The 72,089-nt window shown below is 42.0% G+C and overlaps 1 protein-coding gene across 2 annotated transcripts; it reads right to left on the reverse strand.

Moving 5' to 3' along the window:
- Positions 1-4,005: 4,005 nt before the first annotated feature.
- On the reverse strand, positions 4,006-33,682 carry C2H7orf78 (chromosome 2 C7orf78 homolog). Of its 2 annotated transcripts, none has more exons than XM_073329552.1 (6): positions 33,574-33,682; positions 27,449-27,921; positions 21,384-21,468; positions 20,006-20,145; positions 18,768-18,848; positions 4,006-4,071 (listed from the first exon to the last, which is right to left on the reverse strand). In XM_073329552.1, the coding sequence occupies exons 2-6, from the start codon at positions 27,887-27,889 to the stop codon at positions 4,030-4,032; spliced, it is 789 nt and encodes a 262-aa protein (XP_073185653.1). In that variant the 5' UTR covers positions 27,890-27,921; positions 33,574-33,682; the 3' UTR covers positions 4,006-4,029. The 2 variants fall into 2 exon arrangements, with proteins under 2 accessions (XP_073185653.1, XP_073185654.1); XM_073329553.1 differs by lacking the exon at positions 4,006-4,071 and adding an exon at positions 14,751-15,027.
- Positions 33,683-72,089: the final 38,407 nt, after the last annotated feature.

A 72,089-nucleotide genomic window follows, 5' to 3' on the forward strand; every position in this document is an offset into this window, starting at 1 on the left:
AAGATAGCAATCTTCTCCATCCATAATAAAGAGTTTTATCATCAGTGACAATGAATCTCAGAATATCACTAAGAGAACTTCTGTCCCAAGGAGCTTATATTACTGGCACACACATTAACAGATTCAATGCTGTTTCCTTGGGAGTTTTCCAACAGCTGTAGAGCAAGTTGGAAAATGAAATTTGTTTTTCCATGAAAGAGTTTTTCTTGTGGGTAAAGTTTCCCCTATCCAATTTTTTTTTTAACCAAAATCTTTCAAATTTGTTATTTTGTTTTAAAAAACAAACCAACAAAAAAGGGGAGGAGGGCTTCATTTAGACCATGAAATTTAGGGTGTGGGGTTTTTTTAAACTAAAATATTTTGTTTAGAGTTTGGAGGTACCTCTAGTTTTACTTCCTCTCAAATGGAAAAAGGGAGGCAAAGTGTGAGGAAGGGGAGACAACCTCAGTGTTTACTCCTTTTACTGTATAATTAAAATAATAAAAAGATGTGAACAGCAGATCTTCCTGCACTTTCCCAACACTTTGAAACTGGTTTCCCAACTGACAAAAGTTGGATAATAGTACTAACAGGTGGGGGAAAGCTTTATGGCAAATCAAAATGTTTTTTAAAAAACTAAAACTTTAGTTTTGAAAATTCAATTTTTCATAACATTTTTATTTTGAAAAAAAATGGAAAATGAAAAAGTTCATTTTCAACAAACCCCTGTTTCTCGACAAAAAGTTTTCAACCAGCACTAAGCACTTTGCTTCATATTCTGCAACAGCTCATGAACTCTCATTCCAACCAGCAGTACTGTGGTTTTTGAGATATAGCCATACGGTGGCATTAAAGAGACAATTACAGAAAAATATCCTCATTTTATGTAGGGAAATCAATGATAAACTCTCTTGTCTAGCTCCCTTTCTCTTAAAGCTTTTTCAAATGATTAAAAATAAATAAACAAATAAATAGTCACACTCAGGAGTAATCCAAGATTCAGCACTGTGTAATAAAATTTCAAAATGACAGAGTGTAGCATTAGCAGTTGTGGAGGTTACTGAAAAATAGGAGTCTAATTCCTTCATTAGGAAAGAAACAATATCAGGTTTCTTACTTCAACAGTACTCCGAAGTGTTGGGAAACATACTTCTTTAGTGTCAAAGCTAATAGCCATGGAGGATGCCAACACAGCTCTTTAGTTTTAAGTGGAGCAGCTATTCTTCACTTCCTCTTCTCAGACTCTTGTGTATTGATGCTCCCTAGAGGTGGCTACATTTCAGTAATAGCTGGACTTATCCCATTTACTTTATGTGAAGTGTTTTGGGATCCTTCCGGGTCAAAGTGCTATATCAATGTCTACACACTTTTGAATGCAAGGTATATTAAGTATGTGTTTCAACTACTATCAATTAGGTCCAAGGCACTGATACAAGACAGAAGCCAGTTTATTTGCAATTTGAAAGGTCATTTTCAAAAATCTGAGTCAGATTCACCACTATGGTCTGGTGATGTAAAGTTCTGAGTTGAGTTTAACTGGCCAGCTGAACTGGGTAGTCAACTGTTTTGCATCACCAGAAAGGCATAGGGCAACCAATACATAATGGTGTCTCTGGGCATTTAAACACAGGCTAGGTCCTTGCTAGCTGAGGTCTGCAACTTTCACTTGAATGTAAAAAAAAAAAAATCATTTAAATTAACTTTTGGTTTCATTGTATTTAATTTTACCCTTATCTTTTCTTCATAGTCTTTGATCTGTTGTTTTTAACTGTTGTAACTGTAACCATTCTGCCAGTCAGAGTTAGCAGCAGAGCTGGTTCAGTATCTAGGGGTTCCTTTTCAACAATACAACACAAAACCGGTTTGAGCCCCCACCTAGTGACCTGGAACAATTACACACCACACCCTGCGCACGTCTAAGAGGCAATAATTCCCCCCTTGCAAGCACAAATTCTGAGTGTAGCAAAACTTTTAATAAAAGGAGGGAAGTAACTCAGCATTAATTTGGGAAAACACCATAAACAGGATCCATAAACATGAACCATGAGCAAAAGACCAACCCTTCCCTCAGGTTCTTAAGTCCAGTAACCAAAAGTCCTTTTAACATGCCCGTCCCCTTCTCTGCACCCGACTCACAGTTGCTGTCCTTGATCAGTGCAGCCCAGAGATCAGAGGTGCATCTGCAGAGTTCACCTCCCACCTCCCACCTTACTCGCTCTGCTGTCCGGGCACTTGCTCGCCACACCTCTCTGCCCACTGCCCTGTTGGCTGATCACCACACCTCTCTGCCAGGCTCTGCTCCTCTCCACTAGCTGCCCTGCTGGCTGATCACCATGCCTCTCTGCTGGGCTCCGCTCTGGCCGTCTCTGCCTGCTGCCTTGCCAGCCAATTGCAATACCTCTCCACTGGCCACCCTGCCAGCCGATCACCCAGATTCTTCAGGTCCCACCACTTAACCCAGTTCTCAGTGATTTCAGCTATTGGTACACACTTCTCAGTCTCTTGCATCAGTGACACTGTCCCAAATCAGGTCTAATACTTAAAGCTAGGTATTCATGATTTCAGTTCTGTAGCATGTTACAGGACTCTCAATTGAGTCTTAATTAGCTCTTTTATTACACAAGGGAGAGATAAAGTATTAAATGCTATCTAAGACCCTTAAGCCAGACCCACACCAACAGGTATAGGTACCTATCCCCACCCCTTCTCAACTCAACAGGCTTTGGAATCCATGTCCCCTGCCTAGCGAGTGCTGTTTAGTTGAGGGTGTGTCTCTCTATCGGGGTATGCCAAGTACAGTTCTACTGCCCTCGATTCACACAACAAGGATAACTACGCTTTATTACTCCTGGCCCAATAACAAGGAGACTGGGAATCCAACACCAGCCAAAAGTGATCATTTTGGCAAGCAATCCCATCATGCTGAGCACGTAGGCACGGTGGGTATGCCCATGCAAACGAGATCAGCTCCTGAAGTCCTTTTCCACAGCTCATCACTAAATGTCAGGGGAGAGCTGATTCAGACTCTGCTTATATAACATTTGTATGAATCTTAAAATAAATTAGAAATGTCAGTTTACAGATCCTTCTATTTTATACTAATTCATGGAAATATGGGCTCAGTGATCATTTGCATAAGTTTTTATGCCAGTGTAACTCCAGGCTCCAGTGATGTAAGTAAGTCAGTGCAGTAAGTTGGTATAAAACCAGTGTCAACTATGTCTAGAGAGCTTAGGCAGAAGTTACTTAGAAACCCTTTATGATATGTTGGTGACTGTGGGACTGGAGGAATGAACATTTTCCAGTTTGTTCAAGGCATCAGAATTCTTACACCTAGCATTTAAAGAAGCTAGTTTCAGACTCATGTTTGTTTGGCTAAATACTACTGTGTTTTTGGCCATCTTCAACTAATAAAGGTCAAAATGCTTTCAAACTACACTTAAAAATACTGTTTTAAAAATATAGAGATGGGTCATGAACTTTGATGTTTAGTGTCAGCTTGAAAATGAATGTTAACAGCCAAGTTAGTTATACATGCACAAGATGCTGACTGCCTGTTGAGAGGAGCTCTGCTGAGCACTGCTCTCTGAACAGAGAGCCTCTTAGCATGAATGTACACATTAAGTTTTGGATTCATTTGATTCCACTTGGACTGAGGCAGGAAACGAGCTCAGTCCCATTGTTCAGCCTTCCACACTAAGGATCCGATTCACAGCCTACTGAAGTTAATGGGAGTCCTTCCATTGAATTCAAGGGGCTTTGAGTCAGGCCCAAAAGTGGGCCACCCACCCAGCCAGAATAGATAAGTTCAGAGATGGACATTTCCATTTCCAGGTTAAGTCAGCCTGAAATATAATTTAGAGAGAAACTGCCCCTCCTATACCTCTGTGGAAGCAATAAAGGGTATTCTTCTGCAGAGCTCCCTGGAGCTCTCTAGAGCGGCTGGGAGCAGTGTCTAAAGCAAACCTCTGTTGACAGGCTGGCTTGGTTGAAGTCAATTTTTATTTATTTATTTTATAATTTTGACAGATGTTTATTTTTAAGTGTTTTTCACAGTTGCTGGAAATAGTGGAGGGGGATCAGATAATAATCCTGTAATGACAGAAGACATTGAGATTAAAAAGTTAAAGCCTTATAACCATTCAAACCCAAATTGTCAACATTGCATGTAAAAATATACAAAGTAAATATTTTAAAATCAAACTCTAATAAGGTCTCCAGCAGCATTTTTCTGGACTTTGGCTTATCTGTAAATTTTGATTATCGTTGATGGAGATATTTTTGCCTTTGTTTGGGCATGTACAATGAAATTGACATTTACCAATATAAATCCAATTCTTCCAAGCCTATTGACAGGATATGGTCAAGGCAAACACTTTAACCTAGAGGAAGGTCTATTTTAAATCAAAGCTTGGGATTGGTTCCTGTTTCCAGATACTAATAAACCCATTTAGTGGAAAATGGCACATTTTTTTCCTTTCCCTTTTCTGACTACTACTGAGACTCAGGAGCATGGGGAAGGTGCTCTGACGTTGGAAGGCACATTATCAAAATAAAATCCTTTTCAACTTTATTTCACAGGCTTAAAGGACAAAATGGGGACACCAGGATATACCACAGTAACTTATAAAATGCACTAGATGATTTTTACTGACAACTGGGCATGTCAGGGGCTTTTATTTTGATTTGTATATTTCTAAATGCATCTATCCTGCATTCCAGGCCCATGTACCAGAATTAAATAATAAAACCTACAAATTAGGGGAAACATTATGTTAAGCATGGTCTCGCATCCAGGGACCATCATGTTTAGCACTGTCAGCCGCACACAGGTAAATTTTACTGGAATCACAGTTTACCCAGGATTAGCTGATAAGATGTCAAACCCAACTTGTCCCTATCTGCACTAGCTGCCAGGTCATGTTAGCATTATGTTAGTGCTCGGGTAGCCAAACTTTTTGGCCCTAAGGCCACATCGGGTCCAGAAATTGTATGGAGGGCTGGGTAGGGAAGGCTGGGGAAGGCTATGCCTCTCCAAACAGCGAGGCGTGGCCTGGCCCCTGCCCCATATCCAGCTCCCTGGAACTCCCACCCCCATCCAACCGCTCTTGCTCCCCACCATTGACTGCCCCCGGGACTCCCGCATCCTATCCAAACACGCCCCCTTACCATTCCCCCGGGACGCCCATCCCCTATCCAATCTCCCCTGCTCCCCACCCCTTGCTCTCCCAGCCCCACATTACCTGTGGGGTGGGGGAGAGGGGGGCTCAGTCCTTTCCCAGAGCATTTCCCCTGCTCGTTTGGCTGCTCTCCCTGGCAGTCGGGCAGGGCTTGCTCCCAGGCTGGGCTTGGCTGCTGGGAACAGGGGCCAAGCATGCTGGAGTGGAGGGTGGGGGCCCTGGCTTGCTCTGCCTCTGTCCCTGGCAGCAGGACCCATGCCCCTTGACCGCCCCGCTGCACCCCCTAGAATTCTCCCTGCTCCCCGCCCCCGACTGTGCCACCTGGAGCAGCAGGTCTAGAGGAGCTAAAGCTGTGCCACCCAGCCGGAGCTGCAGCCACGCTGCTCAGGTGCTGGGGGGGGGACACCGTGACTGCGAGGGATGCAGGGGAGCAGAAGGCGAGGGGCCAGGGGCCTAGCCTCCGCCCCGCTCACCACGCTGCCGGGGAGTTGGGCTGGCTCCTCCGCAAGCCAGTCCTGACCCCGCTCACCGGCAGGAGCTCGGGGGCCAGAGGGAAGGGTCCTGCAGGCCGGATGTGGCCCACGGGCCATAGTTTGCCCCCCTCCGTGTTAGTGGATACATTTCCTTAAGCTAATATGCTAACACAACCTAATTTTGTACCAAAGACAAACCCTCTGGAGCATTAATTGTCTTTTCAGCAAACTCCTTTGTTCTGACTGTTCCCTGTCTATTTCACCTTGTATGCTGATAAACAGCCAGCAGGTACAAATATCAGAATGCTTAATTAACACAACACAAGGACATACCTGCTTGAGTGGTCCCTGCTTTCCTGGGCACAGCCCTGATGTGAAGGCTTTTCCAGCGATATAAACGCACCCTTCCCGACTACCAATGTACCTAGGCACCAGCATTAATCATTTGTGGCTGTAAGCAAGGGACTTACCTCTACAGTAACCATCACATACCTGCACCTCATTTCCCCCATTTTCAGTCTTCCACAGGCTTTTAGGTCTCTGGTGAAAAGCCCAAAGTGTCAATCCCTTCTAGAGTTAAGTAGAAGCCCAACACCATCAAACAGCCTCCCAGCCATCAGTAGATCTTTACTCCTGTCGTCACCGGGTGCATCCTCCTCAGGTTGCAGCTCCTCTTTGTGCCTTCTCCAGGCTACAATAGTCTATTTAGCCCCTCTCCACCCTGAATAGTATCCATAGCTCCTTTCCCTAGCTCAGCAGCTCATTTGCCCTGTTTGTTCAGAGATAGATAAGAGGAACTTCCTCTCACCTTCACCAGAGGCCCTGTCCCTGGTCACTAAGTGAATGCAAGTGTCAGCTCATGCCTGAACACACTCTGCATTCTCCTTTCAGGGACTTTTTCTTTTCTCATCATCCATTTCAGGAGTCTTTCTACATCCTGTCTTTTAACCCCTCAGGGCCTTCCAGGCTCCATTCCTCAAGCCCTCCTGCCTAGGCCCTGCAAAGCAACCAATCCTAATTTTACCTCCAATCAAACCACTTTTAAACTGAGCTCCATGCTTGCTTTTCACAGAGTGGCAGATGTTACTGACTTCCCTAGGACTACATTTCCCAGGACTCCTCCACCTTAAAGAGCCAAATACCCACTAACAGTGGGATTAGTGGTTCCCACTGTTACAGGGCCCAGATGCTCTGGTACACTCAGGGAAAATGATAATGATAATAGGTGATAAAAATAGGAGCCCAACAAATTCAATAAATACACGTGTAAGATTTACATAGTATTTTTGTACAATACTTAAACCACACCAAAATAGCATGAGGATGGATTGTGTCCCAGGCCCAAGTCATGCAGCTAATGCACTAGGGCAGAGGTAGGAAAACTACGGCCCGCGGGCCACACCCATCCCGTGGGACTATCCTGCCTGGCCCTTGAGCCCCCCGCCAGGGAGTCTAGCCCCCGGCCCCTCCCCTGCTGTCCCCCCTGCCCTGCAGCTACGCTGCCACGCGGGCAGCACTCTGGGTGGCGGGGCTGCACACTCCTGCAGGGCAGCGCAGCAGCATGTGTGGGTCTGTCCGGGCGGCGCCGCTACCAGACATGCTGCTCTGAGCGGCAGGGTCAGGGGGCCGGGGGCAGTCAGGGGACAGGGAGCAGTTAGATAGGTGTGGGGAGTCCTGGGGGGCCTGTCAGGGGGCAGGAATGTGGATAGGGGTCGGGCCAGTCAGGGGATAGGGAGCAGTGGGGGTTGGATAGGAGGTGGGGTCCTAGGTGTGGCGGTTAGAGGTGCAGGGTCCAGGGAGGGGGCGGTCGGGCACAAGGAGCAGTGGTGGGGGGGTCGGATGGGTGGGAGGTTCTTGGGGGGCAGTCAAGGTGCAGGAAGTGGGAGGAGGCAGATGCGGGGAGGGGGCAGGCTGTTTGGGGAGGCACAGCCTTCCCTACCCAGCACTCCATACAGTTTTGCAAACCCAATGTGGCCCTCGGGTCAAAAAGTTTGCCCACCCCTGCACTAGGGCCTGATCCAATTCTTATTGAATTCTATGGAAATTCTTCCACTGACTGTAATGCAAGGAGTTAATGGAATCACAAATTATTGCACAATCCCCTCTCCCACTGTCCAGACATGTATCTAGCCTCATGTTTTATGTATTACATATCAGCCAGATGCTATAGAAGTGATCAATGGACAGTGTACATATCATCCTGGTACTTAAGGATAAATCACACCACTATTTTTCCTTTTACATAGTCTCCTTCACTAGCTCAGAATATTTCCTTAATTGAAAAAAAGAATCTCTGTTATATTCTTTGGCTTTGTCTGGTTCTAATTATGCTTGACTATTAACAGTGGTCTTTCTTCCAAAGGTACGTAACTGGCAACAGAAGGGACTTTTTCCTCATTGGAAAAATATGCACCAGAATCTGTTTACTGCATTGTGATTTAACTTTCCACTGTGTGCCATGGGATTGTTGTGTTCCTAACTGTTTGCAAAGAAGGAAACAGAGTATAAAACCACTGCTCAGATACAATTCTCTTGAGCTAAACAAGGATACAAACTGCAATTTTCATTTAGAAAGTGAAAAATGATCAGTTAACAAAAGAGAATGAGAGCACACACCAAAGTGCCTTGGACTGAGTACAATTTTAGTACAATCTACATGACAGACGTTTCCTTGTCATATTTTTCCAACTAAGAATCAGTCTTTTTGTAAGAAACCCAGCACTTGTCTGTTTATAAATCTTTGTGCATCAAGTGAGTGCAGCACAGGTCCTCCTCTGCAATGTAGATATGTAAAATTCAGCAAGAATATTTCCAGTACTTACTGGCTGCTCTAGGGATGAGGGTCTTAATAAAAGACCTGGTTCTCATCATTGGTAAGTAGCACCACTGAAGTCCATGAAGTTACAGAGTGTAAAACTTGTGTAAGTGAAAGGAGACGCAGGCCCAAGGCATTTCTTCTTTAGGCCCCAACCCTGCCTTGAGCTCTGCCCCGACATGCTTGTGTGGTTCTCAGTCAGGAGTGGGCCTCTTACAGTAAGCTCTTTGAGGCAGGGATCTCCCTTCCTGTTTTACAGGAAGCATCTGGCATACTTGTGTTTGATACAAGTTAACTGTTAAGAAAACACCAGCAACAATATTGTACAACACAGAGAGACACAAATGGCATTTTCTATTCTAGAGTAGTGACGGACAACAACAAAGCATTCACTATTACAATATTATTTGCTCAGAGGAAATGCTGATTTGATCCATGCCACATTGATCCTCTGCCCAAGAAAATCTTCAATAAACTGTGCACCAGCATGGAAAATTTTGGCAAATTAGGCCCTCAGGAAAAACAATGGTGGCTTCTTGAACTGTCAGGTGGTTAGTCTAACTCAGATCCTCAAAAGTATTTAGGTATGTAACTCCCATTGAAATAAATGGGAGACACAAATGCTTTCGAGGCTCTGGGCCACTGTGCTCAAAATGATTCTCCCATGTCCATTCCTGGCACTGTTCAAGAGGGAAGACTGCAACCTTAGCCATGCCCAAGACTGGTACACAGGCTGTCACTTCTCCTGTATTAGGACAGAGATACAATCTCGAGAGATCAGCCAGCATGTCCTCCAGCACAGGCCAGACAAAAACCAATACACAATAATTAAAAAACAAACAAACAAACTGATGTTGGTAGTTAGCAATAGAGAAAACAGAATTTTACATGTGTTTTGATTTTTAAACATCAAATGACTGAGATGGGTGGAGAGTATGCAAATTTCTTTCAAGTGATCCTAGATGTCAGTTATATATGAAAACTGATACTGTACAAACAATAACATTACTCTAATAGTTAAATTGGATCAAACATGAGCTGTGAGTCAGGACACTTGGGTTCTAAACTAGACCCTGACACCAACATGCTGTGATATATTGGACAAGTCACTTACATCTAGATCCTCAAAGATATTTAGGCACCTAGCTCCCATTAAAATCAATGGAAGTTAGGCGCCTAAATATCTTTGAGGATCTGGGCTGTATGCCCCACTTCAAGAAAGTATTTAAACACATGCTTAAGTCCAGCCCTGATTAGGACAGCATTTAAGCACATGCTTTACTTTAAGCATGTGCTTAAGGACTGTCCTAATAGGGATGTTTTCCTGAACTGAGGCCTTCAAATCTGACCTCCTGAGTTTTCTTGTCTCTAGAATGGAGTTATTAAAGATCTGTGAAGTACATTAAGATCTATAGAAAAAATTACTATCTAATTGTCAAGTATCAGTAATAGATCATGAGCCTGCTGATTTTTCCTTTTAAATAGCAAGTTTTCTTGGAAGGCAGATTTGCCCATACTCGTGTTCAGCACTCTGATTTCAGGGCATGTTTCAGATCATACCATATAACATTAATTTATGTGCCTGTATGGAAGTTACTGTTCTTCAATCTTTTAAAAGGACCCAAACCAGAGTTCTCAGATTTGTTCTACATACATGTATAATGAGGCTACAGAAGTTTGTATAAAAGTACTGTGTAAAAATACCAGAAAATGCAATCCACCTCAGATTTATGCCATGTGGATAATACTAGTACTGTCCCAAACAAAACAAAGGAGTAAATTCATTCTCTCTGGGCCTAATCCACAGCCCACTGAAGTCAATGGAAAGTCAACGGAAGTCAATTGACCACAATGGGCTTTGGATCAGACCTTATATTTCCAAAGAGATTTACAGTAGTGGTATTGACTGTTCTTCCTAGACTGTTCTTCCTACACTGTGCCAAGTGGTGTTTGCACTGCAGCTATCCCAGAATGGGCACAGCTGTCAGCAAGATTTAAAATGCATTGCTCAGTGAGAGTGAAAAAGTAAAAAGGATTAAAAGATTTTGCTAGAATCTCCAGCACCAATGACTGTTGAGGCATAAGAACACCATGCTCTAGCCAGTGCTTACTACACAAAACATACTGCACTTTCTTTAAGATTTAAAGGCTTTGTAAAGCATGTCCGTGGAGATAGAGGTCAGTTTGAGCGGCAAAAATCTTTGAGATGGAATCACAGGATCTTTTGTGTTGTGAGTGGATTCAGCCCTAGAATACAAAGACAAAGTGGCTGTTCTAGGGCTTGTCTCCACTTACCGGGGGATCGACGTGTGGCGATTGATCCACCGGGAGTTGATTTAGCGGGTCTAGTGAAGACCCACTAAATCAACCACTGATCGCTCTCCCGTCAACTCCACCGGAACGAGAAGCATAAGGTAAGTTGATGGGAGAGTTTCTCCCATCGATTCAGCACGGTGTAGACGCCGCAATAAGTCAACCTAAGCTGGAGTTGCACAACTTAGGTTGACTTAGCCTCGTAGTGTAGACCAGCCCTCAGTTGACAGGAGAGTGATTGGTCATTGATTTAGCGGGTCTAAGACCCGCTAAATCAACCCCGGTGGATCAATCATCGCACGTCGATCCTCCGGTAACTGGAGACAAGCCCTAACAGCAGACACAGTTCTTTGTGTATGTGAGTGGTTTTCCTGTGTGTATATCGGAAAGCAGCAGTGAAAACCTTATAAAAATCATGCCTTTTTCTCATTTTGTTGAACAGTGAGTGCAGCACATTCTTCTATGTGCACTTTGCCAATTGTAATTGTGGAAGGTTCTTTACAATTAGCACCAGAGTGTTTGGGTACTATGTTTTATCATACCAATCTCACATCACCAGATCGAATGACTGTAGTATACTGATGAATCCTGCAGAGTTAAATGTGTTTATGGATGGACACCTGGACTTGGTAATGTCAACTCCATTTCTAAAACCATTAATTCTGGTCATATTGATATGAAAATTTGGATACTAGATGGGAGGTTTGGCATGTTTACTGGCCTGTGAACATGCAGAGTGCACATCAAGCTCAGAGTTATTGCATAGCAGTGCTGGTGTTGGAATGCGGGGGGGAAGGGGGGGGACAGAAAGTTGTGTGAGTTCTATATCTTTTTTCCAGTGAGTTCTTAATAGAAACAGGTTCTTCCCTTCCTTCCTTTGCATATTGTAATACTTCCATCAAAGCAAGAAAAGGATTTGAGCTGGATTTTTCCAAAGGAGTGCAATGGAGATAGGCTGAGATTTTGAGCCTTATTTCTTAGGGGATCTGTTAAAAGGTATATTTTAAGAAAGAGTACTATGGTTTGCCAGAAGCTGGGAATGGGAGACAGGAAATGGATCACTTGGATGTTTACCTGTTTGTTCATTCCCTCTGAAGCACCTGGCATTGGCCACTGTTGGAAGACAGGATACTGGGCTAGATGAACCATTGCTCTGACCCAGTGTGGCCGTTCTTATGGTTTAATGGACTGAGCACAACCCTGACAACCAAGAACTTTCTGAATCTAAGATGTGAAATGGATTTTCTTCTGTGACTATGGGCAAGTCATTTAATGTCTCTGTGCCTGTTTTCTCATCTGTAAATTATTGTTGATTATAGTGCTGGAAGAACGCTAGGCACACCACAATTACTATGTATTATTTTCTTAGTTCACAGGGTTTAAGAAGGCTCAGATCACATTTGCCAAGTGGTATACGAGTGCTAAGTTTTATTGTTGTGTATAGAAGCATAAGGTCAAATCCTGATGTCCTGACTCAGTTTTTATCAAGGCCTTGTAGTGCTGTGTAAGAACTGTACAAAGCAAGTATAAAAAAAAAGAAAAAGAAAAAAGAATGGCATTGTGCCTATTCAGCACACAGAGAAGAAGAAAAATCCCAAACATGCCTGGAATATGGTTCATTCTGGGTCCAGATTCAGCCCTTGAAAGTTAAACAGTGAACTCCACATTTCAAACCAGACAAGGGTCTGGAGATGTAATGAATTTGCTCCCTGCCCAGTATTACCTGAAGGCAGATGTTGGTGTTTAATATGTAAAAGGTCATTTAATACACACTTCTGCCTCTGGGAAGTATTGGAGAGACACTTAATGAGAAAGCAGTACATGCAGAGCTATGAGATCATTGCACAGGGGAGTATCACTGGTGAGAGTTAAATTAGGGTGTCCGTCTTTCAAAGCAGCATGTGCATTGCCATCAGCCTGGAAGTGAAATTCAATCCGGAATGCAGTTTTCTCATACTAAATCACCATCGGTGTGTATCATACTACATATATTACTTGTGACTTTAGTCTATTTCTGAGTTGAGGGCAATAGTCGGATGCAAAGCCCATTGTGACAGATGGCAATTTCCTGAAATATCCTGGACAAACCTTGTTGAATTACATTTAAGTACTTTAGAAGTTCATTGTATTAAAAATGAAAATGTTGATGTATTATTGTAGGATTGTATGTAACATCTCTAGGAGGAATACATATCTAATGTAAACCCTGGGAAGCGTTAAGAGCTTCATAAGACTATTTCAGACAGTGTCCTCAGCCTTTTTAAGCTTCATCCTGAGAAGAGGACCTGTCTGCTGATTACCTGTTATATGAAGACAAGATCAGAGGCCCAAATTGTATAAAGGAGGGACCCTCAAATTCATGAGGGGATTCTCAGATTCATAGTGGTGCTGGTTCTGAGCTAACAGCTGTCATGAACTTGGACCACAGGAAAACCCCTTGGTGGGGTCTGAATGTCTGATCACGGACCAGAGCCCTTGTTGGAGTTGGGATGATCTCTGGTAACCCTGTTAGCAAATGTGTACACTCTTGATTGTTTTAATATGTTTTCTGCGGAATGGTTTCACCTTAACAATATATGCTTAGAAAGAGCTGTGTGCTAACTTGTAACTGTGGGCAATTATGCTGTTCATCAGCCTTCAAAGAGTAAGCAAAGCACAGACGCTGGCTGCTTAGGCAGTCTGCCTTGCTGGAGATATCACACTGTAGGTAGGGAATTATGCAGCCTGGAGAAACCCCATTCAGGAGGGAGAGATATGGCTCTCTACCCAAGAGAGATGACAGCTGAAGAGCTGACTGCCTAGGGCGTGTGTCCTTGCTGAATGCAGAGAGGGAATACAGGTGCAGTTGCCCTGAACTGTGACAGCTGGTTTAAAAGAGAAGTTAGAATTTTTCAGCTGGAACCCCAGTGGAATCCATCTAGGTCACTTTGCCTTTTTTATTTTTTTTATTATTAAGTATTTTACCTAACTCACAAATCTTCAAGTATTACAACATTCCACACCACTGCCTCCAGAGTATTTAAAGCGGGGTATGTGACAAATGGATATTGTCACACAGTGTTATTTATAGGTTGCTGCAATTGCACTTTTGGGGCCTTAGTCTTTTTAAAAGACAAGCCCCGACCATCAGAAATTCCCAGTCGAAGAGCCTGACCCTCTGAGATGCCGATCACCAGCTTCAACGAGAATTGAATCCCCCTCACACTATCCAATTCTCATGGCTTGATTCTGCTCCCATTGGAGTCAGTGCCAAAACTTCCACTCTCTCAGTGAGGGAGGAGAGGAAGGGATTGTGGAATCACACTGGGACAGGGCATTGTTCCCAAGCTCTTCGCTTGGGAGAGGCTGCAGAAGATAAGTTACCACTAGGCATTCTGGCTCTCACCAGGAATCAAAGAGACAGTCAAAGAGCTTAAGGCCAGACCATCCAGGCTGACCTCCTGTGAATCACAGACTACCAACACCACCCATCACCCGCACACTAAACCCAAAATCCAGGCTTAGACTAAAGTATTACAGCCCTCAGGAGAATAAGAGTCTATTGAGTGCCATTAAGCAGAGACCAAGAGGGAATGTGGTGCTCTCTTGCTTCATCCCCTTTCACTCTTCCCTTCCTTCATATAAAATGATGGAGAAAAAAGTAGAATAACTCGGAGAGGAAATAAAAAAGGGGAAGTCTAGATAGAGAGAAGAGGGAGTGGATTTTCTGGGAAAGTGGGGGAAGTAACTATGAGGGGAATGTGGGTTAGTGAGAAGGGGAAGAGACTGAGGGGCAGGAAGGAGAAAGAAAAATAAAAAGACATTCTTAGGGATGAGAAAGTCATAGTTACCACTTCATTCCTTCAGGAATAAAAACTCCATAAGGGAGAGAGTTCCCTTGTTCAGTTATAAAGATCATAAGACACAAAACTTAGCAAAACTCTAGTAAATTTAGGGTTTCCATTTTATACCGGTATAAATGTAAAGTTATGCTTGCTGCATTGTGTTAAAGATATTCCAGATCCTCAGTCAATGAAGCTATCTATACCAATTTACAACAGCTCAGGATGTGGCCCTCATTAGTTATTCCAGGTTGGAGTTCTCAAAGATTTGAGATCTGACACAAGAGGACATACAAGAAATGCAGCGAAGCACCAGTAGTATCTTTCACAGGATTTGATGAGGTTTATACATTTCACAGAGCTGGACTTGGTGCATTGACTTGGGTCCTGCTAGAGAACTTCCACTGCATTGCTTTTTCCTCTTCCTGCTATTTGGGCTGGCATGCCTGTGAAATTAAGACATTCTCCTTTAGTGCAATCTACCATATCAGGCTGCAGTGGGTTTTTAATAGACCCCATGGTATTGAAAGCAAAGTATTAACAGAATATTTACAAAGGATTGATCTATAAAAAGGAAAAATAAGGACAACTTGAGAATCGTAGACCAGTCAGCTTGACTTAGGTACCTTTGGCACAAATATGGAGCAATAGATAATGCAGCAAATAATCAAACAATCAATTTGTAAGCACCTAGAAGACATTAAGATAAGTAACAGTCAACATGGATTTGTCAAGAACATATTATGTCAAACCAACCTAATATGCTTCTTTGACAGGGTAACAAACCTTGTGGAGGATGGGAGAAAAGAGTAGATGTGCTATATCTCGACTTTAGTCAGGCTTTTGATACTGTCTAACATGATCTTATCATAAGCAAACTATGGAAATATAGCCTATATGAACCTACTAAGAGGTGGGTGCACAACTGCTTGGAAAACCACACCAGAGAGTAGTTATCACTGGTTCAAACTGGAAGGGCATATTGAGTTGGGTCCTGCAGGAATCTGTCATGGATCTGGTTCTATTCAATATCTTCAAAAATGATTTGGATAATGGTGTCAAGGTTCCTTCCCCACTCTGAACTCTAGGGTACAGATGTGGGGACCTGCATGAAAACCCCCTAAGCTTATTTTTACCAGCTTGGGTTAAAACTTCCCCAAGGTACAAACTATTTTACTTTTTGTCCCTGGACCTTATTGCTACCACCACCAAACGTCTAACAAAAACAACAGGAAAAGAGCCCACTTGGAAACGTCTTTCCCCCTAAAATCCCCCCAAGCCCTACACCCCCTTTCCTGGGGAAGGCTTGATAAAAATCCTCACCAATTTGCATAGGTGAACACAGACCCAAACCCTTGGATCTTAAGAACAATGAAAAAGAAGAATTTTAATTAAAGAAAAAGTAAAAGAATCAGCTCTGTAAAATCAGGATGGTAAATACCTTACAGGGTATTCAGATTCAAAACATAGAGAATCCCTCTAGGCAAAACCTTAAGTTAGAAAAATATACATTCCATTCAGCACAACTTATTTTATCAGCCATTTAAACAAAACAGAATCTAACGCATATCTAACTAGATTGCTTATTAACCCTTTACAGGAGTTCTGACCTGCATTCCTGCTCTGGTCCCAACAAAAGACAACACAGACAGAGAGAACCCTTTGTTTCTCCCTTCCCCCCCAGCTTTGAAAGTATCTTGTCTCCTCATTGGTCATTTTGGTCAGGTGCCAGCGAGGTTGTCTTAGCTTCTTAACCCTTTACAGGTGAAAGGGTTTTTCCTCTGGCCAGGAGGGATTTTAAAAGGTGTTTACCCTTCCCTTTATATTTATGACAAATGGCATGGAGAGTACACTTATAAAGTTTGTGGATAATACCAAGCTGGGAGGAGTTGTAAGTGCTTTGGAGGACAGGATTAGAATTCAAAATGATTTTGACAAACTGGAGAAACTGATCTGCTATAACTTGGATGAAATTCAATAAGGCAAAATGCAAAGTACTGAATGTAGGAAAGAATAGTCAAATGCACAAATAAAAAGTGAGAAATGACTGCCTAAAAAGGAGTTCTGCAGAAAAGCATCTAAGTTTTGTAGTGCATCACAAACTAAATATGAGTCAACAATGTAACACTGTTGCAAAGAAAGTGAACATCATTCTGGGCTGTTTTAGCAAGAGTGTAGTAATAAAGGCACAAGAAGTAATTCTTCCACTCTACTCATCATTGATTAGGCCTCAACTAGAGTACTGTGTCCAGTTCTGGGCACCATGCTTTGGGAAAAATGTGGATAAATTGGAGAACATTCAGAGGAGAGCAACAAAAATGATTAAAGGTCTAGAAAACATGACCAGTGAGGAAAAGGTGAAAAAATGGCTTTGTTTAATCTGGAGAAGTGAAAACTGAGACAGGGCATGTTTCAAGTACATAAAAGCCTGTTATAAAGAGGTTAATAAATTGTTCTCCCTATCCACTGAGGATGGGGCAAGAAATAAACGGGCTTAAATTGCAGCAAGAGAGATGTAGGTTAGACATTAGGAAAAAGCTTCCCATCAGGGTAGTTAAGCACTGAAACTAATTACGTAAGGAGGTTGTGGAATCCACGTCACTGGAGGTTCTTAAGGCCAGGTAAGCCAAACACCTCGTCAGGGATGTTCTAGATAATACTTAGTCCAGCTTCAGTGCAGGGGACTGGACTAGAGGACCTACTGAGGTCCCTTCCAGTCCAACATTTCTATGATTCCATGATTGCACCTGCTGAAAGATCAAACATTTGCTTTTGAAATGTTAGTGATCACAGTTATGTGGGAACACCAAGGCACTGCATTCAAAGTATTTGTTGGAATGTTCTATTCCTCCCAGGGGGCCTACCAGTTGGACAGAGGTGGCTTGAAAACAACCTGGAGAGGACTCGTAAAAGATCCGCAGACTGGGAACACAGCAGGAGAGGCGTGCTAGGAGAAATATCTCAGGAGATAGATTTTTCTTTTTAAGTGCTGTGTTGCTGCCCTAACTGATCAGGACAAAAATGAATGTGGAGCTAAGCACACGGGCTGCCATTTGGGCACTTCAGAGAATCAATGAAGCACTGAGACTGCAGGGAACAGCATTAGCAGGATAGCTCCCACCAACATTTCTGACACTTTATTCAGCACAGCACCAGGTTAGAGTGGCTCTGGCTTTAGAAGATTGCAAGGGCAAATATGGGAAGGCTAGTACACCAGGGTGAAATTCACTTCTGTCCAGCGGGATAGGATAAGGCTTTATGCACTATGTAAGACCCATGTTAAGGGCATAAATGGGATGTGGGCTTTGCAGGCCCCCAGCATTGGGGTGAATGTCCACCCCAAATACAGAGTAAAAAAGAATTTAAATTGAGTTAATCACAAAATCAACATCAGATAAAAATACTAAACTTTCCCTAGAAAGGTGCCCTCTATTTAAAGAAGTGCCTGGCAGTGGTTTTGGATTTGAGTCTCATTGTCAGTTTGGAATGCACGTATGTAAGCAAAGCTCATTTCAGCAGCTCGCTAGTCACCAAGAGCAGCTCTTCTGAATCATATTCTGGCGAGAAATATAAAAATGCAATTTGGCAGAAGATGACTCTGCATCTGAAAAAGAGTGACTCATCATACATCTCCTGCTTTAATCAGCAGGTCACCCAGCTCTGCTTTTTAACCACGCAGTTATGGATCTGAGAGCCGCTGCAAGAGGGGAGGAGGTGCACTGCCTGCATGTTAATGGATGGAGACATCATGCCTGTGTAGGACAGCAACAGACATATCATCTTCCACGGCACTTCAAATTCTCCCAGGGCATTACCACGAGCTCAGTCACCAGTGACCCTTGTTGTTCCCTTCCTCTGCCATTGTGTAGAGGTTTGAGATTGTAACTATCGGTATCAGTCCTGGTCTGAGCACATCCCACATTCTAAAGCGAACACCTGAGGATTTCTGCAGCTCTCCTCTCCATCCCCCAGGAGGAGTTTGTATCTATTGTGTTTAACCTCCCTTCACTCTGCCCTGCCACGCCCCCTGCTGAGGTATGAACTGCTTTTGGCAGCACCAGCAGTCCCTGCTTCCTTGAGAAACAAATAATTGTATCACAGCTACCCCCTGCACAAGCAACCATCATGTGGCCCTAAGCAGACACTGGGTTTGCACCATAGGGAACAGTACAACATCACCACCTACTTCCTCCTGCCATATTGTACGTAGCTTTTCATCCACACGATCTAGGAACGCCGTGTGGGCACCACGTCGCCTTCTGTGTCTCTAGGAATAGAATAGTAAAAATAAATTAGAGCAATTAAATGACACACAGGACAGGAGAATGCTCCTATGGTCTTTGATGGGAGGGCTGAAGAACCAGAATCTCAGACATGCTTACACATCTGAATCAGGGAATAGGTCATCCAAATGTGTATTTAGGCACATTTGTATGTGCAATCACCTTATTTGCTTCTGCAAATATTACAGGTATTACTTTTAAATAGCAAAACTATTGCTGCAAATAGATTTGGTACAGATGATCTAATGTCTCTCATCATTACACAATAGGACAACTTCATAACTTGGAGCATCTGCTACGCATACAATAATATCCATGTTCAATACATTCTCCATTAACACTAATGGGAGTTGAGTGCATGCACTGGGAGCAAAGATCCTTTTATGTTTAGAGACATTTTAGTTTTAAGCGCTTGGTTTATGTTTGTAAGCCATCCCAATATCATCCCCCCCCCCCCGCCCTCCCCCACACCTTTGGAAATAGTCAATGTCTTGCACAGGGAATATGACACCTCCCCCCACCCCAGTAATGAACTTTCTTCCACATGGTCCCCCTGGCAGTTTGAAGATGTAAGGGTATGTGCCTTTGCCATGTGCTGTATGGTACAATTTAACTTTAATTTAATTTAAATTCATGGAGGTTAAGTCCATTAATGGCTATTAGCCAGGATAGGTAAGGAATGGTGTCTCTAGCCTCTGTTTGTCAGAGGGTGGAGATGGATGGCAGGAGAGAGATCACTTGATCATTACCTGTTAGGTTCACTCCCTCTGGGGCGCCTGGCATTGGCCACTTTCAGTAGATAGGATACTGAGTTGGATGGACCTTTGGTCTGACCCAGTATGGCCATTCTTATGTTCTTAACATTAAGGGCTTAATTTTCAAAGCAGCCCCAAGAAATTTATCCTTCCAACTCCCACCATGATCAGTGGGAGTCCCACACCTAACCCCCCTACCAGGTACAAACTACATCCAGGGACAGGGGAGAACCCAGCAATCCATCTACTGAGTCTCCTAAACTCTCCAGCAGCCTGGTGCCCTCATTAGCTGCATCAAAACTATCCACAAAGTCCCTAAGGGCCTGATCTGAAGCCGATTGGAGTCCAACAGAGAGGCAGGGAGCTTGGCTCAGGGTTCAACTAACCGTAAATGAAGCAGACTTTGGTGGCCAAGGGTTCTTTGACAGGATTAGCCTGGATTCCCATTTGCATTCACGAGGCTTGTATGTAATGAATCTCCCCTTGGTGTCCTTTTGCTTATCTTTCAATGGCTGAAGTCCATGAACTGAAGAAGTTAAGTAAACAACATGCTAGCAGCTATAAAACAGGCAGTCTGTGCTCTGGAATTATACCCTACATCACTATCACCAGGAGCTCTAGGATCATTAGGGTTTGGAGAGCTGTAAGCAGATGGAAGTTTGGGAGACTGTCCCAGAAAGAGGAGTATGTGAAAAATGCATAACCCTTGTGAACTCCCTGCCCGTCCCATTGCTGTAAATGTTTGATGATATTAATGTTTTATTGTACAGGGTGTATATGTATATGGTGGCCAGAACTATTGTGTAATTGTTGACAAGAAATGTGTGACTTGAGAGCTATGACAATTACAGTAAGAGCACTCTTCCCATGTTCCATCTGCTTAATATAAGATAGCACAAGCGAACTCTGGGCAGAGTCTGCATAAGGAAGAGCACATAATTGAGTTCAAATCTCAAATTCTAAGCCTCAGCTGTGCCATGTAATTATGGCCCTGCATTAGGAGCTTGCAGAGCTGCACTGCCCCTGGGGAATTCCTCCCTGAACTTCCCCACATGCAGGCAAGCACACCTGCAGCTATCCATCTCCAGGGAGTCAGCTTGCACCCCTTCTCGACAGGCCTCCTTCAGAGGGCTGGTATTGAGGAGTAGAGAGGCTTTGGCCCTGCTTCCTCACTGCACTCTGGGGTTGCAGATGCCCCTGCAGGGTGGAGGAGAAGGATGGGTTCATGTGCTCCCCCAAGGGCAAGGACTGCAATTGTGCCTGTCCGTTATGCAGGCCATGCAAGTGATTCAAAGATCTCTTGTGCCCTCTCCCACTGCCACACACTTTCACATGGGCCAGGCACAATCTGGCTCTAACAGTGAAATTTAGCTGACTTAGGAACTTCTATCAACAGTAAATCTGTGTCTAGAAGCAATTTATCCATCTGCTGTTACTTCCATGCATGAATGCTACTTCCCCTCCCCCAATCCAGTGATATAGGATGAGGACCCAACCCTGCCCTCATGAGGTATTCTGAGACAATGAGATGATGTGCATGAGTCAGGTCTTGAGATAGGTCACACATGTTAACTAGGGGAATAAACTTTAATTTGTATACTAATTGTCCGGACATATTGGCATTCAGTGCCTTATGCTTCATTTGAGGCTACTTAACCTCCCCTAAGGTCATTTACCTCACAGCCTTATTTCTACCCACTGAAGTTACCACATCAATAGCTAACTTCTACCATACAGTGAGTTTGCATGTCAGCAAAGACTTACCTGCATTTAAATGCTGGGATTTGAACTTTAAATTGAAAGGGTCTCTGGGGTAACTTGTCACAAAGTCTGGTATATTAGTTTCATGCTGCACAAGACAAGGGAACATTGCAATGTCAGACGTGTTATCATACTGAAACCAAGAGTCAGAGAAGCCCTTATGTGCTGAAATTAGACAAAGGACAAGATATATCAGTACATCCAAAATAGCTTTAATGGCTTTTCAATTCATAAAACAGAAGATTTAGGGTTAAAAGATCTCCAGCTGGCTAAACTGGTATAGTGCCATTGACTTCAATGGCACTACACCAGCTAAACATCTGGTCATTAGCTTAGTTGCCCAGAGATAAGCTCTCCGAGGTAGGAACCATCTTTATATTCTGTTCGTACAGCACCTAGCACCATGGGATGCTGGTCCATGAGTGGGACTCCTTAGCACTACCACAGTATAATTAATAATAGCAATGCAGCAGTTTTCCACAGAAGGGAATCCAGGTCCTAAAACAGTGAAGGATGAGGATGTCTTGGAGTCAATATGTCGAGCTCTCTGTACAGAGGGAGTACTTAGCATCACCTTCCCTCAACCCCATTTGGTGGACCTAAGGAGCATCGTGACTATACATCTTGTACTAGAGCTGGTCAGGGATTTTTCAGACAAAATGTTTTTGGTTTTTTTTCAACAAAAGAACACTGGTTCATTGAAACCCAAAACTTTTTGCAGAAATTTATTAGTTTCAACACAACTTTCTCGGGTCCAGGATGGGATTTCTGATCATGGCAAATTTTAAAACATCTCAGTTTTGTCCCAGTGCAGGTTGGAAAATTATTGGCAATCTCAACATTTTTCAAAGAATGGGAAACTGTTTCCCACCCTGCTCTACTCTGTACTCCAATGAGTACATTTAAGGGAATCCTGTGGCGGGAGAACTAAGACTTGCTAGAAACAATGCTCGAACAAAGCAGCCAATGAGCTTCAAAGAGATGCTTTATCAAAAGGATATATTTAGTAAAAAAGGACTCTGGGTTCAAAATAGACAAGATTTAAAATAAACAAACAAAATGTCCTGGATTTTGCAACAAGAGGGAATAAAGGTAGCTGATGGTTACCAGCTTTTGGCTGAATTAATAGCCTCTCTCCAGAGTCCTCATGTGCATAGGACAAGATTAATAAAGTGGACTTAGAAGCCTGCAGGAAAAAGAGATTTTCATTAGGGTGAGCTCTTTCACCTAATTTTGGAGTTCTGTGGAAGGCAATGCTAAAAAGGGAATAAGAACACTTCCTTGTTGAAACCTGCTGTTTCCAGTTGGATTGCTGGCATGGTTGACTGGGCAGTTGCACAGAGCAAAGGGTGACCTGCTAGGTGTGCTTGCCAAGGTGGGCAATCAGGAAAAGACATTTAAAAAAAAAAACACATAGGGCTTTAAAGTGTGTGGAAGGGAGCGGGTAAACTTTTTGTCTCAGTGACCTCTGGGTAGTGGAGTTTATAATTATGATCAGAGTAATCACTGTCGCAGGGAATGGGGCATTGTGGGACAGCTGCTGAAGGACTGTTAGGGTAGACACAGGTCTATACCACAGTTTATACCCTGGCACTGGATTGACTTCAGTAGGTTGACCATGTCTCTATGCCATTCAGGGAGATGATTTTACAGCATCGCTGTAATGGGATATTTATGTTGGCCGGAGACAAATTTGAGTACACAAGTAGGTTGATGCAAGGTGACTTATATTGACCTAACTTTGTGTACACCAGGGCCTTAGATAGAAACACAAACCAAATTCACAACTTTCGCAGACCTCCACAAGCTGTAATGGATATAAACATACCCGTGTTTAGGCAGTGACGTCCTGGTCAGATTACAAATGAGTGATCCAGTATTTTGGAAGAAAATTGGTAATCACCAGGTTTAGTGGGGTCTGGGTTAATGATCTGTATAAGTTATGGGGACATTATGCCTTAGTCAACTGGACCTGTGAAAACTGAAATGGTGAGAGCTTGTGCAGCAGAAATACTCCCAGGGCCAAATTCAGAGGTCACCAAAATGGCAGTGTAAACAACAGGCTGGTAATTTGATGAAAGCAGATGTGAAACTGAACGGATGGAATGTAGTATAATAGGCACACCAGTGGGTCAGAATGGAGGACAGCAGGAAAAGCTACTAATAGGAGTATGACCTTAAACTCTATTAGCGGCACCCACTTTCTAATCCTATGGGGCCCAATTCTGCCTTCAGTTACAGGGTGCAACTCCCACTGATTTCAATGGGAGTTGCACCAGCACTGCTTACATGGTGTAACCACTATGCAAACTAGGTGGTCGCCTAGAGCGCCAAGTGGTTGGGGGCGCCAAAAAGTGTTGGCTTGCGGGGGTGTCGAGCCCCAGCCATGGAGAAGCCGGCACAGCGCGCGGGGGGGCGGGGCAGCAGCCCTTCAAAGGTGGCAGCGCCGCTAGTGGGGAGCAGTCACGGCCCCCTCCCCAGGGGCTCCTGCAGGAGTGGGCGCCAGCCCCCGCACGCCTCCCGGCTCCTCCCTCGCTGCGCTCGGGCTCTGTGGCTCCCGGGCATGTGTTGTAAGAGAGGGTAACTGGGCTTTTAGTGTGTAAAAAAAGACACCAAATTAAAGCCATTTACGTCCACTTACTATCACATAATCTGCATCAACATTTACTTCACCTCTGAATTTTGTACCTTGTTCTTCTGTCTCAGACCCTGTCAACACTGGAGGCTTTGGGACCAATATAACTACACTCCTGCAAATTTTTAATGCAGATGCACTGCACTGGTGTAAAAAAAAAAAAAAACAAAAAAAAAAAACTAGTGTTGCTTACCTCAGTCCCAAACTCGTGCAGCTACATCAATGGACAAGGCGTAAACCATCCTGATCCTAGGAAAACTCGGCAGAACAGGTTGCAAATGTGGCTTTAAACCACTAAAACATCTCTTCCAGTTTATGCTGGTGTGATTCTGCCATGGCTTAAAGGCAGCTTTGCACTGATGGCAATGCACAAAGCAGCCCTGACACAGGGGAGAACCTGGGACTGAGACTGTAAGGGCTTGTCTTTATGGAGACTTTTATTTTATATGATTATTTCAGTATAATTGTGCCAGTAAAATTCCCTAGGCAGGCAAGCCCTTCGTATCTCTCAAACTTGCATCACTATCCAAAAGAATATTCTAGGGCTTACTAGACTTGTGCAGTTGGTTTGCCAGTTGGCTGCAACTGTGGTGATATGATAAAGTTTAGCCAATTGGGGTATGTCTACACAGCAGCTGGGAGAGCAATTCCCAGCATGGATACACAGACATGCTCTAGCTCTACTCCCGTTAGTGCACTAAAAATAGCAGCATGGCCATGACAACACAGGCAGTGACTCCAGCTAGAAACAACAATTCCCCACAAAGCCCTGGGCACAGACTCAGGTGGCTAGCCTGAGCCACTGCCCAGGTGCCAAGGCCACACTATAATTTTGAGCCGACTAACTTGAGTGGAATTAGCATGTGTACGTCTACCCGAGTTAGGAATCACCCCTACCCACATCCACTGTGTAAACATACCAGTTCTTACTTTGTAACAAAAGAGGTGCCTGGGCTCAAGCAATTTTTTTTACATTTGTAACAGATGCAGCAAGCCCAGAGGTGCCAGGGCTGTGAACTGCCAAGCCCTAGAGGTGCCGGGGCTCAGCCCTGGCAAGCTTACTGGCACAAATTAAGCACTGAAACATACTCTTAGATGCTTAATACTGTATTGCTCAGACTGTTAGAGTGGGGAATCATCTCTCCCCCTGGGCCTGATTCTGAAGACAATGGGTGCTGAGGATATTTAGTCCTTAGCAGGAGCTGACTCTCAGTGCAGGGTTGGAGTCAGAGTGGCTGCGTGAATGTGTTTTCTTTGTGTCAGTGGCAGAGTTTTGCCTGGGAGGCAGAGGTGTGAGAAAAAGCCTTCCTCTCTGAAGTATTTAGTTGAAGGAGAAAAGTTTAGATTTGTGGATATTAATGGAAATCAGTTTTTTACTAGGATTTCTGTAGAATGAAGGTGTTGAAGCACAAGGAGATTTCCCTTGAGACAGCATTCAGTTAGACAATTTTCCTTTGCCAATAAGAAGGGACTGAAGCCAGGTCTACACTACAGACTTCTGCCAGCACAACTGTGTTGGTCAGGGGCGCACCCTGACTGTCAAAGCCCCCTATTGTAGATGCAGCTATACTGGCCACAGCTGTGTTTTCACCATTCTAGCTTGTTTTGCTCATGGGCAGTGCTTTTGGTATGCTGGTACAAATTCTAGCATTGCCAATATAGTTGTGTCCACACTAGGAGCACTTTGCTGGCAGAAGAGACCAGTATTGCTTAAATACTCCTAGTATAGACATGGGCCTGAGAATCGGCTTTCAAGTAATCTGAGTAAACACAAAGAATAGGGAAGATAACTTCCCATGAAAGCAATTTGGCAAAGGAATTTGGCCATGGGTTATAGCTGTGACTGAAAGAAAGTAGGGAAAAGTTATTTATTGTTTTCCTGGTAAATGTGACCTATAAAAGAAAACAGTAGGGTCTATGCTGCTTTTTTTAGTTTCTTTGTGAATTATAACAAAAGTTTAAAAGTTTGTTTTGGAGGTGGGAGGGGACGTTGCTGTTTTTCACCATAGAAATCTTCTATTTTTCCTGGTTGTTTTTTTCCCACATTCCTAGCTGATGTAGCTATGCTGACAAAACTTTGTAGTGTAGACCAGGCCTTAATCTCGCTTTTTGAAGCTATTCCACTTCGTATAAAATACCTGAATAGACCTTAGGTCATCCGCACCACCACAATGTCTGTTTTGTGATTGGCATCTCAATCTCTAGGTGAATCTAGCCTGAACAACTGAAATGATTCATTTCTACATTTCCAAATTTTTTTCTTTTTTTGTTTTGACAAAAGCAATTGGCCAAAATTGACATGAATTCATAAAATTTTTCAGTAGACCTGAATCTGTTTTTGTGGGTTTTTTTGGCGGGGGGAGGGAGTTTTGGTTGAAAATGTTCACCCCATTTTACTCTAAATAAATAATAAATACAAATAATAAATGTGAGTGTAAGCTTTCCCCTCCAGTCACTTGGACAATTCAGGCACTGTTGTTGGAGACCAGACATTGCAGCCAGTAGGAAGGAGGAAAAATCATAAAGTAAGGGGGAATGAATTAGTCATGAACTAGTCATATTCATATTTTTTTTATTTCAATCTCTTATGCAAAATTCATGGAGAGCTCCAAAAAGCTAGATTCATCAGGGAACCCCTGTGCTTTCCAAAAGCTTTTCAGGAGACTATTTTTTTCTTAATTATAGCTTGTATCCAGCTGCCTACAGCAAAGCTAGATGTTAAATACTGAACCACCTTGTTTGGTCAAAGTTTTTGTTGCAAGAGTGACATCTAGTGGCCTATGTAGTGAGTGGTGTCGGTCCCAGGATATTAGAGAGAGAAGGTGGGTGAGGTAATATCTTTTAATGGACCAACTTTTGCTAGAGAGAGAGAGAGAGAGAGAGAGAGAGAGAGAAGCTTACACACAACTCTTCTTCACCTTGTCTCTCTCACCAACCGAGGCTGGTCCAATAAAATATATTACCTCACCACCTTGTCTATCTAGTGGCCTAATAAGTTAATTATCATGGATTTTATGGCTACTGAGAGAGAAACTGCTTCAAATAGTCTAGGAGTAAGTCTACACAGCATTTTGGAGCAAGCCTCCCAGCCTGGGTCAACCTGTCATTTGCATTGGCCACTGTTGAAGACAAGATACTGGGCTAGATGGGCCTTTGGTCTGACCCAGCATAGCCGTTTCTTATGTTCTTATGTGCTAGCATTCTAAGAATAGGTGTGTAGACAGTGCTTTGAAGTTGTGACTCAGGCTCTGAGGCCTAGGGAAGAGAGGTGGGCTTCAGACCCTAAGCTGCAACTTCAAAGCGCACACCAGACATTAGCAGTAACTTGAAACCCACTAGTCCAAGTCTGTTGACCTTGGCTGGGGGGCTTGTTCTCACTCACTCCAAAGTGCTGTGTAGACATACCACTATGGCATGCTCTTACATACCTTACCTGCCTAAAATCATGTGGTTTGGGATCTTGGTAGACGCCAGTCTTATATTTTCCATTCTTCACAAACATTATATCCACTTCATATGAGCCCATGTGTGGAAATCTTGTGACAATCTTGGGCAACTCTTTCTTCCTTTCCAAAGCAGTGTGGAACTGGCTGGTTTTTATCTTTGGTAGCTGTTGCTTAGTCTCAGATTCTGTGCTATTGGCCTTCTTCAGTTCTTCCTTTTCTGCTGGTTTTCGTGAAGGCCTGGAAGATTTATAGAATTTGTGGTTAAAATCGGGAGGCTGCTTTTGCCATATATCTCTCTGCGAGGTGGCTCGGCGTGGCTGCACAACACTTTGACTCTGTGCAAAGGCCAAATCCAGGCATGCAGAAAATTTGAATTGTCTTTCAAAAGTGAAGGTGAGCCGTTTGCCTTTGTAGCTAGTGGTGAGCATTATGGGATTTTTCCTCGCAGGTATTTTAACCCCTGGAAAAAAAATGCATCTGATTAATGATTGTTTTGAATGGGTTTAGCACGAACTACGTATCAAGTGCTGCACAGTATTACTGTAGTTAAGATAAATGAATGTCTGTAAAACTTTGTACTTCATTACATTTCATTCAACATCAGTATTTAGATTAATAATATCATTGGGTGGTTATAGATGGGAACAGGGGAAGGATGATTTTGTAGTTATGGCACCAAACCGGGACTTTGGAGCTGGGTTCAATTTCTTGCTCCACCAGAGATTCTATTCCATTCTACATAGGTTCCTATACCTCACTCAATCACCATAGTATCTGCATGGCCCTGGAAGAGTCCCATAGGCCTCAATTCTGTAAGCTGATCTGAACAACTGAACCCTTAAGCCCACTTAGAGCCCCATTAAAGTCAACTGAATATGAATAAGGTTAAGATTTTGTCATGGTTATTTTTAGTAAACGTCACAGACAAGTCACGGACAATAAACAAAAAATCATGGAAGCTATTGGTCTACAACCCAGAGGGACATGCTGGCCGCTTCTGGGAGCGGCCTGAGGTAAACGCCGGCCGGAGCCTGCACCCCTCACCCCCTCCTGCACCACAAGCCCCTGCCCCAGCCCTGAGCCCTCTCCCACACTCCAAACCCCTTGGCCCCAGCCCAGAGCCCCCTCCTACACCCCAAACCCTTCATCCCCAGCCCCACCCCAGAGCCCACACCCCCAGCTGGAGCCCTCACCCCCTCCCACACCCCAACCCCCTGCTCCAGCCTGGAGCCCCCTCCAGAACCCCAAATCCCTTTACGCCATCTTTGTGGTTCTCCACATTCTTGGATCTGCCCACACTGCACTGCTCCAATTTATGCCCAGCTGCTATGTCCATCTAGAAACCATTGCATCAGGCAAGGATAGCTAGTGTGCAACTGCACACCAGCTATGCCCTCTCCTTCCAGGCATATCATATATCATGGGATATCAGGAGGCAGCCCTCACTACACTATCTAGGGAAGCCTCTATGCTAGGTGGAGAAATTTGATCCTCTTATAGACCCCTTACACCACTGAAGCGACATTAATCGGATGATGGGCAATAGAGAATTTATCCCAATCTCCCTAGCTACATACTGCTGTGGCTCAACCCACAGAGGGATTCCAATTGATCTCAAAGACAGTTCCATAATTCATTTCCTTTTCTTTTCACATTGTATTTTTAAAAGTGGTTTTTAATGAATTCCTGGTGTCTCAGGCAAAGTTTTGAAAAACTGCATTTGATTTTAATGGCATTACATCAGGAACTTGGCCAACATTCTCGGAGCCAGTGTGCCAATAAATCATGATGTTAAGATTTCCCGCCCCCACCCTTGCTTTCATATTACTAAGGAAGCCAACATAAAAACTGTAACCTTACTGCTTAGCTGTTCATCTGCTCTTGCTACTTATTATTTGTCTCTTTGAAGTCATAATCTTCTGTGACATCACAATCAGTTACTGTGGACATATCTGCGTGTATGAGTAGAGAATGGCCCAAGTGAAAACAGCAGAGCTGAACCCCCACCCCAAAATCTTTGGAGGCCATTTGACATCTGAACCCAGGTCAGAATTTGACAGGTAGTACGCGTCTAGCTTTGAACTCCAGAACTGAACATCTGCAAAGGCCATTCAGAGTGACTTGAGCCCACTCTCAGGACTCTATCTGCATTAAGGAAATTCATAACTATGCTGTGCCAGTTATGGTTTATGTTGATGGGGCTTCAGTGGATAATCGACGAGAGCAAATTGTACCAGCAAAAGTCATGCTTTGTACTAGTGCAGCCACATGCATTAGAAGGTTTGCACCAGTGCAAATTGCTCCAGTGTAGGTTTCCTTAATGTTGACAGTGCCCAATTACGACTTTAAGTGAAGGATAAGCAGCAGGGCCAGATGAATTCCCAAGCCACAAAGGTTTCATCTGAACGTAAATGTCCAGAGCATTAGGAAGTGGGGGAAGAGAAATTCCTAGAGTCCAACATCTAGGGAGGTCTCATTGCAGGTTCCAGTGGGCAGGTTCATATTCACTTCAATGCAGGACGGGGTCTCAGATTTATGTCCTGAACACAATCAAATTATCCTCAGAATATCAAACACTCATCATGAAGCAAATCCTGACCCAAGTGCACAACCTAGGTACCCAGCTCTGGGCTTGGGAGATTACTGGAAGCTTGGGCTGAAGAATCCTAGCACCAGGCCATCAGGCAGTAGCAGCGCTCCTCCTTCAGGCCTGTAATAGCCCTTGCAACCTTTGCTTCCTCCACTCTGCAGGGCAAATGGAGAGAGATTCATACATTCCAAGGCCAGAAGGGATCATTGTGATCATCTAGTCTGACCTTCTTGTGACGGTGCCCCCCATAAGCCTTTATGGAAATATGCTTATGAATGTATATATATGACATAACTGGAACATGTTTTATGCTACATATGCCATGCAACATCTCTCTGTAGAGGTTATGATCTACTGAATCTATTAATCCTATTTGTATGCATGTATCAATTTTGTATTCAAAGTTATGAATATTGGCTACATACTTGTTGGATTCCGAGTAGGTTTTAGTGAAGCAGTTGGTCAGCTTCCTGAGAAAAGACTATTCTCAGTAAGTGCCCAATCAAGAAGCCCTTAAGCCAACAATGAACTTGGAGATGTCAATCCACATCTGGGCTTTCCCAGGAATGTGGCTTGGCTGGTAAGGAACTCAGTCATGCATGGACATGTGACTTGCACAGGTGACTCCAAAACTCCATTTTGTAGCTGGACTTCGCATAGGAGAGAGGAGGAGGTCTCCACCCACAAGAGAAAGTCTATTTAAATCCCTGGGAGACCCCTCCATTTTGTCTTCAGCTGGCTAAAGAGCGAGCCTCTCCACCCCCAAAGACACCTGAAAGAAACTGGAACAAAGGACAGTAACTACAGGGGGAAGGGGAGGGTGAGTGATTGCTGGACCCAGACTAGAAGGAGATTAGTCTGTAAAAGAAAGCTTACTGGAACGGGTGAGGTTTTTAATCTGTATTCAGTTTGATTAGACATAGACTTGCGTGTTTTATTTTATTTTGCCTGGTAATTCACTTTGTTCTGTCTGTTACTACTTGGAACCACTTAAATCCTACTTTCTGTATTTAATAAAAATCACTTTTTACTTATTAATTAACCCAGTGTATGTATTAATAGCGGGGAGTGGGGTGCAAACAGCTGTGCATATCTCGCTGTCAGTGTTATAGAGGGAAAACTTTATACAGGGTAAAACAGATTTATTTAGGGTTTGGACCCCATTTGGAGTTGGGCATCTGAGAGTTAAAGACAGGCACACTTCTGCCAGCTGCTTTCAGTTAAGCCTACAGCTTCTAGGGGACGTGGTTCAGACCTGGGTCTAGGTTTGGGTTTGCAGCAGGCTAGTGGGTCTGGCTCAAACCAGGCAGGGCACTGAAGTCCTAAGCTGACAGGGCAGGGAAAGCAGGAGCAGAAGTAGTCTTGGCACATCAGGTGCCAGCTCCCAGAGGGTTTCCGTGATCCAACCCGTCACACTCCTGTGTAACACAGGCCACAGAACGCCCCCAAAATAACTCCTTTTGAATGAGAGCATATCTGAAATCAAGATTGGATATATTTTTTTGGTCACTGATGAAGAATCCACTATGATCCTTGCTAAGTTGTTGCAATGGCTAGTTACCCTCCCTGTTAAAAGTTTACACCTTATTTCCAGTCTCAATTTCTCTAGCTTCAAACTTCCAGGCACTAGACCTTATTATACCTCAGTCTGCCACACTGAAGAGCTCATTATCAAATATTTGTCCCCATGTAGATACTTATAATCAGGTTAGACCTTAAACCTTCTCTTTGTTCAGGTAAATAAATTGAGCTCCTGGAGTCTATCACTGTAAGGCAGTGTTTCTCAATGACTGGTCCGTGGACTGGCACCAGTCCCTCAGATATTCCTGATATAGTTTAGGAAGGCAGCAAGCCCGGTCCCTGGTCTCAAAAGGGTTGAGAAACACTGCTTTAAGGCATGTTTTATAATCCTTTAATCATTCTCATGGCTCTTCTTTGAATCATTTCCAACTGATCAGCGTCCTTGAATTGTGAGCACCAGAAATGGATAGAGCATTCCAACAGAGGTCACACTACTGTCAAACACAGAGGTAAAAATAACCTCTCTCCTCCTACTCAAGATTCCCCTATGATCGCATTAGCTCTTTTGGGCACAGAGTCACACTGGCAGCTCATGATCAGCTGATTATCCACAATGCCCCCCAAAAATGTTTTTCAGAGTCACTGCTTCCTGGGATAGAGACCCTTATCTTGTAAGCATGGCCTACATTCTTTGTTCCTAGTTGTATACATTTACATTTAACCATATTAAAAATGCATATTGTTTGCTTGTGCTCAGTTTACCAAGCAATCCAGATCACTCTGTATCAGTGACCTGTCCTCTTCATTTACCACTCCTCCAATCTTTGTGATTTCTGCAAACTATATCACTAATGATTTTATGTTTTCTTCCAGGTGATTAATGATGTTGAATAGCATAGAGCCAAGAACCAATCCATGTGGGACCCCAATAGAAACACACTCATTTGATGATAGTTCCCCATTTACAATTACCTTATGAGACCCATCAGTTAGCCAGTGTTTAATCCATTGAAAATATGCCATATTAGTTTTGCATAATTCTAGCTTTTTAAATTAAAATGTCTTGTGGTACCTTGTCAAATACCTTACAGAAGTCTAAACATTGGATATCGCTATTGCCTTTATCAAATTTATAATCTCTTAAAATATCAAGTTAGTTTGGCACAATCTGTTTTCCATAAACCAATGTTGATTGGCATTAATCATGTCCTTCCCCCCCCCCCGTAATTCTTTTTTTTAATAAAGTCCCATTTCAGCTGCTCCATTATCTTGCCTAGTATCAGTGTCAGACTGACAGGCCTATTATCAATCAGGTCATTCCATTCTACCCCTCAAAATAATGCCCTTTCTGCATTATTATTGATAATTCTACCATTACCATCTAGAAAGAGGATGCAGATTGCCATGGCTTTACTGACCCTATTCCTCAACCTGCCTTCCTTGTCCCCTCACAGCAAGGCCTTATGGTAGTCAGGAGGTTTGCAACCCCTCTGGTGGGCTCCCAGAGTCCTGCCCCACTCCTGCCCAATAGAACTGCAGGTAGGCAGGCCCTATGGGAAGGGAAACAAGGAGGAGAGTAGATAATTTGCCTCATGATGAGTAAGATTCAATTGTTGAATGAGTAAGATTCATCATGTAGATTCAATTGTTTTTAATACTTAACAAAAATCTCCCTAGATTATTGGTTTACTTAGAACTGTCTCCTTGTGTATTACAGCCACAGAGTGTTTCTAGGTCCTGTTTTTAAGCTTTAATTGGGCAAAAGGAAGAGGTTGGGATTATCCATAAATTTCACCAAAGAAACAGTCATCACACTTACCAACATGGTTACCCTATCGGCTCTGTAGAGTCTGCACTCTTGATTTGCGGTGCATGTTTTAGTAGCTTAGAAACAGAAACACTTAATCGCCGGGTGCACATAGATTCATACATGTGGTGACAACCACAAAAGCAGCCCCAAAGAGAAGCATTTAACAGAAGAGGTTAAGAGACACCACTCACCACTCTGTCAAGTCAGGTTTCTCTGCCGAGCTTCTCGTGTTGCATCACACAGCCAGGCTTCTCTTCTCTACAGTGCTGGGGGACACTGAGCAAAGAGATGAACTCACAGCACATGTTTATTCTGGGAGCTATTTCTTCTTTTGTTGTACAAAAGAGCTCAAATGTATAATCTGGCTCTGCCCATCTGGGTTGCTAAGAAACGAGATCATTTCGCCTCAGGGCTTGATTGAGAATTCAGAAGTGAAAGTAGTACCTCAGTTGGCTTCATAAAATTAACTTGAAACCTAGCAACAAGGCCACAAGTTCACTGCAATTGTTTCAAATGTTAGAAAACAAAGATATTATAAAGGAAATATGATCCGGGGGAGAGAGCAGCAAGCTGAAAGGAGAGCAGATCTGCTGCATTTTGTATGGTGTCAAGCAATGGAATATTGCTGAACACACTTTTTTTCTGGAAATATAGGGCCAGAATCTTTGCTGCTCTGCACCTCGTTTAGTCATATTGTAGTGCACTGTGTGTGCAATGCAGCTATGAATGAGAATGGTGATGCTTTGCACAATATAACACTCACTTTGCACTGTTGTGAGTGACTATAAGGTACAGGGTAACAGAATCAGGTCTTCCATTTGTATTTCAGTTGGAAACTAGTCCAACTCATTTACTGATTACCTCCCCCTGCCCCCAAAGTACACCATCCTACAATTTCATAGATTATATAACTTCAAGGAAAAAATAAAAACACACACACACACACACACAGAACATATACAGAGTATTTGCAATGTGTGCTCATGGCATGCCTTCAGCATAAGGAATTGCCAATGACAAAGTGTGAAGTTATAAATACATTATAATGTTTGCCCACCTTGATGTCCTGTGATTAATTCATGTGGGAAACCTAGTATGGTACAAACATTTAGTTACAAAACCCGCTTCAGATTTCAGTGCAAATTTTAACCTCAGGCCAGGACCCCAGAAAACATTGCAATTCTAGGCCAAGCTTTGAGCAAGACTGGTCTGAGTTATGGCTTTCAGTTTGGTAAACCTTGGGAGTTTCTTATTCTTGGAGGAAACCAAACAAAACTATAGTGAGTCTGTTCATAAGGGACTCAACTGGGGGGTGAAAAATCGCGAAACATAATGGAGACATCAAGCTGTGCTATCACCAAAACTGAGTGACCACTTTCCTTGCCTTATTATTCTCACACAGAGCACACCTCCAAAAGAATAGCCAGATTCGGTTCTTACTTACCCACATGTAAATCTAGAGCAACTCCATTGACTTCAGTGGAGTTGCTCCAGATTTACATTGGTGTAACTGATCAGAATCTGGCCATTAGATTGTAAATTTATGCAGGCAGGCAGGACCTTTGTCCTTACATTTTTTTTTTTTTTTTTTTTACTGTTTACATATGTCAAGGTTCCTCCCCCACTCTGAACTCTAGGGTACAGATGTGGGGACCTGCATGAAAAACCTCCTAAGCTTATCTTTACCAGCTTAGGTCAAAACTTCCCCAAGGTACAAAATATTACCCCCGTTATCCTTGGAATGGCCGCTACCACCACCAAACTAATACTGGTTACTGGGGAAGAGCTGTTTGGACGCGTCCTTCCCCCCAAAATACTTCCCAAAACCTTGCACCCCACTTCCTGGACAAGGTTTGGTAAAAAGCCTCACCAATTTGCCTAGGTGACTACAGACCCAGACCCTTGGATCTTAAGAACAATGAACAATCCTCCCAACACTTGCACCCCCCCTTTCCTGGGAAATGTTGGATAAAAAGCCTCACCAATTTGCATAGGTGACCACAAACCCAAACCCTTGGATCTGAGAACAATGAAAAAGCATTCAGTGTTTTACAAGAAGACTTTTAATAAAAAATAGAAGTAAATAGAAATAAAGAAATCCCCCCTGTAAAATCAGGATGGTAGATATCTTACAGGGTAATTAGATTCAAAAACATAGAGAACCCCTCTAGGCAAAACCTTAAGTTACAAAAAAGATACACAGACAGAAATAGTTATTCTATTCAGCACAATTCTTTTCTCAGCTATTTAAAGAAATCATAATCTAACACATACCTAGCTAGATTACTTACTAAAAGTTCTAAGACTCCATTCCTGTTCTGTCCCCGGCCAAGACGACTACAGACAGACACAGACCCTTTGTTTCTCTCCCTCCTCCCAGCTTTTGAAAGTATCTTGTCTCCTCATTGGTCATTTTGGTCAGGTGCCAGCGAGGTTACCTTTAGCTTCTTAACCCTTTACAGGTGAGAGGAGCTTTCCCCTGGCCAGGAGGGATTTCAAAGGGGTTTACCCTTCCCTTTATATTTATGACAACATAAATAGATAGTAAAGCACAATACAGCTTCTCACGGCTTCAACCCAAAACCAAGTTGGCAGTCTCAGCTGAGATGTAAGATAAGGTTTTGGCTGTGAAGGAAAGATCTTGCAGGCATGCGGAGTTAAAATCAGGGCATGCATTTGCATTAATCTTCTGCAAACCAGCACCGCTGAGGTTGCAGTTTCATTGAAGAAAAAATGCCTTCAACCATAATTTAACTTCACATAAGTTTTTAAAGTAATTTGAAATAATTTTTGTTGCCACTGGATGGCAGCCTATTATTTGCTATATCAAAGGGTAAAGCACTGTGAAAATTAGAACAGGACCTTTTTGCTATAGATCTGCAGTGCAAGTGAGCGTGATATTTTTCTAATCAAAATAACCATACATGTGCAGCTAAATGCAATCCACTGTTACAATTAAATATGAGTAAGCAGACCATGTAGTTCAGCGGATAGAGCAAGGAGTGAAACTAAGAGGATTCTAATCTGAGCCATTAAATCATTGTGCGATCTTAGGGGAAAAAAATCACTTGTGTGTGACTGAACATTGCTGGAAAATTGTGCAAAGAGAATCTCATGTTGAAAAGCACATGCTGCCATTGAATTGAGCTATGCCTATTAATAGCTTCTCCTTCAGAAAATAAATGTCAAAAAATATGATGCCAGTCCACCATTTATTTTTAATTATTTTACTTGTATAATTTGTATTCTGTTTTGTCAACACCTTGGAAAAGGTATCATCATCCAAACACTGCTTTAAGGAAAAATATTCTGTTGTATAGTATCATTAAAATGACTTTTCATATGTGCTGGTTTTAGTTTTCCTTGAGCTTTTTTTATGCAATATGGATTCCAATTACAGTAACTTTATTCAAGGAATCATGAAAGGAATTTTACTACTGATTTTGAAGGCACATACATTTCATTATAAACACTCTCCAGGCTTTGAGAGAAGTAGATTCTTTGTCAGGAAATTCATGTGGACACCATTGTATACTTATGAATCTGATTCTGATCTCACACTGGTGCAAAATATTAGTAATCACACTGAAGCCAATGGTGCTATAGCGAATGTAAAAGTGCGAGATCAGAATTAAGCACTTAGTAGAAAAGCATTGGAAGCTGCACCAAACGGGATATGATCATAAGTACTGCCATCCTCATGTATCAGAGCATAACGTTAATCTTCTGATGTCAGGGAAAGATTTCCTTTCCCATCATTCCTATGGAGTGGGATTTGGGCAAGAGCATTATAGGACATTATGGACCAGATTTTACTCTCCGCTACACTGGTGTAACTATGGAATAAGCTCCCTTCTTACTCCTCGGAATCCAATTGCTGACTAGACAGGGTCACTCCAGAGTTACACCAATATATTTGAGAGTAGAATATAGCCCACTGTCTCATCTACTCTGGGGAACAGCTCACCAAACCCGGGTCTCTGGGAGATCATTTCCTTACCACCCATACGCTTTGCCCAGAGGAGAGGTAAGCGAGCAGAGCATTCTCCCAGGATAGACAGGAAAGTTATGACCTCAGATTCTGCTTCAGGAGCAACAGACAGATGGAACATTTTGGATGGCCAGGACACCAGAAAAAGTAAATTGCAACCCAGCCCATACATATCACATTTCCATCCTCCAACCTCAGTGGTTTCAGTTGGTTTTGGGGGTATTTTTCATCTCCTTTATAAGGTATTGGTTTGATTCTCCAGTGCCTGCAGCAGTTTAGCACTTCTCCAGTGCATATGGGAATCCTGAGGGGATATAGAGCCATTGTAGTGGTTTCTAGGCCGCCTCCCTCCCAGCCACCAATGTGGGGAGAATGGCCAGGAGAAAGAGGGCAAAGTGAAGATATCCCTGCATCCTGCTAATTGCCAGGTGCTGGAGAGGGGGTGGGTGGGTGGGTGGGTGCACGCACATGCTGGCGGCGGTAGAAGGCTACACCACCTCCTGGCTAAATTGATACTGTACTGAATATGCAGCTGGAACCAGCTGTGCCAAGCCAGCCCAGTCAGTCAACCAAGCTTGGGTAAAACAAGGACGGCCAGGGGCCTCATTTCTAATTAAATCCTGAATAGCTGAAACTTCATTGCCACCAATCTTGCATTTGACAGCATGGACCTAAGACAGGGCTCTGTTTGCAACCCCTCTGCCTCTTGAAAGCATTCACTACAGGCAAGAGCAGAACAACTAAGATTAAACATTTTCATTCGGGATTATGCCATACACATGATTTTTCCCTGCCTTGTCCATCCCCTGCTCATTACCCTGCGCTCATGGGACCCAAAGCCTCCATATCCCCAGCAATTGTTCAGCCTTTTTGGTCCCCTTAAGGCAGCCTTTGAAGGACCACAGCTGCTATTCCCAGAATGAGGCTATTCTGGACAGACTGCAAAGCCACCTTAGCCCATTTCTCCCAACTCCCAGAATATATTTATTCACTCCCACCTCTTCGAATCCCCTTGTCTCTCACACCTGCCTGACACTAATTGTCCTTACAGCTGTTACATTTTAATCAACAAACATTTTTCAAAAAACAAACTTTTCTGGAGCTTTTTTTTTTTTTTTCAAGCCAACAATAAAACATTTTTGTGGGAAGTTTAGAAAAATTATAAATGTGAATGAAAAATAAATTGTCTTTTTCCAACCGTTCTGGTACTTCTATCCTTTGTATAGTAGGGTTTCCAAAACGCAAAATAGGGCTGAAAAGTAAAAGAAAAGCAAACAAACAAGCAATGTCTTAGCACCAGGTGAAATTAATATTGAAGCCATCATAATTCACAGGGACCTACCAAATCCCAGCCTATTACAGGATGGATTGGCCTTTTAAGAGAGTTTGGTTTAGTTCCCACCTGTGACTAATCACAGGTGGTCAGATAAAAGACTCCCAGGAGGTCAGATAAAAGACCAACAAGCTGCTCAGCTGGCTGTGTGATCTGCAGGAAGTAGGCAAGTTCCTACTGGAGATCCTGGCTCACAGGAAAGAACGCTGTTTATATGTGACTCTCAAGCAGATGGCTTGGGGGCTGTAATCCTGCAGGGAGTAGACTAAGAAAGAGAAGGGAGTCAAGAGGCCTTCCTTGACTGCCAGGTGGATGGCCTGAGAAGTGAGATCTGAGGGGAGTAGATGGTCTCCTGCTGGTGCCCCTGGGTCAAGGGAAAGGCCATGATTTATATGCTGAACAGTTTTATTTGGAGAAATAAAACTTGGAAGAAAGGGATTGACTCCCTATGCCTGGTGAGAGCTGTTGGTTGCACTGGCCTGTGAGTTTGCCTGCTGGTGTACACAGCAATACATTTTAATGCTGCTAGTCAGACTCTGACCTCCCGAATACCTTAACTGTAACACTTCAGAGATGTCACTAAACATGACTTGATCTTCACCACCATTCTTGAAAAAGTTTTTAAATAAGATCTGTTTAAGCAGACTTTCCACCTCTCGGTATTGTGCGCACAAAACCCACAACTTCTAAATTACTAAGTTTGTGGCCAGAAATGAATGGAAAAAGAAAAATCAGACGCCAATCTGCCATGTAGTGTCTCTCAGCTGAGCCTCAGAAGTGCAAACTGCTGTTACAGTGCTGTGACCCACTGTACCCTTGAATGGTATGAAAAGACAACACTCCCAGCTGTGCTAGAAATCAAGCGCAGAGCTGCATGGAATGGAGGCTGGATAGGGTAGCACCCCACAGAGACCCATGTTCCTGTTTCCTTACCAGCTACCCAACATGGCTATTCTGGCTTTGAGTCTTTGTGGTTTGTAACTCGCTATTTGGGCTGTGTGACTTGTCACCTAAATCATATGTGACATTCTTTTTGACTCCCAAATGACAAAGCACTTTCAAGATGGATCTACAAATAGTTCAGGCCTGGATTTCTTGCATAGTCCCTGCACTTTTTCCACTCTGTGGGCATTCTCGCAAACAAAAGCTTTTCTTGGCCATGGTGCCTACAAAGGACTTGACAGTGGTTGGGAAAGGGATGTGCTGTGACTGCTGAGCAGCATTCTTCCATTATTTCCTTCTTAGCTTCCATCTGCTTGTTGTATCCACATGTTGTTTCTTGTCTTATGTTTACACTGAGCTCTTTGGAGGAGGGACTTTCTTTTTGTCATGCATTTGTACAGTGCCTAGTGCAATTGATTATTATGGCCCCCCGAGTACTACTACAGCACAAATAGATGTATAATAAATTATTGTTAACAATATATAAATGGTTTACAGAACGTGAATGAAAGGAGTTGTGAATACAGTCAAATCAAAGTTTTTATTCAGACAAATAGCCCCCACCCTTCATATTTCTCCTGCTCTGCTGGGTACCATCCACTCCTTTGACATTCAATACCATTGAGGACATTCAGTACATTATAAGATTGTGTCCCTTCTTTTTAAAGACTTTTTTTTTTCCAGAGGAAAAGGTCTTTAAAAGTCCTCTTACCCAAGAATGTTTATTAAATTTCGTTGATTTGTTTATGGTAATCCCCCAATATGCTGTGGCTTTCCAGACACACAGGAATGGATGGATACTTGCCCTGGGGAGCTCAGACTTTTGGACAGACAGACAGACATCAGGGAAAGGGAACAACAAAAGCGATTTTATATGCTAAGCAATAAGATTCACTACAGGCTGCTTTCAGGAGAAAGTAAACATATGGTTGCAAAAGAAGAATAGTTTTTTAAGCTACTGGGTGTGAATAAAAGCTGTTGAACCTAATACACTTTCTATATTTTAAGAAGAAAAAACTATATCCTATCATTTAGCCCTAGTATGCCAAAAATATAGTCTAGAGGCATTATCACCGAGCTGTATAAACCCTTACAAATAAGATTTTGCACACTAGAATTGCTGACAAAAGCTCAAACAGTGATTCTATATCATAATAATACTATGGCTTTGAAGCCATTATTAGTTATTGTTAAATCAATTATTCTTTTTTTCAGTGTTCTGAATCTAATGGAATTTGGATGGCCAAAGTTTTTGAATTAACAAACTTACAGTGTATGAAAGATAGATGACAGGGTTTCAGTATATACTTACTGCATTATCATTTTTTGTTTAAAGAACTCAGCATGTCTCCTCTGAGCTAAATAACTTCAGCATTCTATATTTACCTCTTATTTTTCCTGGTTCCTTTCCTTGTGATTGATGTGCCCTACTTGACTTGATTTCACACACACAAGATGCTTCAATATACAGACTTCCTTGGGAGGCAGGGTTTTGACAGCCACACACTTAATAGCTATTTGATGACTGGATGAACGTTAGGGTCAGAGGACTGGTAGATTTTGTTACAGCTAATTAAGCAGGATGTTTGGAGAATTTCCAGCTGCTGCATTTCTGCAGGAGAATCCTTACAGTCCAGGGATTTTCAAACATCTGCATTAGTGTGGGCCACATCTTAACCGGGATTATTTTGAGGACCACCTCACATATATGTGGAACTTTGGTAATCTTGTAAGAATCTCATGGCAACCAAAGGAATTGTGTATGTGGAAAAGTCATAACAGGACAGCTTTAAATCTATTTGCAATGGCTTTTAAATGAAATTTAGCAGCTAGAAGCAAGGAGCAGAGGTAGCACTATATGACCAACTGGCCATCACCACACTACCAGCCAGTGTCCTGTGGATGCCTATCCACTGACCCCCTGCTGTGGTATATAACTGAGTTTCTGGCTTTCCCAAGAATGAGCTTGTGATAAATCTTATCATACAAATCTTCTGGAGATCCTATGTTGGATGGTGTAATTTCTACAGATAGAGCAGATAAAGGAATATGTATGTCTAATCCAAGCAATGCAATTATTATTTATAGAACAAGGAGCCAATAAAATTCCCCAGAAGACTTTCAGACTTGATAGCATTTCCACACCAGATTTGTCCAGAGATACCAAGATAACTAGGATGCAAGCTTTATGGAAAGTAAAACAAACATGTCTGTACTTATTTAAAAGAGGATGAAATCTAAGTAGTGTTCATTCAGACAACGTTAAGCAGCATTTAAGCACTTGGATGTCCAAGAGCCATATTTTGAGCATGGGGTATTCTGCTTAGCTGGAGTTTGGTGAATCTGTGATTTCTACCACAGCCTCCTCTCATGACGTGGGGACAGGCTTCAGGTGTCACATTAACCAAATTCTACCTGCAGTGTGCAAATAGCAACCATATTGAACCTGCTGACCAGACAGTCCCCATTCCCAAAGATCTTACAGTCCCATTTGGATGGATTTTATTCAGAGTTTTAAAAAAGCTGAGCTGACCAGCTGCGAGCCGGTGTGCCAGTTTCGCTTTCAGAGTCACCTCTTGGGTGAAATCCTGGCTCCTCTGACGTCATTGGGACTTTTGCCAGGAATTCGATGGGGCCAGGAATTCACCCTTTATGTGCAGCAGTAGAAGGCACAGAACAGTTGAGACAAGCTTAACAAGAGCATTGCAAACAAGATGCTATGATCCATTCTGCTTTATTGGCAACAATTTCTTTATTCCTCACTCCTACTTTCTAGGGTCTCATTCTTTTTTATTTCAGTTGGTTTATTACGACTCCCAAGAATAGAAATGTAAAGGGAAGTCATTCATTGCTCTTTTAATTTGGAGCTATATTTTTGCTTCTACTTTTGGCCTGCCAGCCTGCACAGCATCCCTCCCTCTGGTCAGAAAGAGAGGCTCCATGGCCTCCTGCAGTAGTTACTGACCATCCACTCAGATAGGCTGGTTAGAGATACTCTTCTGAACTCAAAGCAGTCTGATGGGTCTTTGTGTTCTCCTCTGGCGCAGGGGGCATTCAGAGTAGACACTATCAGGCCAGGTCACTCCTTTTTTCTCCTGCTATGCACCTTATTAATGTGCAGCCTGGCAGGAGATGGTGGCACTCAGGGGATATGCCATTTCAGTGCATCATTGGTGACATAGTCAATTTTATTTTTATTGGTTTTACAAAGTCACCAGCTACATTTTAAATATAAGGCCCTAGCCTGCCCACCTTACTTCAGTTGAAACCTATTCTATGCATAGTCGTATTGTTTTCCCATTGGTTATTCATGGAGGCACTTAAGGATGTGCCTAACATCCTGGTTCAGTTAGGCACTTAAGGATTTGCCTAACTTTAAGCATGCGAGTGGTCCCATTGGCTTCATGTATGCAAAAATTTAACTAACACTGTTTTTCAAATGAGGAGCATCAGCAGCATGGAATCATGTCCTCTAGAATGGTAGTTGAAGCATGAAGGGGCATATGAATGTTTAGCATATCTGGCACATAAATATCATGAAATGTCAGCTACAAAAGCGCCATGTGAATGCTTGTTCTCACTTTCAGGTGACATTGCAAATAAGAAGTGGGCAGCATTATCTCCTGCAAATGTAAACAAAGCTGTTTGTCTGAGTGATTGGCTGAATAAGAAGTAGGACTGAGTGGACTTGTGGGCTCTAAAGTCTTACATTGTTTTGTTTTTGAATGCAGGGTTTTTTTGGTACATAATTCTACATTTGTAAGTTTAACTTTCATGATAAAGAGATTGCACTACACTACTTGCATGAGGTGAACTGAAAAATACCATTTATTCTGTTTTTTTACAGTGCAAACATTTATAATAAAAAAATATAAAATGAGCACTGTACACTTTGTATTCTATATTGTAATTGAAATCAACGTATTTGAAAATGTAGAAAACATCCAAAAATATTTAAATAAACAGTATTCGATTGTCTAACAGCGCTATTAATTGCACGATTAACCATGATTAATTTTTTTAATCGCTTGACAGCCCTAGAATAATTAATAAACAGCATCATGTGATTTGAGTGACCAAACATGATTTTTTTTTAGATTTACACACACACACGAGCATTGACCTACATGCTCTCGGCATTCTTGACATAATACACCACTGACTTCCTGAGGAAACTACAATCCATCGGTGATCTTCCTGAAAACACCATCCTAGCCACTTTGAATGTAGAAGCCCTCTACACCAACATTCCACACAAAGATGGACTACAAGCCGTCAGGAACAGTATCCCCAATAATGTCACGGCAAACCCGGTGGCTGAACTTTGCCAACTGTGCCCACATATCTATTCAGGGGACACCATCATAGGGGCCTAATCACATCAGCCACACTATCAGAGGCTCGTTCACCTGCACATCTACCAATGTGATATATGCCATCATGTGCCAGCAATGCCCCTCTGCCATGTCCATTGGCCAAACTGGACAGTCTCTACGTAAAAGAATAAATGGACACAAATCAGACGTCAAGAATTAGAACATTAAAAAACCAGTCGGAGGACACTTCAATCTCTTTGGTCACTCGATTACAGACCTAAAAGTGGCAATTATTCAACAAAAAAACTTCAAAAACAGGCTCCAATGAGAGACTGCTAAATTGGAATTAATTTGCAAACTGGATACAATTAACTTAGGCTTGAATAAAGACTGGGAGTGGATGTGTCATTACACAAAGTAAAACTATTTCCCCATATTTATTCCCCCTCCCCCGCCCCAACTGTTCCTCACATATTCTGTTCAACTGATGGAAATGGCCCACCTTGATTATCACTACAAAAAGTTTTTTTTCCCCTTCGCCTCCCCTCCTCCCCCTGCTGGTAATAGCTCACCTTACCTGATCACTCTCGTTACAGTGTGTATGGTGGCACCCATTGTTCCCCACTGTATTTTCCACTGCATGCATCCGATGAAGTGAGCTGTAGCTCACGAAAGCTTATGCTCAAATAAATTGGTTAGTCTCTAAGGTGCCACAAGTACTCCTTTTCTTTTTGCAGATATAGACTAACACCACTGCTACTCTGAAACCTATACAGATTGAGTTCCAAGTCTCACTGTAAGGTGTTTTTCCAGTCCTCAAGTCATTTTGGGGGCTCTTCTCTATACTCTCTCCAATTTTTCAACATCCTACAAGTTCTCAGATTTTCACTGCCGGGAGACAACACACCAACCCGTCATCCGTGTGTCCCTTCCAGAATTCTCGATCCACTCTTTTTAGTATGGAGTCACCAATGACAATTGCTTTCCTTCTCAGGAAGATTAAAGAACCTCTCTTCATAGCTGCTCACTTCTTACTTTAAGGACACAATGGAGGAGGTCAGCACTCAAGTACCACCAGAAGTGCCATAAAATGACCTTCTGGCTCCCAAAGAAAGTGCTGGAATGGTGTTTCAGAGTGTTGTAGTGTGACTCAAGCAGTGGCAAGGACATCTATCAGGTACATCCTCTGGAGCCTTCTATTCCAGTCCTCCAGAAAGAGATTCCTTGATGGTTGACTTGATGAGTATCTGATAGTGATTCAATACTTCTATCTGGGGTGAAAGCCACCTGGTTCTCTTTCCCCTCTTGGTCACAGACTGCCAGTTGGTTTCTTCAGTTTCTCCTCTCTCCAGTTCTCTAATCGCTGATCCTTCTTTCTTTAAAAAAGAAGGATCCTTCTTTTAAAGAAAGGTTGCCTTTCTCCTTTAAAAAAAATTTTGCACAAATATCTACACAGTTAGCTTAACTGAACGAATGTTTTGGATATTGTTGCCATTATGTACTGATTTGGGAAATGAAATAAGTGGAATAAATCTATTTCAAAAACACCATGTGCATTTAAAAAAAAATCACTGATTTTCATAAGGAATGTATTATCTTAAACAAAAAACCGTAAGACAGGAACTCTCAATGATTTCTATTCAACTGCTTTAAAAAAATGTATCAATACAGTTACACGAATCTGATCACAAAAATGTTAGGGTAAACAATATCACATTGTTGCAAGTTTTAAGTGTTTTAGATACATAATTTAAAAGTGACAAAGGTGTGGAAAAGAGTTTCTGAAGGTGGCTGTCTGGCTGAGTTCCTGTTGAAATGTTTACTGTTTATCTTAATTCTTCTAGCATTTATTGTATTAATAATATGTTAGGATACCTTTGAGCATTGGATATAGGTCTTTTAAAATCATTTAAATCTAAACAAACAGTAAATATTGGTGTTAGAGTGAAATTTAATAAGTTCTTGAATTATTATACTAACAGCATCATGATCAAGAGCACAACTGGTAGCATGCGTCATACATTTTATCTAAGTTCCTTGTGACTATATGGCCTTATTCTGACTGGTACTGAGCACTCTCTGAAATCAGTGGAATTGTGGATTCTCAGCATCCCTTGGAGTTAAGCTTTCTGACACAGCACGTTTTCACACTCTTCCTCTGCTGTCAATAATTCTCTGTAAAACCCACTGACAAAGTGTGTGTCAGTCCCCTCTAGTGCTGACAACCTGCTACTGCTATCAGTTACTTCATTAGTTCAAGTGGATGGAAAGATTCCAGCCCTGCTGAGGACTCATGTGGGGTCAACATAATGCTACATGATGGATTTTTTTAACCTATGACGTTACACACAAAAAACTTTGTTAAAGGAATGTCAAGGTTGCAAAGTTGAGCACTAAAAAGTTAGGAAATGTCAGAATTAATATTATGTTTTCAGCCTTTATTCAACTCCCTTGTTTTTATTCATGATACAGCCTTTAATTGCATGATCACCACTTTTTTCCACACAGGGACCCTGCTTCATTCAGTGCACAGGATGGCCAGTGTATAACAAATTCACTGAGTTCCAGGTCTCATTACACTTGACACTTTCAGTATCTGTAACTCCATCATGCATGACCGTCAAACTTGGAAATGGGGGGACCAGAATGCCAACATTACCTCACCATGGAAATGGGACTTCCAGAATAGGGAGAGAGAGGCCTCCCAGAGGGGGATCTTAAATTTTCTATGAAGACAAGTTCTAATTACATTGTTCTGTATTTGCCAATGAAAGATAAGAGTAATTTGCTGCAGGATATTTTTCCTTGTAGGAAACTCTCAAATCATCAATTACTTAATACAGACAATTCTCTAATGACATAATAGGGTGTTTCCTCTTTCAAATGATTTTTTCAGTAATCCCCTCATATCTTTAGCAGATGAGAATAATTATTTCAGCTATGTCAGGCACATGTAGGCCATTACATTCATTCAGTGGAGAACAGTTTCATGAAATATCCAAGTGTCTGATGTCTGGGTACTACAGATTTGCAATACTGAATATTTTATATCTTAACTACAACATTTTAACATTAAATCCTGGCTCATATTTTAATTAAACTGGAGTGGTTTCAGTAAGACAATCCAAGTAATCACCAGTGAACTTGAATATAGACTGTACTATAAAGGGTTAACAGTTCTAAGCTTCCTTGGGTACTTTGTTCTGTGATTCATAGTCTAGGACAAGTATAATGTACATGATTACAAAGACTGTAATAAAAATACATCACTTCCAAAGATTTGAGAGGCTTCATAAGTACCCCGACATATACACACACAGCTCTAGTCACTATAGTCCAGATCTGCAAAGGTATTTAGGTGCTTAAACTCTGGATTTAGGGGCCTGAATCTTGAGTTTAGGCAACTAAATCCCAGTCCCAGTTTTGGCTCCACTGTGATCCTCAAAACTCCCGCAGAGCTCTGCAGTTGATTAAACTCACTCAGTGTCTAAGTTTCTGCAGTAAGAGTTCCCTATGTACCTATGTTTCTGCCTCTGAGCATGCACACTGCTTTCTTCTTCTAGGAGATAGGCATCTGGGTGCCTGCCTAAGCTCCAGAGTGATTCACAAACCAGAACAATATAGGCATTCAGCCACCTAAGTCATGCACAGGGCCTGATCCAATAGGCAGCCTCTGAGTACACTTATCAGCATGGGGCCTGGGGAGTTGTTGGTGCTCTCCTTATACATTTTAGCCCAATGGTTGGAGCACTCACCTGTGGCGTGGGAGATCCAAGTTCAGACTTCCCCCTCTGGGACAAAAGACTTGAGCAGGGGATCTCCTAGGTCTCAGGAGAGTGCACTAGCCACTGATTGCTGGGATATTCCAGTTGAAGCTGATCCACTGTGGATAAATAGTGAAAGGCACTGGAGCATGGGAACTGGACCCAGGGTTTTTCACTTCTGAGATAGAAGCCCTAATGCATGGACTGAGAATCTTTCTGATCCAATGACCATTCCACTGTGGATCAATACTTCGTCTTTGGGTCAGAGAGTAAAAGAGGGATTGGGCAATATAATAGAAGATATCAGGGTGTTAGTCTGTAGCCACAAAAACAACAAGGAGTCCAGTGGCAACTTAAAGACTAACAGATTTATTTGGGCATAATCGTTGGTGGGTAAAAAACCACTTCTTCAGATGCATGGAGTGAAAATTACAGATGCAGGCATTATATACTGACATATGAAGAGAAGGGAGTTACCCACGAAAGCTTATGCCTAAATAAATCTGTTAGTCTTTAAGGTGCCACCGGACTCCTCCTTGTTTTTGTAATAGAAGATGAAATTCAACTCACATAGGGTAAAGCAGTACACATTGACCAGAAGCCTACACTTCACATATGTACAAGTGAGCTCTGACTGTCTGATCCAAAGCCCATTGAAGTCAGAGTCTTTGCACTGACTTCTCTATTTTTTGGATTAGGCCTTGAATTTGCAGGGATTTTCAAGGGTGGAAAAACAAACTACAAAAAACTAGGTTGAGATTTTCAAAGCTGCCCGGGGGGGGGGGGGGAATGTCCAATTCTCATTAACTCTATTAGGAATTAGGAGTCCAAATCTCTAAAAAGCAACTTTGAAAAATCTCAGCCTTAGGTGTTTTTGTGGCTAATTTCATGAAATGAAATGAATGGCTGAAATAAATAAATTTGCAAGAAATAAAAGGAAAGGATGTGGAATCAAATACTATAGCTGCATTTTGACATAAGGCTTGATAATTTTATGAAAAATAAACTGTCATAAAGCATATGAGGGCAATGGAAGAAAGGGGCTCTATTTTTGTGATTTGTGTAGATTTATGTTATGTCTGGAAATATGACAGGGAATGAGAAACTGGGGTTAGTGAGTGTGGGAAAATGACTGGGGCTTTCAGCATAACTGGGGTTTTCCCCCCCTGATTTGACAAACTGACAGTCAGAAACCCAATTCAAAGGTGTTCAAGCCAAATCAAGATGCAGAAAAGCTCTGTCCAGGAAAGCCCTACCTGGGGAAGTTAAGAAGTATAAGGAGAAGTTAGTATAATTGACTTTCAGTCTTACTACAAGAAAGTTTTGTGCATCTTCCCATCCGAAGTGCAAGAGATAAAGGCAATCAAATCTTAGGTGTCATGGCATAATAAGGTGACTGCCATAACGTTCAAAGGACTTTCCTCCGAAGAAAAGCCACTTGCTGGATATAGCTAATTACAGCAAGGAATACTGCATGCATTTCCTATCCCCAGAAAAGAATGTGTCGTATTTCTGCCTAATGAGGAATGCTGGACAGTGCTTACATTGCTAAAGCAATTGTAAATTCCTGTAGTATACGAGTGTTGACAGAGAATTATTACAAGCTGATGGGACTGTTTTTTGCATTTATTACCTCACATCCATACTCAAACTGCTAGACTTCAGCTGCATTTCGTGTAATTGACTGTGGGATGCTATTGTCCTGCCTCAGAGATGTGGCAGGAGTTAGGGGAACTGTATTAAAATGAAAAGGAGTATTTGTGACACCTTAGAGACTAACCAATTTATTTGAGCATGAGCTTTCGTGAGCTACAGCTCACTTCATCGGATGCATACCGTGGAAACTGCAGCAGACTTTATATACACACAGAGAATATGAAACAATACCTCCTCCCACCCCACTGTCCTGCTGGTAATAGCTTATCTAAAGTGATCATCAAGTTGGGCCATTTCCAGCACAAATCCAGGTTCTCTCTCCTGCTGGTGAGTGAGTGTGTGTGTGTGGGGGGTGGAGGGTGAGAAAACCTGGATTTGTGCTGGAAATGGCCCAACTTGATGATCACTTTAGATAAGCTATTACCAGCAGGAGATTGGGATGGGAGGAGGTATTGTTTCATATTCTCTGTGTGTATATAAAGTCTGCTGCAGTTTCCACGGTATGCATCCGATGAAGTGAGCTGTAGCTCACGAAAGCTCATGCTCAAATAAATTGGTTAGTCTCTAAGGTGCCACAAGTACTCCTTTTCTTTTTGCGAATACAGACTAACACGGCTGTTACTCTGAAACCTGTATTAAAATGGCATCAGTCATTCTTTCCACAGCGTACACAGAGGGTAAAAGCCTACTGAAATTAGTGGCAAAACTTCCAGTGACTTCAGTGGGACCAGGATTTCATCCAGAGAATGTATGGCAGTTGGGATAATCATGTGAATAAAAGGTATTCATGTGTGTAATTGTTTGCAGGACTGGGCCCTTACATTTAGCAGTAAATCCAGGAAACATAAAAAATTGTAAGATAAAGTAATGTGGGATGGAAGTCACAAAAATCTCTAATGGCTTGTCTATATGGTGCCAGCAAAATGCTCTAAAGGGGTGTGATTTGTACAGTGTTCTAACATGTTTCATTCTAACAGTCCTATGTAAACGCTACTGGCAAACTCTAAATGGTACCTAGTTTGTGTTAGCAGGAACTACATTAATTCAAACTAAGTACCCTTCAGTGTGTGCCAGCAGGGTCTAAGCAGGCCAGTTAAGAGCAAAGCACATTAGAGTGCTTTACACCCCTCTAGAGCACTTTGCCACGCTGTGTAGACAAGCCCTAATTTGTCTTATTTACTTGTAGGCTTTTGAACAACACAAACTGAAGTAATATTTCAGTACAGACCAAAAATCTTTCCATCTTCTATAGTTTGGAAATTCTCTAGACGTATCATGATGAGAACCATAGTCAAGACTTCCATATGTCTAAGGCCTTTAAAATTAATTATTTTGTTAGAAGATTTACAACAAGTCATCGGTTCACAACTGACTTTAGTTCACAGCTGAACAATTCTTGTTCCTGCCTATCTGTGTACCTAACTGAAATCCATATAACCCTGTGAACATCAAAGTGGTTTTTACAGCTCCATGGCAAAGGGCAGTCCAGAAATTAGTTTTCTGTAACCTGACCTGACCCGGCACACCTGCAAAAACCAACTTGTTTTTATGAGCATCATGCTATGCCAACGCTCTTATTTTTCCACTCCCTGAAGACATCTCTGGATTTGTTTACAAAGTTCCAGTCACACAGAAAAACAAAAACAATGAGGAGTACTTGTGGCACCTTAGAGACTAACAAATTTATTTGGGCATAAGCTTTTGTGGGCTAAAACCCACTTCATCAGATGCGTGGAGTGGAAAATACAGTAGGAAGATATATACAACAGTACATGAAAAGATGGGAGTTGCCTTACCAAGTGGGGGTGGGGGGGTCAAGACAATTCAATTAAAGTGGGCTATTATCAACAGGACGAAAAAATCACTTTTGTAGTGATACTCAAGGTGGCTTATTTCAAACAGTTGACAAGAAGGTGTGAGTAACAGTAGGGGGAAATTAGCATGGGGAAATTAGTTTTTAGTTCTTGTAGTGACCCATCCACTCCCAGTCTTTATTCAGGCCTAATTTGATGGTGTCCAGTTTGCAAATTAATTCCAGTTCTGCAGTTTCTCATTGGAGTCTGTTTTTGATTGAAGAATTGCCACTTTTAAGTCTGTTATTGAGTGTCCAAGGAGGGTGCAGTGTTCTCCGACTGGGTTTTGAATGTTACAATTCTTGAGGTCTGATTTGTGTCCATTTGTGTTCCACTTCTTTTGCGTAGAGATGGTCCAGTTTCGTCAATGTACATGGCAGAGGGGCGTTGCTGGCACATATCCCATTGGTAGATGTGGAGGTGAACGACACCTGATGGTGTGGCTGAAGTGGTTAGGTCCTATGATGATGTCCCTTGAATAGATATGTGGACAGAGTTGGCACCAGGGTTTGTTACAGATATAGGTTCCTGGGTTAGAGTTTTTGTTGTGTGGTGTGTAGTTGCTGGTGACTATTTGCGTCAGGTTGGGGGCTGTCTGTAAGCGAGGACTGGCCTGTCTCCCGAGGTCTGTGAGAGTGAGGGATCGTCCTTCAGGACAGGTTGTAGATCCTTGATGATGCACTGGAGTGGTTTTAGTTGGGGGCTGAAGGTGACGGCTAGTGGCGTTCTGTTACTTTTGTTGGGTCTGTCCTGTAGTAGGTGACTTCCAGGTACCCTTCTGGCTCTGTCAATCTATTTCTTCACTTCAGCAGGTGAGTATTGTAGTTTTAAGAATGTTTGATAGAGATCCGGTAGGTGTTTGTCTCTGTCTGAAGGTTTGGAGTATAGTATAGTATAACAAGAAAACAATGCTTAAGGTAACAAATGGAAAGCCAAATTTCATTCTCTCTAGATACAGCAAGACTGACCATTGCTTTAGTTATTCATTCACTAAAAACTATAGGCCCTTTATGAGAAAAATATTTTTTTTTTTATTCATTGCTTGCAAAGATAGGATTCTTCCATCCCTAATACATATATAGTTTAGATTGTTTACAAAATACTTCATCTTTTTACAATACCACCAAACAGTTTAACAAAAAATAATAAATTTTGCAGCTCCCCTCCATGACATGAGGCAGTTACATCTTAGTCTTCCTTATTTATAAATCCTAGAGTCAGAGTTTAAGGCTGGAAAGGACCCACTAGTTCATCTAGGCTGGCTTCCTATATACACACCACAGGCCACCACCACCCATTAACCTCAGCATCCTATCCTGCCTCCGCTCTTCGTGCTCACTTCTTTCCTGGCCTCTGCCACTGAATGCTTCCATGCATTAAGCTGTGCCCTATCAGTGTGGGAGGACTGCATGAGCTCGGAAAACATGTCATCGTGAGTACGGTTTTTTCGCCTTCTAATCTGCAATAACCTCAGGGACGGAGATGATGGGGGGAGCGTAGAAACAATCTACTCTCTGCGATTCTGGGGGGACTGCATGGTCACCTGTGCTGCTGAGTTTGCCACGCTGACCAAACAGGAAATGAAATTCAAAATTTCCTGGGGCTTTTCCTGTGTACCTGGCTAGTGCATCGGAGTTCAAAGTGCTGTCCAGAGCAGTCACAATAGAGCACTCTGGGATAGCTCTTGGAGGCCAATACTGTCGATTTGGGTCCGCACTACTCCAAATTCAACCCAGCAAGGTTGATTTTAGCACTACTCCCCTCATCGGGGAGGAGTACAGAAGTCAATTTTAAGAGTCCATTAGGTTGGCGGAACAGGGTTGGTTGTGTAGCCGCATTGCTTATAAAATCGACCTAACCTGAGCAAGAACCGGCCAGCCAAGCACCCGAGATAGAAAATGTTTGGTGCCACCTCAGAGCCCTGGCCCACCCAACCTCCCCATCTCCAACAGTGGCCATCCTGGATACTTCAAAGGAAGAAAACAAAAAAACACTCTTAGAACACACTGGGGGAAAAGATTCTCCTGCTGGTGGCCAGGAGAAACCCTGAAGCATGAGCTTTAGGAACATAACCCATAAAATCAGAGCCCTGCCCCCGACTATCAAAAGCAACCCTGTCATACAATTGCACTCATAAATTTGCCCCGCTCTCTCTTAAAACTAATTAAGTTGTTTGCCCTAAATGGGGGAAACGAAGCATTATAAAAAGTTAGGTGACTTATCCAGGGTCAAATAAATCAATGAAAGAACCAGGAATAAAACTCAGGAGGAGTCCAATTCTCAAGATTCAAGTAACAATTGTGACCTCTATGAGAGAATTAACAATGTCCTGTGAGAGGGAAATACGGGCCCAGGAGTCCTGAGCCTAGTGCCCCACTCCAGCCATAACCCATGCTCAATATATTGTATTAACTGATTGGCTTCAGTTTAAAATCTGAATTTAGGTTTTGTCAAAGTGGTCAGGGGACAGCTCTGGAAAATGAAGTCCCCCTGTTTAGAGATGGGCTTAAACTTCTAGTTCCATACTTTGTGGAAGACCCAATCTGAACTCTTTCCCTGACGCCAATTTCTTCACAGAACAAGCAGAGCATGGGCACAGGGAGCAGTGTAAACTTTTCCTCATTGCTCAAATAAGCATCAGTCTTGTTTTAGAAGAGCCACCTATGAGGGAAAGGGGATAATTCATTCTCAGTTGATTCAGTCCTTAGCCTTTCAATCTGTCTTATATGGGCCCCATTATTATAGTATCATCATTACTCCAGACTTACACCAATGTAACTCCATTGACATGAAAGGAGTTACTCTGGATTTATGCTAGCATTATTCTGAGTAGAATTTAGCCCATATTTTCCTGCATGAAGAAACTGACCATGTTCCATTAATACCAAAGAAAGAGGTTTTTGCAGCCACACAGACGTTTTCTCATGAAGTTTGCTGGTAAAACATGGTCTTAGTTATTACCCTTTAACTATGGGGCCAACCTACTTGGATAGTCTCGGGTACTTTAAGCAAGAAAGTTGATTTTTTTCCAGCAGCCACTTCCCTTTCAATGAGACATCCTTGGTTGGCTTATCTGCATGACAAAACACAAAATGAAAAACACACCTAACCCAATCCAACCTGCCTTTCTCAGCCAAACACCTCCATGATGCCAATGGCAATTTTGATGTAGTAAGAACTGCAGGATTGGGCCATTCAGAATCAGGGTAGTGCTGCTTAAAAACCACAAAGAAATTCTCAATGATCAGAGTTCATTTAGCAGAGAAGTCAGAAGAAAAAAAATAGATTGGAAATGAGAAGTTCTCTAACAGTCAAAGTATTGAAGTTAGAGGTATGAAAGTCACAGTGGCTCCTGGGCTAATGCACAACCTTTGGTCGGGGCTGAAATAATCTAGCCCTTATTATTGCATGTGATGTTACAAACTGTGAAATCATGGAATAATGTATGTATGTTAATATGCAGTTTTCTGAAATAGCCAATTATATTTGAAAGTACACAGTCATTGATTAGTTAAAAGGCTGGTGATTGAATGACTTCAACAATCCAACTGTATATGAAGTCAGTCTAATAGAATGCATAGAAGAGACTATTAATTATTATGTACATGAGATAATTTTTTGTAACCTAATTATACAACTTTCACATAAACTAAAGATACTTTAATGAGCACCTCAGGGCTCATGATGCAGTAGTGTGGGTAAGCAAACATCTTTAAAATAATCTCCAGATGTCCAAATTGTCATAGAATGGCATGGTACAGATACACCATATCATTTTGTTTTATGTAAATAAAGAGCTTGAGCTTTCTTGGTGCACTCAAAACTTCTAAGTGTGCAAGAGTAATCAGAATTAGGCCCCAAATATTCAGTATCTCTTATTCAGTAATTACTGAATAATATTTACGGAATTGGGGGGATTCATTTATATAATTTTATATCTACACTAGATATGAAATGTGATGATTCCCCATATTAGAGTTGATGCACTACCTTAGTTAGAAGTTACCAAGCAGTGTTGATCTGGCTTTGATAAATTACCATGTACTCAGAAAAAAAGAATGCCTATTATTTAGGTTCTGTTTATAAACAGTGTCAAGCTGGTGTCATTTATTTTTCCTTGCCCATTTAAAAAATAGTCCGTCCAATTAGTTTTATCATCATAGTCCTGAGTCAGCTTTTTGGAAACACAATTAATAAATTCTACGTCATTGATAAGCACCCTTCACACACACACACACACACACCACCCACCTTTCTAGCCAGTATTTCACTATGTCAAGACAATCCCATATCAATGTTTACTTTTAAGCATTTAATTTTTTAAATCTATTTAAATTTTCAAAATTACAGGAAATTATAGGGGTCAGACAAATGGGGGAGTCAGACCATAATTATTTAATGACAGCAGATGTTGAGATTCAAAAACTTAAGATTTATAACTGTTAAAAACACAAATTGTCAACATTACATGTCAAAATATACAAAGAAAATGGCTTTAAATCAAACTCTAATAAGTTCTCAAGCAATATTTTTCTTACTTACCTTATCTGTAAATTTTGAATTTTATAAATGGAAATGTTTTGCTCATTTGCATGTGTATGGTGAAATCAATCTTTCACCTGAATGCAGCTTATGAGAGAATACAGATTCTGTCTTCCTTACTCAAGGTGAGTAGTTCCTTATTCCAGAATAAATCCTGAGTAAGAATGGCATGATGGTCTTGCACGATACAATGGCCTAGTTACAAGCACCAATGCCCAACCACACAGAAGGGTACATGGAAACAGGGGAAAGTAAATGGCCATGGATAAAATAACCCAAACTGGAAAATTATAAAAACAGCCCCAGGCTAGCTCCTGAAAATCCATATTACAATCATTTGTTTATGGGAGAGTCTATGATTATATGAAGCACAAACCTTTATCAATGTTAATGCAAGCCCCAAATGTTTTATTTTGTTTGTGAATGAAAGAAAGAAACCTGATTCTTCTTATTTCAGGAAGAGGGTGATTACAGAAGAATAAATATTACCACTTGCACAGTGCTTAGGAATAGGGTAATAGACCTTTACATAGTTTGTGAGTCCTCTAGTAGTTCTCACTGTGTTAGGTGTTTTAGAAGCCAGCTCAAACCAGCCAGGAGGATACAAGTAGCGAGGCCTTGCATGTTGTGTAGATTTGGCCCCACCATGATGACGTGGTTAATTCATATTATATTTGTTGTGCAAGAGCAAAAGACACACCCGCTTCCCATCTCCAGATGGTTAGCTTCCAACCTTCTAGATACCTGCTCAACCTCTTGCCATTCTTTCTAAGAACCTCCCTCCCAGCAATCCATTCTTCACCTACTCAAGCCCAGCTATTTAGACTTCCCCTTCCTCCAAGACACCTACTCTAGCACCACCCCACTCTCAGAAACAGAATCTCAGGCTAATACATACTCCCTCCATCCTAGAACTGCTTCAATATTTGCTTCACCTCCCTCCTAGCTCCCACACTGTCCTGGCATCTTCCTCAGTACCACCCAGAACCTGGAACCCCTCCCCAAAAGGCAAAGCTCATTTTCTCACCTTGTAGCCTTCCTTCCATGCTACATGAAAGCTGACTCTGTGGATTAGGGGATACTTTATAGGAGATATCAAAGGTGGGATTTCAAATGTACTAAGAATTGATCTAACTCTGCTCCCACTGAAGTCAAATGGTAATATTCCCATTGACCTCTAGGGGAGAAGAGTTAGGCCAACAGTGAGTGATTTCTAAAAATCCCATTCCAAGTCTTAAAGACCTACAAGCAAAGGTGGGATAGGGTTGGAATGGGGCCTATAAGGGCAATCCTGGAGAAAGGACTATGAATTGTAGAGGTGGGGGCCTAGAAGTTCATGCCATTACAGAATACAATATTAGATTTGCATCTGACTAAAGTATATCTTCATTATTAGTAGTGACTTTTCTAGTGAAGTTATAGTAAAAATGTATTGTGTTTTTATTGAGGACTCAGATTGCTTAGCCAACGAAAGAGGTTCGGACTCACATTCAAAGAAATTATAGGTGTCATGCAGGTAAACATATGATCTAGGATCTAGTTAATGAGGGACACAAATTGCAAATGCTCAAGGGTATCTATTAGCAACAACATCCTGCTGTGAGGATACCCAGTAAGGTAACAGGATTATTAGTAAGAAACGATAAATCACGGATGTGTTCCAATGGTTTACAACATATGGAGACACAATTATGGTAACAACTGTGCTGGAGGATGTCAAAAGCCTTCAGATACAGAATAAGAAGGAAAAATATCCTCTCCACAAGTCAAGCAAGTGAAATGAAGGAGCACAGTTTTCTGGTCTGCCTGTTGATAGGTTTTTTAAAGGATGATGTTATATCAGTTGTTTTCTAATCCACAGCAATCCCTTTTAAAGGAGTGAATTTCAGCATGGGGTTGATAATCCTGTGTTTCCTCATTAAACATTATCTCATTAGGGTTGTTAAGGCCTAAACTCAGCAGGAGTTGTGTGTGGATCCAGGATTTATGACTCTTGAAAATTGCTTGTGAAGGTTGTTTTTTCCCCAGTGGTTATTCCTCTGCATACTGGGAGGAGGGTGGTGGTGGGACTCTGGAGAGCCAGTGTTTGATTCCTACCTGAACATCAGAGTTTCAGAAGCCTTCAGTAAGGATCAGATCCAACTGTCACTGAAATGAATGGGAGACTTTCCATGCACTTTAATGAGAGTTGGATCAAGCCTAGAGAGATACGCTGACTAACTCCACACACCTGCTTTTGCTCACATTATTCCCTCTCTTACAACGTTAGGACAAGAGTCTGTGATATCCACAACCAATGCTACTTATTCCTTACTACTAATAATTCTTTGGGCTTTCCCCTCTTTGTGGTGTACTCTCAAGCAATGGAAAGCCAATGGGAATTGGATGCCTGACTCCTCATGGCACCTTGAAAATCCCAACCCTCTGCTTCTCAGAGGGGTAATGCTTAATTCATTAATGTTTAGTAAACACTTTCTGATCCTCAGAAGGAAGGCACTAGATTAGGACAAAGTATTATTGTTATATGGCCCCAATAGCTTAGAGCAAGATTTGTCTGGATGTTGCACAGAGAATTCACCATTTGGCTAGAAAGCTTTCAGTTCTTCTGTATATTGGCTCTGTGAACTCCCTCCTGTTGAAGGAAATCACATCACAATGACCCCATACATAACCAGGCATTTGCCATCATCTTACCTCTTAAAAAAGGAAGGAGAATTTTTTTGGTATGCATTATTTTTAACCCCCTGATGGTATATATAATTATAAACAGTATTTTTTTAAGCTCTGAGAAGCAAAATATTCAGGTTTGACAGCATCTCTTCAATTATGTCCCTTCTAAAATGGTCCTAAGGGACAAAAACTACTATTGATTTCTTCCAGAAGCTCAGCATTTCCATGAACAGGAAATATACCCTTAGATGGTCTGTTATGAGCAACTACCCAGTGCCAGGAAATTTAACATATTAGTTAATGCCCTCCAATCCTGAGGTTTAGGAGGTTAGATAAAAAGGGATTCTTAACTAGGCCATGAATGTTTTTTATTTTCCCATTCCCATGAGCTCTTTATTTTCCTTTTTCAGTTGCAATGCAGTGATTTTCTTTAAAGAATTAGTCTCTCATGAACAAATATATTAGTAAGTTTTTCTTGTATTCTTTTGAGGCTGAGCAAAATGGGAGTGTAGCTCAGGAAAATGAGACAACAAATGCTCTCACCACATTCATTAACTGGTTAAAACTTATTTTTGTTCTCTGAGAGACATAACTGCCTGGTGAATAGTGAAGTAACCAAGTTGTTTAGCATTGTAACTGAAAATATTGAGTAAAGCCAAATTTAGAGCTTGTGGCCATAGAGTAGCCCCCCAATTTGGGGGACCAGACACATCTGCAGTGATCTCAATGTTTTTTTTAAAAAAAGCTCAACTCTTTTTATTACAAAGATGATATAAGCTGATCAATAGCATTGCAAGCTTTCCACTGATTTTTCCTAAAGATCACAAGTTACTTCAAGTCTGTCCCTAATAGCCACTTACAGGCAGCTTTTGAGATCGATGAGGTGATGGCTCCAGGTGGATCAATTTTGCTGGGAACTCCAGACCACTTCATAGCTGTTGGAGTTTCTGTCTGGGCTCCCTTCCAGATGACTCTCACGCTGCCTTGCTTGTGACATTGAGAGTCGATAAAGCCTTTCTGCCCTATCAATACATTGAGGGATGATACCAGGGAAAATGAGTTTCTGCAGAGCCAACTGTCTCCCTGTAAGGTCAGTTTTTCCCCCAGCTGACCAATGGCCAGCAAGACAGATTGGAGCCCTGCAGTAACAGCACTCTCCCAGCTGACTGTTCCAAAATGGGAGTGCTACCGGAGACCATGGGTGGCAATCAGGGCAGGAGGATACCTTCTCACTCCTCCCAATATATATACACATTATTATGTTTATGTTAGGGACCCATCTCATTCTCTCTTTTGCAGCTCTCAGTATTGCCAGTGCACCTCCAAAATTTGACGTATGAAACTCATTTTCTAAATCAAGGGTCATTCTGACTGAACTATCAATAGCATTGATCTGAAGTTCTGCTCCTAGACGTGGCTCTGTTTTGCATCGAGGTCCCTTTCAAGCCAAAATGGGGGCATCATAAAATAACCTAACTGAAATCCAGCTGTATTGCTTTATTGTGTACCTTCCAAATTACTATGCCAAAACACACAGCATTTTTAAAAATAGAGAATGAACTAGCAGAGTTTTTCTTTTAATATATTCAGGTTTTTTCCTTGCAGGTTTGCTGGAAAGATGCTGCAGCTCTAAGGGACTTAGGGCTAGATCCTGGTCCCACTGAAGACAATGGTAAAACCACAGAGTTTTATGAAGTCAGCTCCTTAGGCAAACCCATGCAATACACAATCTTAGTGCAGTAACAGGCATTGGATAGTTCTGCAAGAGGATTGGGTCGAGGAAGGGATCTCTCCCTCCCCGAGGCCTCAGAGCCACTCAGTAGCCATTACTGCAGTCTTCAGGCTACAGTGGTTCCCACAATCATTACAGGTTCCCCTCTCCTGGCCAACTCACACTTCACGCCATCTGCCCTATGGCTAACTAGCCCAAAGGGAGAACTGAACTCAGTGCTCACATACTGCAAAATCCTGCCCCTTTCTCTTGCATAGTGGAACCACACCATAGTGAAACATCTGCAACTACACATTTGCCTTCAAAAGAATACATACAGCTTGTCTCAGGAATTATCACACAACACACCAGCTTCCCCCATTGAGTTTGCTTTGTATGGCTAGTGCTTTTCTAACTAAGGGAGGCATATGGTCACCATTACCATAGCATCTGAGCAACTCAGTCTTTCATACATTTATCCTTACAACACTCCTGTGAGGTAGGGAAGTACTGTTCCCCCTCCCCACCATGTTACCGATAGGTAACTGAGGCTCAGAGAGACTAAGGGACTTGCCCAAAGTCTCACAAGAAGTCTGATGGAGCAAAGGATTGAACTTAAGTCTCCCAAGTGCTAAGCTAATGTCCAAATCAATGGAGCATCCTTTCTTTTGCTATGCCCTTGAAACAAAGGGATTTGTCATGACAATGCCCTTAGACTTTCAACTAGACAAAAAGGAATACATCTTCATTCTAATGATGGGAGAGTCCATCGAAGAAAGCTAGTTCGTGGAAACCTTCCGAAGAGCTACAATAATTATCCAGTGATTTGGCATTGGTAAATATTAGAATTTAAAATCTTTAATAACCAACTTCGGCTTATTGGGTTTCCTATTTGAGTTTATAATTGTGTAAAGGATGTGTTTGTTTTCTATTATGACTGACACACAGTTCCTCTGCGATTCTCACCTGAGTATCCAATCATGTTAGCACCTCAGCATCAGTGGGACACGTTGGCTGTTCAGTTAGTGTTTATTGCCATTCTGAGGCTGCTGAAACACTTAACCCATCAACAGCATCATTTCTTTTTTGACTCATGCTACTTTTGAACACCACTTTTCCTGGCAATCGGTGAAGCCCAAGATCCTGTCTCAGCACAGCCATATTGAAAAGTTTCATATTGTGGTCAGCTAGGTATGAACAAAGCAAGTGTTGTATTCACAACAGGATGTGATAAAGAAATTTCTGTGAACTATGTTTGGAAAGTAGCGTTCCTGAAATCCTACCACTATATGAGGTAGAGTGGAAGGAAGTGTAACTTTATCAAATATAAATAGAAGAAAATCATAAAAAACAAGGAGTTACTATTGCATCTCTCAGTAATTCACTTTAGGCTTTAAAAAAATCCCAACATGCTTCCAGAAAGTGATTTTTAATATTGTATTAGAAGAATCTGTAATTAGTACGTGGGTTCTCAGCTGCATATCTTGGTTTCTATTGCAGTGTTAGCATGTTTTTCACTCTATTTGGATACAGCCATATCTCCTTTTCTGCTCTAGTTTCCTAGGACAAAACTCTGCCTTAAGTTAGCTGACTGCATATCTTAGGGACTTGAATGGAAATTACACTCATAACTGAGTGCAGAATTGGATCCTAAAATTTTTAAGTTGGAAAACAATTGCAAAAATCCTCATGTCACATAAATAGGATTTAGATTTCTTAAACAATTCAGGCCAACTGCTGAGGGGCCTTGTATTATGTAAGGGACAGGGTGGATATCTAGAAGTCCATCCAGGTGCCTGGCTACTCAAGTTCTAAGGAGACAGGAATCATCATGGTGGCCTGTTTGTGCAAACAGCAAAGGGATACGATTTATAAGGAAGTAGGCATGTTTCACCCATGCTCAGGCTGCACACATACAATTCCTCCTATTCAGCCACCAAGTGCTGTAACGTTCCAATTTAAGCTGAAATAAGTCATAGGGCTGAAAAGGGGAAGGTACAAGGAGATCTGGACTGGTAGCTAGTGAGGGCCAGACATGGAGCATCATCTTCAAAACAAGCCAACCAGGTGGCTTGTTACTGGTGGAGCTGGAAAAGCATCTCAGGATGGGCTGATGGATGTAGTTATAGAAGAGGTATGTTTTATGATCCCACCTCCTGGGACTACACATCACAGTTTCAAGCACTAATACAGGGTACAGCACAAATCTTTCACCTCGATTTTGGCAAAAGATTTAGCCCTATGTATTGGTGACGCATGAAGTATTTGGTATTTCAATGTCGTGGTTGAGAGTTTGAATACTGGTAAGATTGCTGAAAGAAACTACACATATAGTAGAATGAGTGACTTGAGTCTACTATCACCTTCATTGCATTAATTCACCCCTTCTTCTATGCCTCATCTGGTTTTGGTCTGCTTAGATTCTAAGTTCTTTGGGCCAGAGATCTGTCTAATTATATGTCTGTAGAATGTCTGGCACACTTTTGGGCACCATATAAATAATAATGACCTAATACTTGGTTCCTAAAACAAATATCAATTTAGATTGGAGTCTTCTGTAATGAATGCTACCATATATTAGAGGAATCTTGTATCACTTACAGTTGCCACCCTGGAAGCTGGAATGAGAAGAAATTTCAAAACACATGAAGACAGGGCATAAGAGAAGAGAACTGAAAACAGCTGTGGAAACAAACTCTCTGTCATTTTCTCCATTCTTTTTACCTTCAGCAATATTCTGCTTGAGGCAGTGCAGAAGGGTGCAAACGAATATATCCTCAGCATGCCAGCTGTTGCAGTATAGCTTGATATGCTTATTTCATGTCAGGCAATATTTATGCTAAAAAAAACTTCATTGGGAGTAGGTATCTCCCTGGGATTCCATTGCCAGAAGCAGCAAGATCAAATGTGTTCTCAGGGATTCCAATTACCAACTCAAATTGTAGCATGGTGAATCAAAACCCACAGTTCAGAGCAACAGGGTGCAGAGGCAATAATCCTACCCTGTTCAGCCACCCTGCTGGCTCTTCTTCAGCAGAATTAAATGGCTAGATATTCATTAAACTGCTCTGAGAATGTTAACCTACCAACTCTACTGACCGCATTTGATTTGGATGGGTGCGCACATTGGTGGGAAATCTGATTAGTAAGAGATGTCTCCAAAGACACAGTGAAAAATTTTGTGGGATAAGACAACCCCACTGTGAAATATTGTTGTCTCTTAGCCATGCCCTGTTGGGAGAGCAAATAAAGCAGCTTTACTTGTCACTATAAAAATTTACCATGTGACTAAAATGCACCAAGAGAACTGAACTTATTTTAACGATGGCACTCGACTTTAATTGTACTGACCACACCATATGGAAGAAGGTCTGCTGAATTAATAAATAGGGACACAATTTTACAGTAGCTCAGTCTTGGCATCAAATTTTTAGGTACACAGTTTGGGGCATCTAATTCATTGCTGTCAGTTTTGTAAGTGCAAATGGTGTTTGAATACTTGGATCAGCTAAGTGGTCAGACATCTGTCTATCTACCCAGTTTTCAGCAGCAAATTTCATTTGCTGGGCAAGTCAGGTTTGGAACTTGAAAAGTCTTAGGTGCAAGGTTTTGGGTTTACAGATTTAGAGTCTGATTTTTAAAATGTCTTTATGTGGTTTTACTAGAAATCTGCTTCTTGTCAGAACAGATTTTGGGGTGCGATTGTACAACCGCCCTCACTTTGGTGAGCACCTTACACTCATAGTCCCATTGGTATGGGAAACCTTTACCCACACACTGTTAGGTCCTTGTTTATTTGTTTTTATAAGTACAAAATTAATTTAAAAAAAGTCTCCCCATGAGTGCCTCAGCTGCTCTTGGACCTGTTGGGACAAGGGTGAGCAGAAAAGGTGCAAAGACAACTGTCCATATAGCCACCTGGTACTCTGAAAACTATTTCAAAATACCTTTTTTGTGCAAAAGCCCAGAATCTGTGAACATCAGGATCCTGGATATACTCTTGTATGGACTAGCTTTCATCCTGCCTTCTGAAAACAGACATTCTGGGGGCACGTGTCCTTTGTCTCCACTGTACACACAATGGGTTCTTTGAAAGCTTAGAGCTAATATTGTGTAAAATAAGTATGTTGTTTAAAAGGTCTGTGCAAGTAAGGAAAACGCCTCTGTATTTGACTGCACATCTTACAGAAATCTGATCTGTTTTCCGAGGCGCCTCCCCCCCTAGATTGCTATAGATTCTTGGTTATTCATTTGACCACGAATTGCCTCCTGATCGTTGTAACAATTCTTCTAACAAACTCCTAGGATCAATCTATACAAGAATATGGTTTGTTGCTGACAATGAATCCCCATGTCCATCCCTTAACTGATGTTGGAAATGGTTTAACTTCTGATGAGACAAGACTGTTTCCAAACACCTTCACAGAAAGCATGATTGAGAATGTTTCACAGCTCTCAACCCAACTTCCTTGTAAAAGTGTTGAGAATGTTTTTTGTCCCATTGACTATCATTTACTTAGAGTTATTATAAGAGGAGTGATTAAAGGTATTCTTACTGGTCCACCAGAATGAAATTACAGAAATAACAGTGAGAAAAATGTAATTATCTACATTTTACATTTCTGCTAGCTCCACTTAGCATCCACCCAATTTTTAGACATGCATGGAAAAGCTTGAAGATACTTGCACCCTCTTGCTAAAGGTCATGCACATCTAATTCTAGCCACAGCATCTTGAAAACAAACTTGGATCTCAAAAAAAAAAAATCTTGTATTTAAAGAACGTGAACTGCATGCTGCATCTTGAAAATATAAAATTTACATGAAATGACTCAGAAAAGCAAACACACAGTAAAACTTGGGGCTAACAGCAAGCCTACCCCATACCAAATGTACATCATAGTCAAGGGGAATTTATAAATTACTTGTTGCAGAACTGGATCCTTTGTTGCCCTGAGTTATGCCCTGTGCAAATTTACTGAAGACGATGAGGTTACACAGAGGGTGCTATAAATCAGAGAAGAATTTAGCCCTCTGAATATTTCTCATTTAACAATTTATTGAAATTAGTAAAGATCTCAAACTATATTCTGGAGGAATAAGCTTGCTGCCCCTAGATAATCAACTTACTGCAGAAGCTTAGCCATATAACCTCCCAGATGTTTTACCATGGACACTCAGTCAGAGCACCTAGACATAAAACAGAAGAAGAATGATTAAGAATACCATTAATGAGATCTGGGTGGTTTAAGGGATTAATGATTTACTTTAATCCATGAGGATCAAGGGATAAATTAACAATGAACAGAAAGTTTAATAAAAACTATGAATCCTCATGAGCTTCCTGGCATTAAACCCAAAGCACGCATTGCTTTAATTTTAGACTGGCAACACAAGACAGATTTCTGAAATGCACTCTCATTAAGTATGCCACACATGATCAATTACGAGGGAATAAAGGAAATCCTAGTTCAAGAAATCCAGAGCTGGTTCCCTGAGGCCCACAAATGAATTTAGTTCTCTCATTTCAAATTCATGATAAAGTCATTCTTAAATAGGCCTTCCACCACCCAAAATAGATACACCTGGTGTGTGATCAAGGTGTTGCCTAGTAGTAGTAGGTGAAATACAGCAGTGGTTCTCAACCTTTCCAGACTCTTGTACCCCTTTCAGAAGTCTGATTTGTCCCAAGTTTCACCTCACTTAAAATTCAAGTTTTTGCTTCAGCCCTGTACAGTGGGGCTCTGGCTTCAGCTTTCTGCTCTGCATCCCAGCAAATCAAATACTGGCCCTGGTGACCCCATTAAAACAAACTTGCCCACAGTTTGAGAACTGCAGATACAATATATAGAACAGTCATTGTCTGTATGAAATTTTAGTTTGTATTGACTTAGCTAGTGTTTGTTATGTAGCCTGTTGTAAAACTAGGCAAATATCTAGAGGAGTTGATGTATGCTCTGGAAGACCTCCGTATAGCCCCAGGGATACATGTACCCTTGGTTGAGAACCACTGAAAAAGAGCACATGGAATGCTACAGTGAGGCTCATAGCCAGGGTCATCTGGGGTGAGGAGATGTAGTCTGCAAGACCTAGCTTGTGATGCTACATTTTAATTGGAAATGTATATGTCATTTACATGTAACTTTCACACAGCCAACGCTTTTCCTACATAAATAAGATGAGATTGCAGCTAGCTCTGTGCAAGTGACCAAATTCAGGCTGACAGGGAGATTTTGCCTATTGTGCTCCTTGCACAGGATCTGGCCACAGTTGCAGTCCTTGAGTACAAGGACTGTACAGAGCTAGTGCTATTGAGGTGGCTAGCCTGCCCTAAAGGAAGCATGGACTCATCCAGCTTCTGTATTGCCTTACAGATGAAAACATATGCCGATGCTCTTCAAAAAGGGGTAGCATTGTAGCGGTGTTCTCCAGGAACTCTAGGAAACCTAAGTGTCCTGTGGCTGTGCAGCTCCACACTAACCCCTGATTAGGGATCTGCCCTAGGATTTGCTACAGTCAATCATCAATGTCTAACCAATACCTGGATGTTGAAATATAGCAGCATATAGACACCTTTTGGTGTAAGGATTGCCATTATTTTTTAAAAACATCAAATAACTAACTGTAAGCACTACAAATAATAATACGTAGTTCTTATATAGTGCTTTTCATCAGTAGAGCCGCAAAGTACTTTACTGGCCTCAGTTCTGCATTGGTGGAACCCTGCACCAACAGAAGCTCTTTGCAGGATCAAAGCCCTACTGACATTCATTCCCCTTTGCCCCCATCTTCCTCTGATGTATGTAGGGAGAATAGACTAAAGTCCATTACATAGTATTTTGGAAGGGAAATATACAAATCAGAATATACAATAGCAAATGAATGTATTCTCTGTTTGTGCTGTATTGCTTTTCTTATCATTCTGTTACATTTCGTTTCCTGTAGGCCTCTAACTGACATCCTGAAAGGTTAACGAAACCTTCATTCTATATAATTTTGCTATTTAAGGCAACAGTTATGTTTCCACTTATGAAAGGGGAAAGTGATTTTATGTTTTTGGAGTGGCCTAACTCTGTTGCCCTGGCTGTTTGCAACATTTCACAACAATTGCCATACCGTTCAGCCTGTAGGTGTTTTGATCTGAATGACAGTAATAAATTTCATTTTGTTTACTATGTTATTTTTTGGTGATGTACTTGTTTCTTAAGCTTTTCCATTAATTTGCATTGTTTTTGTCAGCATTAGCTTACATTACCAATACTACACTAGCTTTTTAATTAAAAAGGTGGAATTTTAAACTGTGTCAATGAATCAGTTCTCTGAAGAATGTAATTTTCTGAAACAATAGCTTGAGGAGGTTGCTGCCATCTATGGACATGAACAGTCGTTAGCATACATAATTGGAAAACCATGGGAAGGAAGATCAGACTTGTCTTGGGCTCCAGAGCTATAAGTCTCCAAGAGGAGATAAAAACAGCTTTACTAATGGGAGGCAATGACAGATTGACACAATCAAACTATCAACTAGTCATAAATAAGAGCACTTTTTCTGGACCTAATTGCTTGTGTTATTGCAAAGGAAGTAAAATAATCAGTAAAGAACAGCTGTCCTAACAAGTTACTGCTCTAAACATATTATTTGTCCAAATGTACATATAAATGGCAACAGTAATGCAAATTCAGAAGGTTGCTTAAAAGCTATTTTATATCCAGAAGACACTACCACAAACAAGAAATCACATGCTTCCACACAGTGGAATTTAAAAAACAAACAAAAACCAAAAAAACCCCAGAAAACGTACCTGGAAATCATGCAAAACTCCCAAAACAACTATCAAAAAAACCTGATGACAGCCACCCAACACAAAAACAAAATGTGGAACCAACTACAACTCCTCCACAACCCACAGACAACCAGCTCCGTGAGAAACTTTGGAACCAGGACACATCACATAGATGCTACATGTCACCCCAACATCAATTGATTAAGACAACAGAGGTGAATTATCTGTACTCTCCAAAGGACTGAACTTCTGTTCTCCACAGAACCTGATACCATTCTAACATGTGAAGAACTAGAATTCTGCCATTGACTTTACCTGGAAGAATTCTTCCACAACAATAACACTGCCCACAATTACCACATCCCCACTAACAGTGATTGGGGAAAAAATAGCCATCTGATTGGACACCCACAGTGGATGGACTACACTCTCTATTACTACATTGACTGACTGTGAAATCCTTAAACATCACATCCACCACAATCTCTCCACAGCTGTTCAGTCCCTCACATCCAACCATCAGATAGTGATCAAACCAGCAGACAAAGGGGGCACCATTGTAATCCTCCCTCATGATGACTATGTTAACGAGGCCAACTAACAATTCCCCAATACCACCTACTATAATAAACTCAGAGAAGACCCCACACCACAATATACCCAGGAATTTAGGGAGATCATCAAATTCTTCCCCAGATAACTTCAAGAGTAACTCTACAACCTCCATCTCTAATGAATCCACTCCAGAAACCTTCTATATGCTTCCCAAGATGCACAAACAAGACAACCCAGGCAGACCCATCATATCTGGCCACAGCACGCTGACTGAAGGAATATTGGGACATATAGAAACCATCCTCAAACCACTCACCACACAAAGGGCCAGCTTCCTCCAGGAACTCTACAACATTAATAGCCTCCCTCAGAACTCCATCCTTGCCATTACAGATGTCACCTCGCTATACTCCCACATCCCTCACAATGATGGCATCGTTGCCTGCCTCAAATATCTACAAGACAATGGACAGCCCTCAGATATCCACCCCAAACACATCAAACTCACATCCATTTCATCCTCACCTCATAATAACTTTACATTCAACAACAACATTTTGTCCAAGTCACAGGAACAACCATAGGTACTAGGATGACCCCCCAATATGTCAATCTCTTCATAGGCCACCACAGAGAAGAATTTCTGGATAAATGCACCATGAAAGCACTGATATACATCAATGTATTATTTTCATCCTCTGGACAGATGACCTAAACTCCCTCAGATTTCCACCACAACAACTACCACCCCTCCATTAAACTCTTTCTAGAACATGGCCACACTATCAGCTTCCTGGACAACATGATCAGCTTCAGCAATGAAACCCTATAGACAACTATACACAAGAAGGCCACAGATCACCACCTCTACCTTCAGATCCAATAGCCACACCAAGAAATCTGATATTTACAGCCAGCCACTCAGATACCACAGCACATGCTCTGAGGAGACAATCCAGGATACACACCTCAACACACTTAAACCACCCTCACCAAAGCAGGAGACTCCACTAGAGAAGTAGATTATATCATGGAATGGGCCACCTGAACAGATCAGGAGAATCTGAGTTTCAATATGGAAATAAAACCCTGTCCAACCATAAAGCCCTAATTATCAGTCAACACACCTCAACAGAACCTATTTGGGGTATCTAAAAAATTGCAACCCATACTCAATGGGCACCACATCCTAACTGAAATATTTCCTGAACTACTTCTTCTGGCCTTCAAACAACCCCCTAACCTCTCCAACCTCAAAAGCAGAAGTAAGCTCCCCACAGACCAGGACACACCAACTCAAAGTAGCATCAGAGCCTGCCAAAACAACAAAGGCAAAACCTGCAGACATATCTCCACTGTTACAATAATCCCCACAACATTTCAAAACTGATGGGTCCTACACATGCCTATCACAACATGTGGTGTACCTCATCCAGTGCACTAAATGTCCCAACAACAACTATGTGCGTGAAACCAGACAATCACTACGCTCTCAAACGAACTCTCACAGGAAAATGATAAAAGACAAACATCATATTGCCTGTGAGTGAATACTTTTCGCAAATGGATCATTCTGTATTAGACCTCTCAGTCCTCATCCTGCACAACACCTTCCAAAGACAGGCCTGAGAGCTTGAATTCATAACTTTGCTAGACACTAAAAATCATGGATTAAGTGGAGACACTGGATTTATGGCTTATACAACAAACCTATAACCTACTAACCCCCTACCAGCTTTTTTACCCTTCTCCTTTCCCCTCTATGACTGGAGAGGTATTAACTAGCCACTTCACCTTGAATGGTCCCTTTAAATATGTATTAATTTCTTATGGTAAACAAACAATCAGTTCCACCTTGTATTTAGCTAAGATCCTGAGTACATATCCTAGACCTGAAGAGGAGCTCTGTGTAAGGTAGAAAGCTTGTCTCTCTCACCACCAGAAGTTGGTCCAATAAAAGATATCATCTCATCCACCTTATATCTCTCATGTTATTTCAATGTCCACTTGGGCCAAATTTTGTCCTCATAAATCAGGTGTATGTCTGTGGCTTCCATACATCTCATCTGGGGCTATGCAAGCATGTCCAATGGCAGAATTTGCCCTAGTACATTGAACGTCTGGAAGTCAGACCTTATGGGTAAATTTCACGCTTGAGCAGAAGGCCAGTGCAAAGCCTGGGCACCATTTAAGTCCTAGGAAGTGATACATCAGTGTATTTCCATTTCTGGGTGGAGAGGGGGAGGGCTGATCTTGGAGGAGAACAGCATGTTTATTTGTGTTTATTCAGAAAATCCATGATTCACCCTGGTATTTCTTATGGACATCTGGCCAGCACGAATTTTTTTGAGCCCATTGGCAGCCCATTCACCGGTGGGTCTCAGGAAGGAGAAGCATGGAGTGGGGTTTTGTGGCTTAATTTTTCCTCTTCCATATACCTCTACATATGGAAGGGGATAACTTCTACACTAAGATACTAACAAATTTATTTGAGCACAAGCTTTCATGAGCTACATCTCACTTCATCGGATGCATGCAGTAGAAAATACAGTGGGGAGATTTTATATACACAGAGAACATGAAACAATGGGTGTTACCATACACAATGTAACGAGAGCTATCAGGTAAGGTCCGCTATTACCCGCAGGAGAGAAAAAAACAAACAAACACCTTTTGTAGTGATAATCAAGGTGTGCCATTTCCAGAAGTTGACAAGAACGTGAAAGGAACTGTGTCGGGGGTGGGGAATATTTTGTGTAATGACACATCCAGTCTTTATTCAAGCCTAAGTTAATTGTATCCAGTTTGCAAATTAATTCCAATTCATCAGTCTCTCATTGGAGTCTGTTTTTGAAGATTTTTTGTTGAAGAATTGAGACTTTTAGGTCTGTAATCGAGTGACCAGAGATATTGAAGTGTTCTCCGACTGGTTTTTGCATGTTATAATTCTTGACATCTGATTTGTGTCCAGTTAGTCTTTTACATAGAGACTGTCTGGTTTGGCCAATGTACATGGCAGAGGGGCATTGCTGGCACATGATGGCATATATCACATTGATAGATGTGCAGGTGAACGAGAGGACCGCTAGTGCCCGCATTCTCCACCACTTGTGACGGGGTTGGGCCTCACCACCACAGCACCTCCTGCAGTTCACTCTGGGATTTAGCTCAGTTCATGCTGAGCGCCCTCTGCTGGTGGTGTCCCATCCATCTCTTGCCCTAGATTGGCGTCTCGACCTGTGTTGCTCCCAGCTTACGGTGTCCTCTACATGACACTGCCCTCCGGCAGTACCCACTGCTCCGGTCTCACCCCCTTTGGTTTGGTGTTATCACAGTCCTTCTCTTCCTTCCAGCCACAATGGCCAACCACACCCCAAAGTCTAACCCTTTTGGCAGGGGTCTGGTGCAGTCCGTGATGGCCACTCCAAACGTCCAGGTGGAAGTGCAAGGGGGGGACCCAGGCCTGCCCTCTACTCTGGGTCCTGACCCAGGGCCCCTTTGGCAGCAGCCTTCCTGCCTGCCCTCCTTCTCTCCCTTTGACTGTCTCTCTCCCTGGGCTGTTTCCCCTTCGGCCCCTTTGCACTGGCTAGG

This window comes from Lepidochelys kempii, chromosome 2, assembly GCF_965140265.1.
Source record: "Lepidochelys kempii isolate rLepKem1 chromosome 2, rLepKem1.hap2, whole genome shotgun sequence".
Classification (NCBI taxonomy): Eukaryota; Metazoa; Chordata; order Testudines; family Cheloniidae; genus Lepidochelys; species Lepidochelys kempii.

Excerpts from the sequence above, each read along its gene's own strand:
- C2H7orf78 (XM_073329552.1), bottom strand. The coding sequence starts at position 27,889 with ATGCTCACCACTAGCTACAAAGGCAAACGGCTCACCTTCACTTTTGAA. Across the intron at positions 20,146-21,383 it reads ATCCCAGCATTTAAATGCAG|TTCATGGACTTCAGCCATTG; the intron begins GTAAGTCTTTGC and ends TAACTTCTTCAG. Across the intron at positions 4,072-18,767 it reads GTACAATATGGCAGGAGGAA|GATTATTATCTGATCCCCCT; the intron begins GTAGGTGGTGAT and ends CTGTCATTACAG.